We start from the raw sequence: 72,089 nt of genomic DNA, 5'->3' as shown, positions 1-72,089 counted from the left end.
AGTACTCAAGACTCTTCTTTAGCAGTTTATACTTATAGCTCAACTGCACCTAGGAATAAATATGCAAACTTAATAAATAAGAAAACCATACCCAAAATATACACTATTTATATAATGTACATGAATATGACAAAATGCCTTGATGAGGGCAGATGAATAGTGGGGTTTCCCTCAAATTCTTAGGAATCACTTTTTACTGCAAGAGATGACTAGATGAGCTTTGGGACATACCTATTTAGCTAGGCCTTCCAACTTTTATGGTGGCATGGTTTTCCCTTTATTTCTTTAGAGACTTGACTTTTTTATTAGGCATTAGCTGTTATTAATTGGTTGGAATCTGATATTGTGCCTTTTGCTCCTACATTGATTAACTTGATTCTAAAGTGGAGAAACGTTCTAGCAAGGCCATAGATGGTAAGACTTAAACATATTTTAGAGAAAGCTACAATGTGCTGACTTTAGGACATGTTTGGCTCTTTCCACTTCTCTTGTTTGCTTTTTATTTGAACTTTGTAACTATGCTTGATTCTTTTATTAAACATTATCCCATGTTCATAGCAAAAAAAAAATCCATTGTCTTTCCCCTTTAGGGACAATTTATGGTATGTTACTTTCAAATGTGTACCACATAATGCTACTTCCTTACTTAGAATCTACTAGCATGCACAACACTATCATCAACAAATTGTGGTGCAACCTTCTTGCTTTTACGAAGGTAGCATCTTAGATTTCCCAATGCAGAGCCTATTTTACTTTTGAAGGGACAAAGTAACAAACTTTTTAGGATACCCACAAAAAGATAAAAGGAAATAAAGGAAAAGAAAAAGAAAACTAGAGTGGAATGATTTTAATGTACTATAGGCTATAGCATTATCCTTCCTTAACATTCATTTATTAAAACCAAAAAAAGATTTAATTTCAAAGGTGATTACATCCTAAGAGAGTATCTAAAAATACAGAAAGTTACTGTCATTACATTTTAACAACAAACATGATTACCAATGTGGCTTAATTCAAAAAATAATTACACATGTGAGTCATTTCTTGTAGAATAAAGCTTAAGTAACTACTACTACCTGGGTCTTCTGGATAGACATAATTTAGTTGGGCTAGCCCCCAAGCCCTTGGCTACAATTAATGATTTATCTAGTTAGATTATTTTTGTTTTTGGGACCATGTAGTTGTTGCAACTAAAGTTTAAAATCTCCCTCACTTAAATCTTAAACGTTCTCAATTAACTACATGGTGCTACAATTAATGATTTATCTAGTTAGATTATTTTTTGATTAATTTTTGGACTTAATACTTGTAAGCATTTTATATTTGTGATTATAATAATTGTGTTGAGGTGGATTGTTGAGTTGGAGAAAGCGGGTGGCTTGCACGGTGCTATAAGATGGTTTACATTTATATTGGAATTGTTTATTATTTTTTGATAATTTGGATGGATATTTTTGAGTTATATTTGTTGATTATTTTTTGGACTTCAATACTTGTAAGCATTTTATATTTGTGATTATGATAACTATATTGGGAGAATTGTTATGTTGGAACAAGCGGGTGGTTTGTATGGTGTTATAAGGCGGTTTACATTCATATTGGTAATGCTCAAGTGTTTGGTAATGAGCGCAATGGTCGTGTTCGAGGTGTGGGATTTGGCCCAACACCAAGTATGCATCCTGCCAAGAGCACTCCTACAATTGCTCAAGTAAGAAGCCAAGAAAGGGATGCTAAAGTGACTCAGTTGGAGAATCAAGTGGCTTCTTTGATGGAGAAATTGAATCGTTATGAAAACTTGGAGGAACGAATGACCCAATTGACGCAACTAGTGCAAAATCAGCAAAATCATTCTTCAGAAGCTAGTCGGGTATTAAATTTTAATGTTTTAAGAATGTATTTGGTTTTAAAAATTTTTAAGTATAGCAACTATTATTTTGTTACTCGAAATTATTTCTTTATGAACTTATTAGATATTTTAATTTGTATTCAGGGTGGTTTCGATTTAGATCATCCATCTCCAACTCCTTACAGATCACAGGCTTCATCCCATCAAGAAACTAGCATATAGTAATACATGTCAGTAGTTTGGGTGGAAGTGACTCCATGGGATAGGTACACAAGTATTTTGTAACAACCACAATTATTTTGGAACTATTGTACTTGGTTTATAATACTGTCATAGTTTAGGTGGTTGTTTTTGTTTTGGTATAGATAGACAAATATTTTGTTCAATTTCAAATGATACATGTATTGGCATTAAACATATATATATATATATATATATTGACTATGGTTAAATTGTTATTGTGGAATATTAATGATCAATAGGTATATTTGATCTATTACAAGCTTGTGTTAGTTATTATTGAATTTTAAGCAGGTTTATACAGCATTAAAAAAAAATAATAAAAAAAAAGAGCAAGTTTTTGCAACGTTTTAAAGACGTTGCTAAAAATAAGAGGAAATCCTTTTTAGTGACGCCTTTAAAACGCCACAAATAATCAATCCTATAGCGACGCTTTAAAAATGTCACTAAAAAACAAGAGAGCAAACGTTTTGGCGACGGCTATAAAACGTCGCTATATGATTGATTATTTGCGGCGTTTTAAAGGTGTCACTAAAAACGTCTTCAAAACGTCGCTAAATGTATTTTCTTAGATTATTTACGAAAATGTTATATTATTTAGTGACGTTTTAGAAAACGTCACAAAAAGTTTTTGAACGCCACTAAAGAGTAACATATGGCGACGTTTTTGGAAACGTCACAATAGATCTATAGCGACTGCTCTATTGTGACGTTTTTGAACGTCGCAAAAAAAAACGTCGCTATAGACCATTTGTGTCTATAGTGACTTTTTTGGGTTTTTAGTGACGTTTTCAAAACGTCGCCTATACCCAGTTTTCTTGTAGTGAAAGGTGGCTTTTTGTTTTTATTTTTAATTCTTGAAATGCGGTGAGGCTAGTATTATCGTAATGTGATAGAATTTTAAAATAGAAAATGTGATGTAAAGTTTACCAAAAAAAAGTGATGTATGACGTATTGTAAAAGAGTGTAGTAAAATAAATAAAGTAAGTTATGATGTGTTAAAATATTATTTAGTTTGGCACAGCTAATACTAGTGCTCTAATAATCTATCCGACTTTTGCCTATAGACTATAGAGAAAGAAAAATAAAAAATATCTACCAATTTTTGGACACACAGGAGAATTTCCTAAAACATTTGAGGTAAAAGAAAACATTCATCGTAAAAGCAAAAACATGCACCCTCTTACAGATTGCCCGAGAAAATTGGGTCTTCCAATTATAACATGGTATATTATTTTATTATCCCAAAATACAAGTGGAGTAAGATTAAAGTCCACCACCGTGCACATTTGGCACAATAGTTATTCTACAAATATAAATGCGTGTGGGGTGTAGGGTGCAAGAGTCAGGATTCAAGATTTCAGGAGAGAGTTTCACATACATATACACTTAAATTAGGTTAGACTAGAATTTCTATCTTGTTAAAAAAATAAAAAATAAAAAATAAAAAATAAATAAATAAATAAAAAAGGAGATTAATGTCCAAAACACGAAAAATACATCATATCACGACAATAAATCCGGTCAAATAACTCTATTGTGGGTCTTTATCGGACGCTTTTCATAAATGTAACATGCTTGCTCATTTTCTAGTTCTAACGGTAGATCTTGATATATAGGTAAAAGATCTATCTTCTAAACTAAAGCTTGTATTCCAAGCGGATTTAGTGTATTTATAGAAATTTTTCTTATCAGTTCCTCGAAAAAAAGGATCATTCACTAACTGTTAGAATGTTGCATCACACATGCGAAAAAAATTACATTAAAGATGTGTATAACAAGGCATGTGAAACAAGAATTTTTCAATCCGAAAAAGCGACTTTGGTCGGAAAATTGGATTATTTGATAATCAAGCCTCCATGACCATAGCTGAAGCTCACAAGCTCTTCCTCCACCATTAACCATGGCCAAACCTATCCAGGCCGAGACCACCATGGTCAAGCTCCCAAATCTCTTTCTCTATTCACAACCAATCTCTAATTCTTTTCTACTTTCGTTTTTTTAGTTCTCTTTTATTATTTTTTTTCTTTCTCCAACCAAGAATCCCTTTCTTTGTTTGGTTGTTTATGTTTGATTTTGTGGGGATTGTATTTGGTTTGAGGTTTCAGAAGTGGGATTTTAATTTAGGGTTCAATGGATTTTTAATTTGGTGGAGAGAGAGAGGGGTCAACAGTGGCTTTTTGTTTTTATTTTTAATTCTTGAAAGGTGGTGGGGCTAATATTATTTTAATGTGAGAATTTAAAAATTGAAAATGTGATGTAAAATTTACCCAAAAAAAAAGTGATGTATGACGTATTGTAAAACAGTGTGGTAAAATAGATAAAATAAGTTTTGATGTGTTAAAATAACATTTAGTTTGTCATAGTTGATTCTAGTACTCTAATAATCTATCTGACTTTTGCTTATAGACTATAGAGAAAGAACAAGAAAAAATATCTACTCAATTTTCGGACATGGAGGAGAATTTCCTAAAACATTTAGGGCAAAAGAAAACATTTGAGGTAAAAGCAAAAACATGCACCCTCATACACATTGGCTGAGAAAATTGGGCCTTCCAATTATAACATGGTATATTATTTTATTATCTCAAAATACAAGTGGAGCAAGATTAAAGTCCACCACCGTGTACCTTTGGCACGATAGTCATTCTATGAGTATAAGTGCGTGTGAGGTGTAGGGTGCAAAGGTCGGGATCCAAGTCTTTAGGAATAAGTTTCACACACATGTACACTTAAACTAGGTTAGAATAGAATTTCTATCATGTAAAAAAAAGGGGGGGGAAGATTAAAGTCCAAAACACGAAAAAGTACATCATATCACAACAATAAATCCGTCAAATAACACTATTGTGGGTCTTTGTCGGATTCTTTTCATAAATTTAACCTGCTTGCTAGAAGACGAGTTCTAACGGTAGATCTTGATGTATAGGTAAAAGATCTTTCTTCTAAGCTAAAGCTTGTATTCCAAGCTGATTATGTGTATTTATAAAATCTTTTTTATCGGTTCCTCAAGAAAAAAGGATCACGCGCTAACTGTCAGAATGTTGCTTCACACATGCAAAAAAATTACATTAAAGATGTGTATAACAAGGTATGTGAAACAAGTATTTCTCAATCCAAAAAGCAACTTTGATCGGGGAAATTGAATTATTTATTAAAAAAATTACTATTTAGCTATTCACATAAAACTGACAATCACTATTTTAAGTAATATATCTTTATTTACATGTTTCTTTTGAATAAATTTAAATAATTTTTTGGCAAAAATGCAAAACTGACCCTCTAACTTTCAACGTTTTTCATTTCAGTCCTCTAACTTTCAGTTTTGTTATTTTAGTCTTCTAACTTTCAATTTTTGTCAATCCAGGCTTCCGTTAGAACTCAGTTAAGGCTGCTGTTAAACTCATTGAGAAATGACCGTTTTGCCCTTTTTTTAATTTCGGAATTAAAAGAAAAAAGAAAAAAAAAACCTGTAAAAAAAGTAAACAATGAGAGAGGAAGAACCTGAAACCTTTTTTTTTTTAAAACCCCCTTCCCCTGAAATCAAAACACAGACAAATTGAGACTCAAATCCGTAACAATGAGAGAGGAAGAATCGGTTTCAACAACCCCAGAAGTTTGTGTCGGATCCGGTCCAAAATGGAGCTCTCTGGTTGTTTTTTTTTTTTTTTTTTAAATTAAAAACGAATTGAAGAACAGAATAATCGGATCCGACAAAAACTTCTGGGGTTGTTGAAACCGATTCTTCCTCTCTCAATGTTAGTTTTGATTTCAGGGGAAGGGGGTTTTCAAAAAAAAAAAGATTCCGGCGAAGAGGACAAGGAAGCAAGAGATCCCCGCGTAGATGAACCACCACGCCGTTCCGAACGGTATGCCGCCAAGCCCCGCCAAGTCCGACTCCAGGTTCCGAGTCAGCATCCAAGTCGCGATCACGGCATTGATCAGGTGCTCGCGGCTCTATCTCTGTCTGTCTGAAGTACAAGAAGTACTGGCTGTTGTGTTTGATTTGTTGGACAAGAAGATAGAATCTTAATTTTTTTTTTTTTGGAAATAAGAAAAAGGGCAAAACGGTCATTTCTCAATGAGTTTACCAGCAGCCTTAACTGAGTTCTAACGGAAGCCTGAATTGATAAAAATTAAAAGTTAAAAGACTAAAATGACAAAATTAAAAGTTAGAGGACTGAAATAAAAAACGTTGAAAGTTAGAGGGTCAGTTTTGCATTTTTGCCTAATTTTTTTGTAGATATGATAGTATTTTAAATTTGTGATGTTTGCTCTACGGTGATTGCTCTTTAGGCCAAAACACTAATTTATTTTTAGTATAAATAAATTAAATCTCAAATATCTTATTTGAAAACAAAAATTTTTACTAATCGAGCCAATTAAAAGCCAAGAAAATATAGAATTTTATAAGAAGCTTTTGTTATCAAAGAATAATCAAGTACAATGACTTAATTCAACGTCGACAATTCAAAAATGGCAAAAAGGCAAACACTAGAGCATTTCACTAAAGGTACTAATGAGCAATGAGGGGACAAGGGGTCTTTTATCATAATTTGAAAAGCAATATCGAAAAACTTTCCAAACTCCTGAGTGGGACGTGTAAACGGACAGGTGTATTGCAGCAAAGGACTCTTCAGCAATATATGCCTAAAAATATTACACTTTACACCGGTAGTCCTTTTACCCTTTTCTAGGCTCTTTTGATAGGTTGTTANTCACGATACGGCATTGATCAGTGTGCATCGCGGCTCTATCTCTGTCTGTCTGAAGTACAAGAAGTACTGCTGTTGTGTTTGATTTGTTGGACAAGAAGATAGAATCTTTTTTTTTTTTTTTTTTGGAATAAGAAAAAGGGCAAAACGGTCATTTCTCAATGAGTTTAACAGCAGCCTTGACTGAGTTCTAATGGAAGCCTGAATTGACAAAAATTAAAAGTTAAAGGACTAAAATGACAAAATTGAAAGTTAGAGGACTGAAATGAAAAACGTTGAAAGTTAGAGGGTCAGTTTTGCATTTTTGCCAAAATTAAATAAACAAGATATCAACTTGCAAATTACAGTCTGTCAATTTGGCTTTCATAAAGAAAGCTATGAGGTGGATTTGGTTTTGGAGCTGGGTCTTGGTAAGGAGTGCCAAGGGACAAAGTAATAAATTATTCAATTGATGTTCTGTCAATTGGTGTTCTTAGATAATTTTTTGTTAATCAGAGTATTTAGAAAAAATTTATATAATTTTTAAAAATTATTAAAAAATAAGTTGTTTTTTTTTTTCCTATAAAAGTTTTTAACAATATTTTTATTAATCTAATGTGCTTAGAGTATGTTAACTTCTCTCATTTTGAAAAAAAAAAAATAATAATGCGCTTGTTATTGTAGGTTTAGATTTACGTTTTCTCTTAGAGCATCTTTATCAGCTGTGCCATATGTGCCAAATGTTAAATATTTGGCACATTTGGCACACCAAACACCATTTAACCTCATTTATCAGATGTGCCATATCCCATATATTTTGCAACATTGAACAGTACCGTGACAAATTTGCCACGGTACGGATGCGTGTGGCAAAATTTTTTTTCTTTTTTTATTCCCCTCTCTCTTCTCTCTCCGTCATTCTCTCTTCTCTCTCTGTCATTCTCACCTCTCTCACCTCAATCCTCTCCTCTCTCTCTCACCCCAATCCTCATCACTGCTCTTCCACGCCCACGCCGACGCCAACGCCGACGCCAATGCCGACGATCACTTCCACGCCGACGCCGACGCCAATTTCTCTCCAGCAATGGTTTTTCTGTTTTTTTTTTTTTTTTTTTTGGGCTGTGTTTTGATGGGTTCGGTTCCGACGGAGGTGGGTGGGTTCGGATGGGCTAGGCAATGACGATGACGGCGATGAAGATGGTGGGTTTGGAGTCTGCGTTGACTTGGATTATAAAGGTTTTGGGTTTGGAAGTGGGTGTGGGTGAGGGTGTGGAGGCGGTGGGTTTGTCGGGATTTGTGGTTGAGGTGGTGGCTGTGGCGGTGGTGGGGCTTCCGATTTGGTTTTGGTGGGCTATGGGTTGTGGGTCAAGGTTTTGGGTCAGCGGCATTGTGGGTCGAGGTTGTTGATTTCTGATTGTGGGTCAAGGTTTTGGTGGGCTATGAGTTTGTTTGTTGATTTCCGATTTCTTGTTTGTTCTGATTTGTTGTTGTTGATCAGGGAGTTCCGATGCAGTTGTTTGTTATTTGGTTGATCAGGGAGTTCCCATGGGTTTCTGCTATTTTGTTGTTGTTGTTGTTGTTGTTCTGATTTGTTCCGATGGATTGTGGCTGCCACGGCGGCGGCGGCGGCGGCGGCGGCGGTGGCAGCAGTGTGTGGTTGTTGTGGTTGTTATTTATTGGGTGGGATATATTATTTTATTAGGTTGTTTATATTATTTTAATGTGTAAGAAATATTATTTTAATATATAGAATTGTAGTATAAAACATCTAATAAATGGAATGTTGTAAAATAATGTGGTAAAATAATAAAGTAGGGTTTTAGTGTGGCAAAATGGCATAATTTTTGCCACATCTGATGCGGATGCTCTTATGTTTCACGTTTGCGTTTGGAAATTTGCTCGGACCCACGCTACAGTAGATGCTATAAACGTTTTCAGCTTTTTTATTTTTTATTTTTTGCTTTCAACAGCAAATGTTGACTTTTCAACAGTGAAAAGCGCACCCATGCACTATTTACAGACTCAAAAATATCACTTTTTAGCAACTTTTTCAATAAAAATAGGTCTCACAATACTATTCACACATTTAAAAATTATTTTGTTACAGTATTTTCAGTTTTAGCAAAATAAGTTCTACCCAAACGGACCTTTAATCATTTACCCACACAAATTTATAGTTGTTATCGAATGTGATTTTCTTAGTATTTGTGCACATGTTAACTTTAATTTTTTGAAAATTTTATAAAAACATCATTTAATGAAGTATTAAAAATGTACCTTAACTTAATGTTTCATATTTGGCAAAACAATTTTAATCTGTATTTTTTTCAAAGTAACTATTTTAAACTTCATTTTTTTTAGGTATGATTATTTTCAAACAACTTCACTTTAAAAAAAAAATAGAAAATAAGAATCTAGAAAAATAGATATACCCAACAAACATGTACCCACTAAGAAAATAGTAAATAGAAAATTTGGAGATGTAAGTACGTTTATTAAATGTGTGCATTTTGTCATAACTTGCTTGATTGTCAAATTAATAATTGAATTACAACATTTTTACAATAATTTAGCACTTAAAACGTTCTACTCACTTATTAACATCCAAGCAAATTGTCAGGATATGCATCAAGTATGAGTCCCTCTACGTTTTAATGAGGCACGGCTGGTGGAGGAGACTTCTAGCTTTAAAGTACTTCCTTTCCTTCCAGACCAGTAAATGCAGGTTGACTGGACCTACTTAATAACTCCATACAATGCGTTATACTAGTTTTGCGGGACTTTTATTAATTACCAAGGCCGTTACGTGAAGCTTAAATTTGTCTTTTCCTGCTTTTGAAGGTTACGTGAAGTTTCCATATGTTTTACGTTTTTCGTAAAAAAATTTGAAGCAGGAGAGGATAACGATGAAAGGCATAAACTCAATTAGATGCATTCTTTTTCCCTTTGCTCATATTGACTTTTAAGAAAAGATGCAACCTCGTGTACATGCATGCTTACTATATGAACATTCTCTAAAGTAAAAAAACAGCATCCTCATCTCAATTAGTTTACGTCTTCCGACCAAAAAATAAATTAGTTAGAAATATCAATCAGTCAACTTTCAGCAACAATAAGTACTATCCAAACAGACCCCATATATAGTTTTACAACATGTATGCCAACTCTTCATCAGACCATTATTTTTCCTTTTTGAGAACCCTTCATCACCTGTACTCAAATTAAAGTAAACTACACTTGAGCCCAAATTCCAAACTCCCAAGTTTTAGGATCCCCCAAAAAAGAATCTTTGATATCAGTCATAAGTCATCACCTAATCATTGATCCCATATCACGTGATACTAATGTGTAATATTATATGTACTACTAGAATATTGAGAAGTTTATTATTATGAGCACAATACATTTGTTAAAGTACTACTACCAAATATCATATAAAGCGATATGTGAACTCTAATCTTCAAGTTACACTCCATTATGGTAAATAGAATCTTCTTTCAAATGATGGTTTTATACAGTAATACAAACTTAGTAGTGGGCTATACAAAACCTAATTGCAAATTAAGACTAATTCATTTGTTGATCTGAACTCGGATAACCCAACTGTCATGACCCACCGACCCCAAGTTTGCTAAATTGGGTGGCCATGCATGAACCATGGATGCCAGTTGCATGTAAAATTGCTACAAATAAGTAAAAACGATCCCTTGGTTTCATAAATGTATTATTGGACAAAAAAAAATCTTAAGATACGTTTGGGAACTGTTTTTTTCCCTTATTTTCTGTTTTAAAAACAATTTTTTTTTTTTTGAAATAAAAAAACTTGTTTGGTAACCTAAAATAGACAGAAAATAAAAACTATTTTCAAAACTCAATTTGAGAAGGAAATTGAAAACATGCAAAATGTTGTTTTCAGTTTTTAATTTTCAAAAGTCAATGAAAATATGTATTTAATTTAATGAATTTGTCTCATTTAATGAGTTAGTATTAAAATTCAAATCTTAGTAACAACATATTTTAGTATTTTCTATTTTTTTTTTCAAAAAACTATTTTTTTTTTAAAATTTCAACTAACCAAACATATTTTTTATTTCAAAAATATAAGAAAATTATTTTTTCTTTATATTCCTAAAAACAAGTTTTTGAAAATAGAAAACAAAAACTGTTACCAAACATAACTTTACTATTTCACGTTTCGTACATATTCTCTATTGGCATATACTCATTATTTCACATTTTGCTGCACGCATTTTTTTAAAATTATATTTTTAAAACATGATTTCCATTATATGATAATGTATATACAGTGAATGTGTAATAATTAATAAAAACTGTTTTCAAAACTCAATTTGTGAAGGAAATTGAAAATATGCAAATGTTGTTTTCAATTTTTAATTTTCAAAGGTCAATGAAAATACGTATTTAATTTAATGAATTTGTCTCACTTAATGAGTTAGTATTCAAATTCAAATCCTAGTAACAACATATTTTAGTATTTTCTATTTTTTTTCAAATTTTTTTTTTTAAATTTCTACTAACCAAACATAATTTTTATTTCAAAAATATAAGAAAATTATTTTTTCTTTATATTCCTAAAAACAAGTTTTTGAAAATAGAAAACAAAAACTGTTACCAAACATAACTTTGCTCTTTCACGTTTCGTACATACTCTCTATTGGCAAATACTCATTATTTCACATTTTGCATGCATTTTTAAAAGAATTATATTTTTAAAACACAATTTCCGTTATATGATAATGTATATACAGTGAATGTGTAATACTTCCTCTGTCTCACTTTTTTTGTCATCTATTCTATTTTGAGATGTCCCAAAATATTGTCCCGTTTCTAAAAATAAAAGTTATTAATTTACTAGTGTTCCTATTATACCTCAATTAATTTACAAATTCAATTTTTTAATAAATTTTTTAAAGGGTAGTTTTAGAAACTTATACATTTTTAAAAGATAGACAAGACAATAAATGATGTCTTTTAAAAAGTTTGATTTTTCAAACAGGATAAAAAAAAATGGAACGGAGGGAGTAATTAATAAAGGGTCATGCTAACGAGTGCTCTTAGGGTATTTGTTAACGAGAAATGATACGTCTACAACATTTTTACAACAAATCCTAAGTGACAGGTTGTTACTAGTTATTATTGTTGGGGCAAAAAAATAATCTTAGTGTTAGTTTCAAACTTGAACCAATAACAACTAACTACCTGTGATTTGTTGTAAAGATGTTGTAAAATTGTTGTAAACATAACATCTCTCTTTGTTAACAATTTATTTTATGAAAATTTTGACACCACTTTTATAAAAAATAAAAAAAACTGTCAAAATATTAATTATTTTTTAAAATTTTTTTAAAATGAATTATTAACGAATGTCCTAAGACCATTTGTTATACACTTTCCTTTAAAATGTGTGTAACTTTCATTGCTCATTATAAGATATGCATGGCTGAACTGATCTCCAATCAAGGTATGGTTACATATCATAAATGCTCTCATAAACACAATTAAGTAAGACATCATCAACTTCTCCGCAATTAATATTTTTTGGTAAAACACAATTAAATAACTTATTATTATTATATATATATATATATATATATATATTGCAAATTATTGTATTAGGCTTTTTGATCTCAAGTTCATCTATTATTTGGGCTAGGGACCCAAATTTAGTCCTTACATATATATATATATATATATATATATAATAAGTGAAGTTAAGAAAAATTCAAATTAAAACTCCAAATTAGAGTTCCAATTTTTTGCCATGTGTCCTAAATTATTTATTTTTAAAGAGTTTTATTTCTTAATTTTAGAATCAAATGTGGGACCACATCATAAATATTCATCTAAGTGAGTTATTAAGTACAAAAACCAAAGAGTCTAAAATAAATGAATCATAAAAAAAAATAAAAAAAATGCTTCACAATAAAATTAAAAAAAAAAAACATGGACAGTTTACATTTTATACCTAATAATATCCTTACAAAAATTTTTAAAGAGTTAACAAAATATAAAAATGACTATTAATAGTATTTAAATTATATATATAAAAATTATATTATGCATTTTATTGTATATCTTTAAATGTATCCATGCATATGTAGAAGGTTATAAGCTAATATTATTAAATAAGGGATATCAAGTCGGCAACAATTACAATATTAAGATGTGGAGGAACACTCTTCATTCACACCTTTAAATCACTAACATGTTTAGCAAAATTGTGAGCAACAAAAGTTCCTTGTCTCTTAACATGAGAAATAGTAAAACCAATAAAGAATTCTTCTATAACCTTCACATCCCCAATCAAACAACCAAAAGAAGCAAAAGAAGTTAAAACTCTAATGTTGCGTTTGGTATGAGAGAATCCACATTACTCCTAGCATCTAGATTCCTAAGAACGCGATTTCTTGCAATCTGGATGCCTAAGAATGTAGCTATTCTTATGTTTGGTTTCATTAGGAATCTCTTAAGAATGTGAGATGATAATGTTTGGTTTATTCCCAAAAATCTTAAATGAATTATTTATTTTTCTCATTCTATCCTTAAATTTGAATGTGATCTACTAAGTCCTTTAAAAAAACTTCCCCTAAATAAATAATAAAAAACAAAATATGAACTATTAATAATTTGTTGAGCAACACATACACAACAACAAAAGTGAATACTTGGTAATAATGGAGGGTCCCCTTCAAACTTTTTTTTTTTTTTTTTTACGTGGAAACTTCACCAATGAAGAAGAGGATTTAATCATCAAGTTACATGAAGAAGCTGGAAACAAGTATATATAAAAAAATTTCACTTTTTAACACTTTGTGACATACATACTTATATATATGTATATATATAATACTATAATCTATTTTCACTTACCTGAATAACCAAAAAAAAAAAAAAAGTATTGTTTATTCGTAATTTTTTCTTGATGTCCTTCATAAAGCTTCTTCTTCAGTGAATTGACGCGAAATGTTCTCCTTTCAGATGGTCTATGATTGCCAAGCATTTACCCGGACGAACAGACAATGAGATAAAGAACCATTGGCACACGCACCTAAAGAAGCATGTAAAGCAAAATCCAAAAACATCTGAGGTGAAGGAGCAATTTAATGAAACTTCCCAATGCAAAGCCAAGAAAAATAGAGAATCAGAAAGTGAAAGTCTTCACACCAGTGCTTCCTCTCACCAAAGCTTAGAAAGCTCCCCCTTGTCCACAGAACTATCTTCCTCTGAACTCTTCTCTTTGAGCTATGATCATCCACCTGTAACTGGAATAAATTGGGCTGAAGAAGACTGTCTTACTTCATTCGAAACATTTGAAGACACCTTTGGAAACTTTTGGACTGAACCATTTGTAGCAGACAACATGAATATCCCAGATGAGTTTCCAATGTCTCCATATATTTTATACCATGATGACATAGATTCGTTTGACCAAGTGATGCAAGAATTGCAAAAAAACTAATGCAAGTTTCTGTACTACAAGGTTCTATTTTTATAAATAACAATTGCGCTGGTGACTGATTGTAAAATATTAAAATAATACTTGGGATATTTCTCTAGCTACAAACAGCCACCTAAATGTCAGATATGTGAAAGCGATCATGCACCCAAGTTTATTCTTGCTGCTATAATAATGCAGGGAATATATGTTATGCATATGTAGCTTTTGGTCTAGCTTGTTAAGTTCAACTTCCTAATGATCAAGGAAATAATTCTTGTAATCATCCTAATTAATCAGATTCCTATTACTATAAGTTAATTTATTCTTCAGTTCCTGATTTTTAGATAAGGTCTGGATTCTGTCTAAAAATCATGATATCAGGATCTTCTCCATTTGAAATGGATCTATTTAATGGTTTTAATGAATTTAATAAATTTAAAGGTATATCTAGTATCATATCATATACTGTCAAATTTAGAAAGTAAAATATTTCCCATAAACTAGACTATCTCAATTTCGCTAATATGAGGCTACAGCTGAGTTTGGATACAAATTATTTCCTGTGCGTCTATGTTTCTCTCTCTCTCTCTCTCTAAAAAAATAAAAATGGGTCCCACGGCACTATTCATCTATTTAAAAATTATTTTGCTACAGTGTTTTTAGTTTTCAATTTTCAGTTTTCAGCAAAATAAACTGTATCCAAACAAACTCTATATATATAGTGTGCATTTGGATTAGGATTATAAATGAAAATTATTTCACTATTCAGCTTATCTTTACTACTATTTATGGGCTCCACTGCACTTTTTGGCACTATTCATAGGTTCCACTGTACTATTTCAACTAACTTTTATATTTATCTATAGTAATTTCAGTAATAATTTTTCAATTTCAGCAAAATAAGCGGTATCCAAACACACTAGTGGCGACTCTATGAATTTTGTCCAAGGTGTTTTTATTCGAAAAAATTTCGGCTCATTTTGGTCTATTTCGGGTGTTTTGGGACATTTCGGTAAATACCAGCCAAAATTCAAGATTTGGCTGGTATGAAGTTTGTGCTTAAAAAAAAAAAAATTCTTAAAATCAAAACAAATTTGCATTCTGTACACCCAAAAACCTCAAAAGGAAAAAAAATGTAAAGAAATGAAATGAACAAAGGTACCTGTACAATAAACTATAAGTTCATTTGAAATATTAATAAAATTATTAATTATTGTTGTTTAGTTGTTTCATTAATTTGTTTGTCTTTTATAAACTATAATTTGTTATATTGTTGTTTCATTAACTATAAAATTATTAATTGTTGTTTAGTCTAACATAATTTAATTTGTTTGTCTTTTATAATTTATTGGTTAATTATACTACTTTAATTATTGTTGTTTAGCGCAACAATAAACTATATTACTTTAATTTGTTTGTCATTAATTATACTGTTTTAACTTTTAATTATTGTTTACCCAGCCCCATGTGCCCATCCACCCCCACCCCACTCAACAGACAAGCACCAGCCTCATGCTTGATGCCCCCAATCACAATAGCCAGCTAAAATTTTACAATCACAAATCGCAATCCACATTACACTAAAAGACAATCAATATCTCATCAACACCAACACCAACACCAACACACACTAGCCAACATCAACGGATAAGATAAAGCATTCAAAAAGTCAAAAAAAAAAAAACACATAAAAAGAAAAATATTAATAAAGCTAAAGAGTAAAGAGCCAATCACAGACTCATAGTTCAAAAGAGAGAGAGTTACTGAGTTAGACTCTTAAAGAATAAAGAGAGAGAGAGAGTCTCATTCCTTAATTTCATTTCATAGTTTTCATTTCTGTGAGATAAAGAGAGAGAGACAGATTGAGAGACTGAGAGAGTCAGAGAGAAAAAGAGAGAAATACCTTGAGGGAGGGAGCACAGAGCACCGGAGCGGCGGAACAGCCTACAGCCAAGCGATCTGTGATCTGTGATCTGTGATCTGCCGTCTACGATGAGGGGCGAGCGACGACGACATGGGGTGAGGACAATGACAACGACGACAAGCAAGCTGCGAGGACAGGGGTGCATTTAACTAGTTGGACTTTGCTGAGAAGGCATTTAACCAGTTGAGGTTTGGTTTGCTTTTGCTCTGTATTGCTAGTATTGGGGTTTGGTTTGCTTTGCGAGCGATGTGACCGTGAGTTTGATTTCTGTCTGATTTAGTGATTTGCTCTTTTAGTGTGTGTGTGTGTATGTTTTTTTTTTTTTTTTTTTTTTTTTTTTTTTTCAGATTTTAGTTCAAAAATTTTTTTTGGGCTTTTTATTTTTGCTTTAAAGTAAAAACAAATAATTTTTTTTTTTTAAATTTTAGAGTGTTCCTAATTTTGTGATTGAGGGTGTTCCTAATACAGATTAAATATAAAATTTTTTAATTATTATATGTATTTTTTTTTTTTTTTTTCAGGTTGGGGTGTTCCTAGGAACACCCTGAGTTGCACGTGGCATCGCCACTGAAACACACCCATAATACGAGAAAGATTATATACTTTCTTGGATTCATATTGGATGACACAAATGGCGTTAATTTGCACAAAAAATGTGATACTTTATGGACACCATAAGCAGGGACAGAGCCAGAGCGAAAGGTTTGGGGGGGCAAAGTTTGGACTTAAAAAAAAGAAAAAAAAAATTGCAACTTCAAGAATAAAAAAATTTTCTGGTCAATTTAATATTTTATCATCTATTTGGGTCAACAATTCAAATTGAATTGTTGAGATTGGGTATGTTTTTAAGACCACATTATCTAGCCTCATGTTCTATCATAGTCTCTTCTCTTGCCACATTAGCTAGGCATTTTAAAGCCCAATTGACACTTTTTTTTTTTTTTAATGCTATTGACACTTGGTTTGATAAATTCTATCCACTTTACAATCTCTCTAATATCATTAATTGACTTTCGTAACTCATAAAGACAATAAACATCACTGATAATGTTACAAACAACTAACATTCCTCCACTATGGTCATCAATGGATTCAACGAATATCAAGGTAGTCAAAGAATAAACATCCAGCATAGGAGTAGCCTACTTGTGGGGATGGGAGGATTTTTGTCTAATATTTTGGTCATTAAGAAATAGAATTTAGGCTAATTTTGATATTGAGAATCCAAAAAATGTAGTACGAGAAATTGATTTGGGTTAAAATTAAAAAGCTTGTTTTTTAATTCCTTTTATTTTGTTTCATTCCATTGCTCTATTCCTTGTATATATAAGCAAAGCTGTACTTTTTCTATTCATTCAATGAGAAATTTCTTTCTCTCATCTTCATCTCCAAGTAAGAAGAGACTAATAATGACCAAGTTTTTTTTTTTTTTTTTTTTTTTTTTTGAGGTTAATTGAACATTAAATATACCTATAAAAAAAAATTTCCCCAAAATCCAGGGGGGGCAATGGCCCCTCTGGTCAAAGAGTAGCTCCGTCCCTGACCATAAGCAATGCAGCAACCACAAACAATTCAAGGGTTAGGTACGTATATACAGGGCATATTCAATTGAATTGATCATTAGACTGATGACATGGTATGATGGCATTAACCATTTCAAATGCAACTACCTCAAAATATAGAAAAAAGAGGCTGGTCTATACAGCTATGCAAGTCGAAGGAACTAAAATATTTAGGGCATGTTTTGTACGTGGTAATAGATCTTGCAATGAAATGGTTATTTATGTGTTATAAATATTCGGTTATTTGGTGCATCCAGGAATGATTTTTACTTAGGAATAACTCATTAAATTGAGAATAGTTATTTGTCTTTAAAATGATTGTAATAGTTATTCCTAAGTATGTCTAACAATTTTGAAATTAATGTATCTTCAAAAAAATACAAAATTTTCATGTGCATCACATTTTACAAATATTTCATATGTAAACAATTAATTTTTACAACTAAACAAATGAATAGTAATAGTTATTCAAGTGCAACATCTTTTAATTCTAGTAATACAAATTACTATTCTTATCATACTCTCTATTTAGTGTACCAAACATACACTTATATGATGAGACATTTATTGGAGTCCCAATTGATAAACTCAAAGCATACATGTATAGAACAGTTTATGCATTTCTCTCATGCATTTGAAAATAATAATAGTAATAAAAAACAATTAAACAATTTAGACATGAATTTAGTAAGAAATTTTTAAATATTCTTTCTCTAATTCATTTAATAAATAGGTTATAGTGTGTGTGAAAGGAAAGAATCAGTGGCGGCTCAAGGCCCCATTAAAAAAAAGGTTCTACCCCTTAAAAAAAATGTCTCACCCAGTTATAAAAAGGCCAAAAATTGTAAAGTAATGTTAGGGATATTGAGTTAATATTACTTCGTCTCACCAATCAAAAAATCAAATCAAATCAAATCAAACATTCATTTATAATTACATAATTGAATCTCAACAATATTATTGTCACATTAGTTTGTATGTTTTATATAGTCAAATTTGTACCACCTTTAGCATTTTTTTTTTTTTAGATTGTATGATAATAAGTAATTTAGACAATAAAAAAGGGTTGTGCACTATTTTTTTTTTCACCTCCAAAAGGGTTTAAAACATATTAGACCAATAGAAACTCAATCTAACAAAATCTAAACTGTCCAAGGAAAAAAAAATGTTTTGAGACTTTCCAATACCTTATAAAATATATCCTCAACATTATCTACCTAATCTTCCACTCAAACACACATACAAAACAATCTCTATCACTTTGTTAACACTAAAATTAAAATTGAAAAAGGAAAAAAAAAATGTTTTGAGACTTTCCAATACCTTATAAAATATATCCTCAACATTATCTACCTAATCTTCCACTCAAACACACATACAAAGCAATCTCTATCACTTTGTTAACACTAAAATTAAAATTGAAAACTAGATTACAGATTTACTTAAAGAGGCATTTTCTTATCCACGATAAAGTAAAATTCAATTTGATTATTTATAAAAAAAAAAAAGAAAAAAAAAAGGTAAACTTCAATTTCTAAAATAAAAATAAAAAATTTCATTTATTTTAGTTAATTAACATTATTTTGGTTAATATTAATTTATTAAATTATTTATTTAATTGATAGTTAAATATATAAATTTCAACTTAAATTTAGGGCTTTAAGCTCCAAAATACATGGCGCCGGCCCTGGAGTGAATCATACCCTCGAATGGTGAAAAACGTGTGTCTGAAGAAGGTAGACTTGTGAGGCATTTTGAAGAAATGTGGAGCAGCCCATTATATTATAATAATATGATTGGTTTAAATCCTCACATTTGAAAACCAAAAAATATTATAAAATAAAATAAGAAGACAAAAATAAAATATAAAAAATTAATTGATTTATATAGTGTCCCCGACTTAGCGACCATTAAGTGATTCGTAGTTAAAGTGATGTAAACTTGATGCCAAAATCATTGTTGATCTTCACATAAAAAAAAAAAATAATAAATAAATAATCATTGTTGATCTTGATGCCAAAATCATTGTTGATCTTTTGCAAGCTGATTCAATATCTGACAGACCCTTTTCTTCCCTTCTCAATGATTGCAGATCACTGTTAAGCAGCTTCCATCAGATCAGTGTGCGGTATGTGTTTAGAGAGGCTAATTTCTGTGCTGATGCCTTGGCCAGGAGGGGATTGTCTCAAGATGAGCACATTTTGTGGTTTTTGAAACCTCTCCATCTAATGATATAAACTCTTTTGTAATTTCTAATGCTAATGGTTTGTATTATGGTGGATCGACTATCCACTGCTACTTTGGCCATTTTGGCTAGTGAATGTTTTATGCAATATCCTTATCACCAAAAAAAAAAAAAAAAAAAAAGTGATGTAAACTAATTGGCATCAGTGTGAATGGAGCTATCACACCTTGGCCTTGTGTTTCACAGATAATTCCAAAAGCTAAATTAATGCCATAAATCTTATTGTCTCAACTATTTGAGACAATGCTTTGACAATTTTTTTTTTTAAAGAGTTTCAACTTATAGCGCTCTTGATCGATAAAGATGATAATTCTTTATCATCAGATTAAGACACTAATTAGATTTTGGTGTAGGAAAAGATTGAACTCCAAATGTTTTATACTACCATCAGAGACTTTACCAGTTGAGTTAACTAGAACCCATAATAATGCCTCTACCTTGTTTGCTATAAACCGAACCAGGAAAATAATAAAACTAGTAACAATCCAAGAAAAGATTAAACGCAAAGTTAATTTGAAAATTATTAATCGGTATAATTAACAGCATATATACTATAAAATTAAATAAAGATGTTATTGTCATACATAATATGATAACCAAAACTTGGTCTTTACCTTAGAAATTTTCTTTTTAAGGAACATGAAAGAAATTGAAATATAAAAGCATTTGGCTTTATTTAGTTGGGATGATTGAAAATTGTGAAATGATAGAAATAATATTAATTTTTCCATTATATGGGTTGTGTTTGGTTAGGAGGATGGAAGTAAAATGATGGAAAACTAAGGAGAAATTACACTTTACCACCGAAAACTATACCTCATGTTACATTTTGAACCTTAAACTTTACGAATGCACTTTTTGCACCCTAGACTATAACTCTTGTTACACTTTGCACCCCGATATTAAGTTTGCTGTTAACTTGGATAGAAAAATATGATATCACATAAAAAGACCTAATTGCCTATCTCCACAATGCTTTAAAAACAAAAGATAAATTATAGTTTACCATCCTCAATTTACTCTTTATTACACGTTACACCCTAAACTTTGAATTTTCATTCAAGTTAATAGCAAACTTAATGGCAGGGTGTAAAGTGTAACAAGAGTAATAATTTAGGGTGCAAAACGTGCATTCAAGAAGTTTAGGGTACAAAGTGTAACATGCATGAGGTATAGTTTAGGAAGGTAAAGTGTGATTTCCCTCGAAAAACTAATATAAATTTTATTTGTTTGGTTGCAAAAGAAAAATAAGTGGATAACACACAAAAAAAAAAAAAAAAAAAAGCAATTTCTATGAATTCCTTCCTTTATATATATATATATTTTTTTTTTTTAAAGCAACTTTTTATTATTATTACAATCTAGTGTGTCAAATTATATTAATGGGTTGATATATAATTCTAAATAAATAATGTCTATATATATATATAAAATAATAGCGATAAACCCGAAACGGTACACTGGTATTGACTGGTACCCGAAATATATCGTACCGCTGATCAAACCGGTATAACCTCTGGTACAGTATTGACTCTCTTGATTGGAACAGCCATAAATTTTAACAATCAAGATTGTTCATACTTCATAGTATATAACTCATTCTCTCTATTGCATAATTTATAAATATATGCAATAAGAACTTTTGTGATAAGAATTGAGAATGCCACAGGGCCCGCGAGTACATCCTGGATAAAAAATCATCCCACTTTTTGATTACTTGACTAAGACTTATGCTTGGCAATCTCTTTTACATGAAAATTAAATGACATTAATGAGTATACAATGAAATCTTATAAGCATCTTTGGTACTATATTTTCTAAATTGGAAATCCAATTGAGGTATTAGATTTGTTGTTTGTGGAACTTACCTTCAATGGAAGAAGTCCTTTTTTATTTTTTTTTAAGGAAAAAAGAATATGGATGGAATTGTTGTGACCTAGATTTTCTCACAATTCTTAAACCGTACATAAACCCAACCATTGTAAATCAATTCTCACATACTGTTCTATCAAAAACAAAATATTAAAAATTACACTCTGAAAATTGAAGGACGAAAGGATGGTGTACAACAAAACTTTTTTAGAACTTGTGATTGCGACGATTAGTGGTCCGTTTATCTAGAAGGTGTACTTTTACAAGGAGTTTTGGGTTCCATACTTATAATAAAATACTTTACATGATTTTTGGGCTCCATATCCATAATAAGATGCTTTACTTTTATTTTATACAATAAAAGTATCTGTTCTTTGATCTCACCCTCTCTTACCGGTTTCTATTGATTGGGTTTCTTTAGGAAATGAATCTATTAATGAATTGAACTTGTATTGTGATTCTGAATCTTAAATTGTTTCACTCTTATGGGTGTAAAGGATACTCCCATTTGCAGTGTTATACTATATTAGTTGTAGGACTCTTATACGTTACCCTTTATCCTTTTGTAGAGGCTTTTTCTGCAACATAAAAGGAGATTGTAAAATTGGTTAAGAAACTCCATTATTTTCTTAAGTATATTTCAACAAATTTTCCTCCCCTTGAACTGATTCATTATAAAATACAAGTTTTCTCATATACTCAAAGCTTAGTGAATAAATTTACATAATGGGCTTGTTAGAATACAAGCCCAGACTTTAATAGGGCTCATACAACAACTTTAATAGTTTTTCGTATCATAAGGGAATGGGCTTTGCAAATGAGCGTAGGTTTTTCACACGTGTGATTAAATTTGTGTGATCTGGGCCATTTAATCAAATTTAATATACACTTATTACAATCTTTCAGATTTTCTTTGTCTCATATAATTAGAAACCAATGAAGTGGATTCCAGTTAACTCAACTGGTAAAGTCTCTTATAGTTGTATAAGAGATCTGAAGATCTGGGGTTCAATCCCTGCCTACACAAAAAACTGATTGGTGTCTTGGTCTGATGATAAAGAGCTATTATCAGGAGTGGACGCCATAAGTTGAAAATCTCTCTTAAAAAAAAAAAAAAACCATTGAAGAGGATCGTCGTCTCATTAAATTATAAAAATAAAATAAAAAAAACTCTCCAAATCGTTTTATTTGGCCATAGATTATACACAAAGTATTAGCACTGTTCTTCGTATAATATTCTGAGGAATATGAACTAGTTCCTACGACGTTAACCAACATTTGTACGCTATCTCTAGAAAGTTGACAAGTAGTTTCGGCAAGGTTTGAATGTTATCCCTTCTAGATTTAATTACCTACACTTTGTTTTCAAAGATTTGAATCTTAAAAAGTGAAAGCATACTTTTTCTTTTTCTTTTTTGCAAAACTAAGCATACTTTTTTCAATTGGTCAATGATGTCAATTGCCTCACTATGGGCAAAATCCCTTGGCCACTAGATTTGGGTAAATTGAAGTAATTAGGGTCACCATCAAATTACAATTCAATCTGGTAATACTTTGTTATTATTATAATATTACTTTTTTGCTGAACACGCATCCTTGACTTATGTGTAAATCCATAACATACATTGTTGAAACATTCTGATTATCTATATGACTTGTTGAGAAATTTGTATCTTAAAATGTTTATGTATCTATGCAAATGAATAGAATGTAAAAACCTCATTTTATATACCAAAGCAACCTTAACCAAAAGTTCCGTGCAGAATATTAAATATAATTGATTTTATTTATTTTGAATCCTTGATTACAACTTATCAAAGAATGACAACTACTTTTACACAATCCTTTCTCTTTCTTTTTTGTTGGCAACAATCAACTTATTTTTTTACCATGAGGAACTCAAATACAAATGTATAATTGAAAACAATTGAACAAATTGAAGACATATATGTAATAATTTCCTTGAAAAAAATTAAAGGCTAGCTGTGTAAGGTACGTTGGTAGCCGGCAACCATGAACCACCGGAGATGAAGTTTGCAACAGTGTATTGTGAAGCCACGGATTCACTAGTAATGACATGGTAGCCAGGCCAATTGACCCTTTTAGCAGTCGATGAGCCTGGCCCCGTGTTAGCATACTCCCCATAATACAAGGTCTTAAGGGCAAAATTTCCACTCCATTCCATCCATCCAGCTGGAGCAATCAAGCTATCTAAGTATGTTTTCATAAAAACCGTGCGTGAGTACTCCTTCCATGGCCTCCCCAAGTATGTCGTAACCGAGCTCTGGGACGCCTTTAAATCTGAAGCAGCCTTAACTGTACAATCATGAATGGAAATTCCAGTGTTTTGATTAGGGTCAGTCCTACCTTGGGCAGTGAGAGTGTTGGTCTTGTTAGGAGGGTAACGTGCATAAATGTTACAATTAAATCAACTGTACCATATATGTCACATTCCCTGTAGAATTGCCTTTGGGAGTGGACATAAAGGGTGTCTTGGTACCCTTCCAAGCTACACCTATAAAATACCGATAGATCAGACCCTGAACGAAGGGCCACGGCTTGTTGATTTACTGCTCCGGCAGTGTTCCTTATAGTGATGTCGCGAGCAATGAATCCATCTCCCACAACAGCTGAAAATTCAAAGTAACAAAAGCTTAATTTTCATGTCAAAAATATTTTACTCAAATTCTAGATTAACATTCATTATTTCAGTAAAATTATAACTGTTTAAGGTGTAAGACATAATATTTTGAGGTACTTAAGTATTAGCAAGTTAGGACCACGAGTAATTAAATACGACAGTAATTATTAGCATAATTAATAGCATTACTCTTATTATATATACACAAGCAATGCCTTGTTGGCCACCTTCGATTGAAACTTAATTAAGCAAACAAAACCTATCCAAAAATAAAATAAAAACATTAAAGTCATAAACAAATCAGATCGTGAATTTTTCTCCTAGTGGGCCATGCCCTACGACTTGAACGAATTTTAATGGGTTCTTGTAATCTTGTCCACATTTTTTATAGATGCAAAGGGTTTGGTAGTTGGTACCATAGCGTACAGACAGGCTCAAGCTAGGTAATTTAATCTTGTCATTTTCTACTTGACATGCAAAGATAGATACGTCTTCAAATATTTGTTAAACCACTTAAAAGTCAATACACTATTACTCAACAACTTTTAAACCGTATTGAATATTCATCTATTAATGTTCTTGTAAAATGTTTATAATAATACTTAACTACTTTAACTATGTCACGAATTACGCCTTTTTTTTTTTTTTTTTTAACAATACAAAATTTTTACTCTAACTTAATCTAAGTATATATGTGTGTAAAACTCTTACTCCTGAAACCTTGAATCTTGACCCTTACCCCTCATACCCCACAAATATTTATACTTGTAAAATGACCACCACACTAAGAGTGCGTGGTGATGTCACTAATTACACCTTAATGGCCTGTTTGGATGGAGCGAAGAAGGAGGGAGAGTGGAGGAGGAATAAAGTAGAGTTGGCTAAAAATAAACTAATTTTATGCTAAATCTACTTTACTCTACTCTACTTTACTCCCACTCCCTCTCCCTCAATCCAAACGGACCATAAGTCTTATATATAATGTCAAATTTCAGTTTCATGGTATTATTAAATCAAAGTTATTCGTGCGCATGAAGTGCAGGTGGATTCCGTTCTTGATAAAAAAATGGTAGGTGGAGTTGCGTAAAATCACGCAGTATTAAAATAATTTTGTAAATCGATGAATCTCTTGTTTATGGTAACTTAATTAAGAGAGAGAAGATGATAGTATTAATCTAGAAATTCTGGACCATTGTCCTTTTCAGCCTATTCCTTGCAAAAACTTCCATTGAAAAAGAGAACCCAATTTGACAAAAAAGAAATTTTCCACAAAATTTTGTCAAATTTAATGCTATAGTCATCGAACTTAATTAAATTTGATAAAGAAGGCCAAAACATAATTGATAATCAAAATACTTTGGAAAGAAAGTATCTCATATATCCAATATATATTGAACATATGAACTACAATTTGACGACCAAGAAAACTTCTTCCACAAAATTTTGTCAAATTTGATGACTTAGTAATCCTACTTAATTTTGAAACAAAAGCCAAAACATGTCATTGATAACCAAAGTCTCTTGAAAATTAAGAAAGTATCTATCCGATATATGTATTGGATGTGTGAGTCTTGCACACTCATGAGAACCCCATGTTGTAGGATATCCAATACATATATTAGATGCAATAACATAATTGATAATCAAAATACTTTGGAAAGAAAGTATCTCATATATCCAATATATATTGAACATATGAACTACAATTTGACGACCAAGAAAACTTCTTCCACAAAATTTTGTCAAATTTGATGACTTAGTAATCCTACTTAATTTTGAAACAAAAGCCAAAACATGTCATTGATAACCAAAGTCTCTTGAAAATTAAGAAAGTATCTATCCGATATATGTATTGGATGTGTGAGTCTTGCACACTCATGAGAACCCCATGTTGTAGGATATCCAATACATATATTAGATGCAAGAGATAATTTTTCTTTTCTTTGAACCTAAACCTACATGTGTAACCCTGGAGAGATTAAAAAATAAATAAATAACAAAACCAAAACCAAGCCTTGGTTTGGTGAATGACATGTATTATGTAATATGACTCCTTTTAAATTCAGAGTTTGATGAGTAATCTCATTAAAGTTTTTAAATTATATACTCAATAACTCAGCTGGCTTATATATCTAAAAAGGATTTTACTTATGTGTGCCCTAAGGGCATACAATAGTAAACCAATTTTAGAAAAAGTTTATTGAAAATTGAAAAAATTTTGACAGCTTTTTCAATTTCCAATAAAACTTTTCTAAAAATGGATTTGTTAATGTGTGTTCTAAGGGCACACATTAACCGGACCCAAAATTGAGGTCAATTTACGAAGGGAGGTGTCTCTTTTCTTTTTCTTTTTCTTTTTTTTTCCCCGAAATGGTTAAGAGTTTCTTGGTCCAAACCTTTCAAACCTCTAAACTTCCAATTCTTATTAATCTCTTTTATCTCATATCTAAACCTAACTTTTCTTAGTCCAAGCCATGATTTTATCCACTAGACATATGAGAATATATATTTAATATTTTATAGGGAACTAATTATTAGCAATTTCTTAGCACAAAAATTTAGCATATATTATTAGATGTCAATTGAATTTACTTACCAATAGTGGCTGAATTGAAGGTTGTAGAACCTCCACCAACACTTTTGCTCCCAGTGACTATGGTTTTTCCTATACCATCTCCCACCAACATAATATTCTTCAACTTTATCTCAACGTTTTCTTTGTATGTCCCAGCCTTTACATATATCACAAACCTCCCACTTCCTGACTGTGACGACGCTGCACTTATTGCCTCCTTTATCGTCTTATAATTCCCTGAACCATCTTGTGCCACCACAATATTAGCCTTTGTAGTTGAAGAAGACTGCAAGAGTTTCCGGTCACCGGGCCTAACCCATGTTGGGAAACCATGTTTATAACTCGGTACAGTGTATGGAACTTTGTTAAGAGCCAAAGCGTTGCTAATTAGCTTAGAAACATTGTTTGACATCAAGGGCAAGAGATTGTCGGGGACCCCTAGTTCAATAAACCCGGCCCGACACGTCTCAAGGTTGGTTAGAGCCGTGCTGAGCCATGTTTGAGCATCGGTTTGGCTGCACTTGACATTAGGGTTAGGCAATCAGCCCATGCAGCCTTTTCACGAGCATTTTGGCACTTGGGCCCTAGTGAAAATATGTTGCTTTGAGCTTTCAGGGCACGTTCTAGTGCAAGCTGCTTTGAAATTGTGAAAAAATCGGACTTTTGCTTGATGGAGTTGTGGTAATTAGGCTTATGGCTTAAAAAATACTCACATGGCTCAGGGTTTGGGGTTTGGCTACACCATTTTTTAATATCTGCTTGGGAGTAACCAAGAATGGTTGGAGACAGAAAAAGAGGCACAAATAGAAGTGTAACCAATGCTTGAAGTGCCATGTTTTGCCTTTTCGATGGGCTATAAGAAATGTTTGACAGACAAGGGACAATATTAGATGTGAATGATTGGGTGTTTGGGTTTTGTATGGGACTTCATGCCTCCAAACTCATACTTATATAGAAGAAGAAAACGATAGGAGTCGTAACAATGTGGGAAGCACAACATTTTTTCTAATCCTTATTTTTTTCTAGTTGTTATAATAATTAATGATTTTTTTTTTTCAAAATTAGAATGAATGATATTATAAAATAATAACATAATATTAGAGTGGCTAACAATATTTTTATAAAATATTATAATACCGCTAGTATTACAATAATTTGTAGTTTGGTTTGGGGTAGTTTTTGAAAAAACTAACTAATATTGACTAAATTTTGTATGTTGACCTTAGATGATGAAGGACATTCTTGGAGGCTAGAAACGCGTATGCATGCAATAAATATTGTATGAATGAAAATTTAGCGTCGGAATTAGAATGTTTAATTGGGACAGCCTACCTACGTTGAAGAATTTTTGAATTAGAATGTTTTATGGTCAACTTGCATGTATGGCTGGACTACAGGATGATATGAAATTATGAATGATCAAAATTAAAAAAGATTATCGGATGCGATTATTCTTCTTTTTCTTGATAAGTACTAGCTGATGTGATTATCTTTTTTATTGAATAGACTAATCATTGGTTTGGCTCTCCTCTTTCTTTTCCTAGCAATATTCTCTTATCACGGATTCACAATGGCTTTTCTGATGGTTCCATTTTGGTGTACCCCATGTTTGATTTGAAATCTTTTATCGACAATATTCCCCAATCTTGAATTAATAGAATATGTTGGATATTTTTATAAAAAATATTATATTTATTTTAATACTCATTTATGTGTATCAATTATCTCTTAATATCAGATACGTTGATTGTTAAATTTTGAAATTTAAATATAATTCAAAATTTGAATAACTTTTGTCAATGATTTTTGTAGGGACTCAATTTAGATAGGCCCCAACAATACATTTCTAGAGAGTGGGAAGAAGAATGAGGCCCTAACCGACTAACGACCTTACACCCAGAACCCTTTTCTCCTTGAAGGAGGACGAAGCCAACTTAGTGCCAAGGGTAGCTCCTCGGCCCTCCTCCCAACTACTTTGCTTGCCCTTCTTATATAGTCCTCTTCCTCCTATCTCTTTCTTCCATCTGTCGACCATTCACTTGCCTTCCTCCTAACTGTCCGTCCCATCAGAGGCCTTATCAATACTTGAGTGTTCACCAGGACCAACGCTACCCTGTCTAGGGCTTACATCCTTATTAATGCGGCCAGGGGGTTAGGTGAGTGCATTTAGTGCGGAGGTGACAACCTGTTCTTGGCCCGCTCTCCCGCCTAAAATTAGCCTCGGTACGCCGAGGACAGGGATGTCCTCGGCGTGGATCCAAAAAGGCCTAAGTCTTTATACGCCATCCTCGGACGATCATTCCTCCTTGGCATAGGCCATGGGCCAAATGCAAGATGGGCCGGGGCTACCAGGCCCACGGGCCCCACAATAGCCCCTCAAAATCATGCTGCCCATTCGCTCGGACGGGGAGGAGGGTTTTGATATCCATGGGCCCTCTGGATGATTCACCCCACCTCGACCCATGTCGGGGCTGGTGACTTTTCGCCCGCCCAATGTACGATTTGGCTTTTCGAGACTCAGTGTGCACCCGTATTAAATTTTGGCAGCTCCACGTTCCCCACTTCCAACGGTGTGATGATAATCGTTCAGTGGGGACTTCCTGCCTTTATGGGCGGGAGGCTACGCAATTGTGAACTTAAATTAGGGATGTAAATACTTGTTTGAACCGCTAGGCTTCCTTATTTGTGCGCTCACGAACTTTGGTGCGCATACCTTGAATCTGATTCAACTTCCACACTACCTGAGGAGGATCTCTACATTTCGGTAAGTCTTCCCCTCTCAGTAGCACAAAATTTTCTTTGATCCTACTCTTTCTTTCCTTCTTTCGAATCCTTTGGTCGTTGCTAGGAATGGGTAAATTTAAGAAGCTGGTTGAGTCCGACGAGATAATGAAGAAATTCATTACTGATTATGGGATACCCAATAATGTGGGTTTGAGGTATTGTGAGGAAGGGGAGTGGCGTATTAAGAGAAACAAGGGTGATGTTGTGATCCCCATAGTCGCCTTCGTAGAGGGAGGGATGAGAATCCCTATGAGGCCAGTGACGAGCGGATACCTTAGGCATTTTCGGCTGGCTCCTACGCAGTGTGCTGTTAATGTATTTAGGATACTAGGGTGCGTAGAAACCTTGAATGAGAAAATGGGGTTGAGATTAACTCACCATGACGTAAACTGGTGCTACAACCTTCAGCATTTAAGGGGTAAAACGTATTATATGAAGACGAGGGATGATAGAGTCCGACTTATCCAATGCCTTCCCAATTCTAATAAGGGGTTGACTCAAGATTTCCTCATTGTGTCGGGGGAATGGCATGACGGTCTCCACTGCCCCACAGTAGAGGGAGAGCCAGGTAGGGTACTCGAAGTAGGGAGCGGTCCAGATTCTTGTATTATTTTTTGTTGCGTATCTGTTTTGATTGATTAATCACAGGAGCTTTGTTTCTTTTTCTGCAGATTCGCACGCCTTCGCGCGTCATTTTCACTTGGTCAACAAGGAGGATATGAAAGCCGTTCTTAGGGCGGAACTCTTTCTGAACGAGGCTGATAACCAGGTTAGAGCCGCCCACCACATCCTCGGATGTGACCCAGCCCAGAAGTCGTTCCTGGTCCCAAAGCACATTATTAGGGCTCGTGATTCTCGGTTTAGGCAAATTACTGTGGTGGAGGACGGTTTTGCATTTTTCGAAGGGTCTTGTACTCCGGAAGGCATTCCGTTGGCGGGTTCTTCTTCATCTCATCAAGCAACAGAGACCGAGGAATGGAAACCTGAGGAGGCAGGGGAGGTGGTCGAATTGAGTTCGTCCGAGGACGAATTTAGTGTGTTTAACCTAGCTGATCAGTCCAAAGATCCCTCAAGTGGCTTGGGAGACCCCCATTTGTCCGAAGCCAATCTTCAGCCCCTAAGGATTGGTATTCAAGCCGAGATGGGTTTAAAGAGACAGCCCCAAACCAGCCTTCTTGACCTGCTTGAGGGCAACTCCGAAAAGGGCGTGCCAAGAGAGTCACAACCCAAACCCCCATCACTTCTGCCTCAGCCTTTGCCTGTGCACACCAGGTCGTCCTTAATCCCTCCAATCTCAGTTCCTCCGTCCGAGTTTCCCGACCTAAAAAGGAAGAGATCTTCTAAGGGCAAGGACCCAGTGGATAGGGGCAAATCCCATTCTCTGCCAGAGGAAGGTGGAATCCCTCAGCCTTCCAAACAACTGAGGCTCGGTGGTCAACGTAAAGGAAAACAGATCGCTCAACAGTCCGAGGCCCACACCTGGCTGCCCGCTGCCATGCTCCATGGTCAACCCTTGATGGATGACGCAACGATCCGGGAATCCCGAGGAGGCAAGGGGGCTCTCGTAGCTAACGCCCTGGAGAAGTCTTTCCTCCTTCCTGCCGACATGGCCGAGCTTGGGAGCATGAGCGGGCCAGAGGTTGCCCTTAGCCTTAAGAGATATCTAGGCATGGTGGGTCCCCTGGTACTAGTTTACTCTTATTCGAATTTTATTGCTCAGCACCTTCCCTTCTCTTTACGGCGCACTTGCTTTTGTTGGTAAGTTGTCCAGGCCATTTTCAGGCTAGATGAGGAGGTCGACGGCTAGAGTAACGCTTTAGCGCAAGAGCGTGACAAGTTCTTGAAGGCTGCAAGTACCCTTAAGAGATCTGAGGCAAATCTAAAAAAGGCGATCGAAAATCTGGAGGAGATGACAAAGGTTAGAGATAAAGCGGCCTCTGACCTAGCCACGGCTACAAAGCACGCCAGGGATCAGACAACGCACTTGCAGGATGTCGAGGGCCACCTACGAGCTGCTAGGGAGGACAACGCTGACCTGAAGAGAAAGTTGGTCGAGGCAGTCAGCGCGAGGGGCATTGCCGAGGATGCCAGGGACGAGGCTGTGAGGGCCAAAGACGAGGCAGTTTTTGCGAGAATAGATGCTGAGCGCTCCGTAGAACAGGCGGAAGAGGAGGCTTTTGCTGAGGGGGTGGCCAAGACTGAAGCCACCCTTAAAGCTCAAGTTCCTGTAATGTGCAGGCGCTTCTATTATGAGACCTGGCATAAAGCCCTTAACCAAGCGGGGGTTGATGTCTCGTCCGACCTCAGGAGGGCAGAGAGAGTATATTACCCCTCCGCAATTTGCGAGGTTGTCCCTATCGCCTCCGAGGAGGGGTCTGCATCACTAGTGGCAAGTGAAAGTCGTGATAGAACCGCTAGGGACACATCTTCAGATGACAGACCTTTTGAAGAGGCTGAGCCCCATAGAGCGTTGGAGGGGGCCGGAACAGAGGACTAAGAAGTATCCCAAGATATGGTGAGGCTTCCTGCTGACTCCCCAGCCAATCCCATGGTCCCTCCGATTTCCCCTACCGTGGAAGGGTCCTCTGAAATAGCCCCTCCGAGACATGGTCCCTAGGTGTTGGTTGAAGCCTTTTGACAAGCCCCTCAAGACAATTGGCCGACTGAGTCGGAAATGGCATACGGCATAGGACACTTTTATTCGCTTTCTTTTCATTTCATTTTGCTTCTTGCCTCGAAGGCATTGTAATGAAACTATACATTTTCTATTTGAAATGAATATTCGATACTTTGCTTCTATTTATTGATGCTTCCTTTTACTTGCCACACTTTAATATCTTGCCCAATACCCTGGTTCTGTTCTAGACTTAGTCTCATGAGACCATCAGCTATCCTTCAGGCTTAAATCCGAGGACTGGATCACAATTCGGCTCTGGCTAACGCTTGGGTTCTTCCGCAAATAGTTAATTTAACCCCCCGGTTCTTCTGCATGCATCTAGTTTCCCGTAGGTTTGAGTCCTTGGGCCATGCAATACCTTGGTTCTGTTTAGTACCCAAGTAAAGTTGAGTGGTTGGTTTTCCTACAGGCTTGAGTCCGAGGACCATACAATGCCTTGGCTCTGTCTAGCACTTCCAGTCTTCTGTAAATATCTAGTTTCCCCATAGGTTTGAGTCTTTGGACCATGCAATACCTTGGTTCTGTCTAGTACCCAAGTATAGTTGAGTGGTTAGTTTTCCCACAGGCTTGAGTCCGAGGACCATGCAATGCCTTGGTGCTGTCTAACACTTCCATTTTTCTGTAAGTATCTAGTTTCTCCATAGGTTTGAATCTTTGGACCATGCAATACTTTGGTTCTGTCTAGTACCCAGGTATAGTTAAGTGGTTAGTTTTCCTACAGGCTTGAGTCTGAGGACCATGCAATGCCTTGGTGCTATCTAACACTTTCATTTTTCTGTAAGTATCTAGTTTCCCCATAGGTTTGAGTCTTTGGACCATGCAATACCTTGGTTCTGTCTAGTACCTAGGTATAGTTGAGTGGTTAGTTTTCCCACAGACCTGAGTCCGAAGACCATGCAATGCCTTGATGCTGTCTAACACTTCCATTCTTCTATAAGTATCTAGTTTCCCCATAGGTTTGAGTCTTTGGACCATGCAATACCTTGATTCTGTCTAGTACCCAGGTATAGCTGAGTGGTTAGTTTTTCCACAGGCCTGAGTTCGAGAACCATGCAATACCTTGGTGCTGTCTAACATTTCCATTCTTCTGTAAGTATCTAGTTTCCCCATAGGTTTGAGTCTTTGGACCATGCAATACCTTAGTTCTGTCTAGTACCCAGGTATAATTAAGTGGTTAGTTTTCCCACAGGCTTGAGTCCGAGGACCATGCAATGCCTTGGTGCTGTCTAACACTTCCATTCTTCTGTAAGTATCTAGTTTTCCCATAGGTTTGAGTCTTTAGACCATGCAATACATTGGTTCTGTCTAGTACCAAGGTATAGTTGAGTGGTTAGTTTTCCCACAGGCTTGAGTCCGAGGACCATGCAATGCCTTGATGTTGTCTAACACTTCCATTCTTCTGTAAGTATCTAGTTTCCTCATAGGTTTGAGTCTTTGGACCATGCAATACATTGGTTCTGTCTAGTACCCAAGTATAGTTGAGTGGTTAGTTTTCCCACATGCTTGAGTCCGAGGACCATGCAATGCCTTGGTGCTATCTAACACTTCCATTCTTCTGTAAGTATCTAGATTCCCCATAGGTTTAAGTCTTTGGACCATGCAATACCTTGGTTCTGTCTAGTACCCAGGTATAGTTAAGTGGTTAGTTTTTCCACAAGCTTGAGTCCGAGGACCATGCAATACCTTGGTTCTATCTAACACTTCCATGTGGAATGAAGAAGTTTGTCCTCAGCTCTTGGAATCTTACTTTTGGTATGATGACGTCCTCGGACCCGCTTTATTGGAAATGGTTCCTTCTCGGGTCGGGCTATTACCTCTACGGTGCTCGGAATTGGGGCGGTTCAGACTCTGATCTTATATGTGGCAGTGACCTTGCCTTCATCTTAAGCTCCCGTCCACCTCAATTACGAGGCATCCCCTGACTGTTCGCGCTCTGCGCTTGACGTTTCGATGCGCGAGACGCGCTCTCGTTGATGTCCTCATAAATTGATACAAATCCAGCGGCCTACAATCTCCTTGGGATGTGGTCAGGATTAATACCGCTGATAATTCCCCCTTCGAACTCTGTGTGGATCAATTCCCACCAGTCTCCATCCTCTATATAAGGCTCTCTGGTGGGAAACACCTTTCCACACTCCATGAACTCTCCAATCACAACTAGAAACACGTCCCCTCAACTCCCCGAGCCCCTTCAACAACCCTGCCAGGATTGCGACCAGAGCTGGGAGACATAGGGCGGCCCTGGGTAGGTGTGAGGACACACAGGGCGAAGGCCCTACCTTTCCAGCCGAGAGCCGTTGTGGCCGTTGTCCCCGCCAGACTTCCGGCGCGGCAGAGCCTTGGCGTCACCCTGATAGTGCCATGCGTAGTGGCCAGGAAGGAAGTCCCTGAAGTACCTAACGTTCTTTCCCGGGGCGCACCTCTGCCGGAGGAGGCGCGTAAGATCACGTCATGTCTGGTGCCCGAGTGTTGCCATCTCCGATAGCCAACCTTCGCGAGGCCTGGAGAGAATAAGGGAACGTCATGGGGAAAGGCCTCCCGGTGCCCTTGCATCGGCTTCTCTCTTTGTTCCAACTTCGCCACACCGGCCAAGGAGTTGTTGGTAGCATTAAAACATGCCTGCCTCAGCCCCATTCCCTCTAGCTAGTTTTAAAACAGGTCCGCCTAGGCCTCTGTTTGTAGAATTGGCTTTAAAACACGCCTGCCTGAGCCTCTGTTTGTACTCTGTATTTTCTCTTCATTTAATAAAATACTATTATGTTTCCTTTATTTTCTGTTGAATCTTCTGTTTTTTTGCAATGTTTTCTTTCTTTTCTTTTTTTTTGCGACACATCATTGTCAACCTTCTGCAAACTAGATACTTAGGAGCGATTGGCCGTTGTGCCCGCTAGTGCACTAATTCTTCCCACAGACGGCACCAATTGTAGGGACTCAATTTAGATAGGCCCCAACAATACATTTCTAGAGAGTGGAAAGAAGAATTAGGCCCTAACTAACTAACGACCTTACACCCAGAACCCTTTTCTCCTTGAAGGAGGACAAAGCCAACTTAGTGCCAAGGGTAGCTCCTCGGCCCTCCTCCCAACTGCTTTGCTTGCCCTTCTTATATAGTCCTCTTCCTCCTATCTCTTTCTTCCATCTGTTGATCATTCACTTGCATTCCCCCTGACCGTCCGTCCCATCAGAGACCTTATCAATACTTGAGTGGTTCACCAGGACCAACGCTACCCTGTCTAGGGCTTACATCCCCATTAATACGGCTAGGGGGTTAGGTGAGTGCATTTAGTGTGGAAGTGACAACCTGTTCTTAGCCCGCTCTCCCGCCTGGAATTAGCCTCGGTACGCCGAGGACAGGGATGTCCTCGGCGTGGATCCAAAAAGGCCTAGGTCTTCATACGCCATCCTCGGACGATCATTCCTCCTTGGCATGGGCCATGGGCAGAATACAAGATGGGCCGAGGCTACCAGGCCCACGAGCCCCACAATTTTAATCAGGAAATTTATGAACATTAACTTGATATTAATACCATAATTGCCAGCATATTTGACTATTACAAATATACACTTTCCATTCTAAACGTTTTGTATTCAAACGTTCTTATTTGAATATGACATAATAACGTCATATGGAAGATATTTCAGCACTTAAGTGAACAGCTATTGCTGAATTATTCTATGTTATAATAAGTTATCATATATATACAAATATTTACTATTTGGAAAGTGGTCAAACAACTAGCAATTTTTGTAACATATATTTAGAAACTTTTGAAAAGTTATTGTAATAATGGATCATTAAATGCATGTCATTATTATCCTTTCCTTTTGTTCTCAACGTACAAAGTGTTTGGCTAAGACAACTTTTGATATCCAGTTATATTATATATATTTATTTTAATAACTTTATGACTATTTAATTGATATCAAACCCTTTTGATTTTTTGGGTAAGGACAAGCAACATGTTTGGCTCTATATATATGAAAAGAAATAAAAGTTTCATATACACATTTTTATTTTTGAATTAGAAAGCTGCAGACATTTCAAAAGAGCAATTTTTTATTGTCTTAAACATATATCATCTATTGTTTCTTACTACTCACAAAAATATTCTATCTTTTACAAAATTTTATATGAAAAAGAAAACTATAGAGAGCTTATATCTTACGAGTAGTGTAGACTCGCAAGAATAATCAGCAAAAGGTGGCTGGGCTGTTGTATCCTGGGAGCAACGTGCAGAAATTATTTGTTTAACTACATCTGATATACTGTAGACGACACGATTTGTCTCAAGATAGTGACTTGGTCCACGCCTCATCTCTGCCACCTCTTTTGGTAAAATCAAATTGTGTAATTTCCAAGAAAAATTCAGGTATTATCTCTCCTTTATTTCCAACAATTTAAGACAAATTGATATGGAGAACACAAAATCATCCTTGGAAAATGCTAATGTTATGTCTAATTCCTCTGGAACGGGTGATCTTAATAAGCCATTCCGCTTCCATGGTGTTAACTTTATGAGGTGGAGACAAAAGACTTTGTTTTATCTTACTCTCTTGAATGTGGCTTATATGTTAACTGAGAAAAAACCAAAGAAAAAGAAATCTGAACAATTGACTGAAGAAAAACTTTCTCAACATGAAAAAGATGTTAAGAAATGGAATAAGGATCATCTTTACTGTAGAAATTATTTACTTAATTGTCTTTTTGATGATTTGTATGATTATTATGATCAAGCTTACAAATCAGCCAAAAAGATATGGAAGGCATTGATTCAAAAATATGATACAGAGGAAGCTGGATCCAAGAAATATGCATGTAGCCAATTTTTCAAGTTTCAGATGGTTGAAGGCAAGTCCGTGGTGGAACAATCCTATGAACTCCAAATGATTTCACAAGATGTTCGATCTGAAGGCATTCAGTAGATAAACAAATGCAAGTTTCAGCCATCATTGACAAGCTGTCTGAGTCTTGGAAGGAGTTTGCCAAAATCCCGAGACACAAGCAAAAGGAACTCTCCATTGAATCCCTTATCACAAGTTTAAGAGTGGAGGAAGAGGCGAGGAACCAAGACAAAGCTTTTGAACTCCATGGAGCAAATGATCCTAAGGTAAATTTTATCTCCTCAAATGAAAACATGTCCAAAGCCAATGCAAAAAATAATGACTATGTAAGGCCTAAGAAAAGAAACTTCAAACGTAGGCCAAATGGAAATCAGCCTCAACATAAGACTCACTTTAATCAAAGAAAGAACCAAGAACACCATCCTAAGCATGCTAGAAAAAATGGCAACCACACTAATAATAGCAATTATGCATGTTTTGTATGTGGAAAGCTTGGACATTCGGCTAGAAATTGTTGTTTTCAAAAACATTGGCCTATGGCTCAAGCCAATGTCATTGAAGAGCCTCTTGTGGCTATGGTTACTGACAGGGGCAGAGCCAGAGGGGGGCAAGGGGGGGCACCTGCCCCCCCTGACTCCTCCTAAAAAGAGTCTATTATATATATGCTTATGTAAAGTGAGTTAGCTTCTGGCATAGAATAGAAAAACAAGGAAACAGTTTTCCTAAACAAACTGTACAAACATCACATGAAATAAATAATAAAATAACAAATCTTCCAATTGAGAAAGTCTAGAGACACAATAAAATTTCACAATATTTTTACTATACTCTTGTTTTTTGTTGAGATGAATCTCAAAATAATTTATTTTATTTTATTCTGACCAATGATGTACTAACACCTCAATTTATTGTAAAAATATTGTGAAATTTTGTGGTGTTACGAAAACAACTCCTCCCACTTTAAACAATTTGACACAATAAATGCCACAAACTAAACTTGTTAAAGCTGTTTACACTTTTGACCAATATAACTCTTTTTATCTTTTTCTTTTTTCACTTACCTAAATTTCCTTCTTTTCTCGTTTGAAGTTCTGCCCGTGGAGCTCTAATTACACATCTCTAATTACACTAATAATAATAATAATAATAATAATAATAATGTCTTGTATGGTACTAAAGCATTAAAATGTCCATTACTTTTTTCTCCTTCGTCTCTTGATCTTATAGTTTCAAAATTTAGTTTCTACCATAATCCAAAATTTTAAATAATTAAAAGAATAGAGAAAAGTTGAAATTTATTTTCTCAATTTATTTTGAGGAATCAAATTAGATCTCTAAACTTTATGTATACAATTAATCTCTTACTTTGATGACTGATTGTCAATAACTATGAATTAGATGTTTTACCATTGTTTATTTATTTTACAATTTTTTAATTTTAATAGGCTTTGTATGACAATTATTGTTTGTTTATAATTTTATTATTAATATCAATTAATAATTTTAGGTTATTTGTTATTATTGTCTTTTGATCTTGCCCCCCCTAAACTAAAACCTGATTCCGCCACTGCCTCTTACAACATGTGTTTCATACAACTATAGCTTTATAGTGGCCCAATTGCACTATACTTCACTCACTCAGCTTATAAGACCTCTAGGAGAACATATCTTATATACTTGGCGGATATGACCTATGTGAGACTAATATATTATGGGGCCCACATGTTAATCTCGCATGGTTCTATAGTATACGAGGGGTGTACTGGCATGCATATTTCGCCTAAACTAGAGACTATTATTTATAAATATGAACTTTTATTGTTTCCTCTTGACCAATATCAATATATATATATATATATATATTTTTTGAGAAGATGACCAATATCAATTTGTTTGTTATCATTTATTTTATTTTTTTGGTATTACAATACTTTAACCAGTAAATAAAACAATAAGCAATTAGCAAACCGCTGCTATTTATTTATTTATTTTTTTGCTCGCTGATACAAAACACACACACATATTTCATTGATACAAGCCGAGAACCTAAACGACCGTTTCCTAGTCCAAACGGCAACAATGTTACCAAAAATAAATCTAGTTTCTCTTCTCTCCTCTCTTGTATGCTGTCTAAACCCGACCGTTAGCTTATTTACACGCAACAGTTATGATTGTTTTATTTAAACACACTGTAAGTTTCATGCATTTATACATGAAGCTATAGGATGTTTCTATAAATTGGGATATTAAATGTTGTATAGAACACCCTCAGGCCTCGTCTGTATTCACCTCTCTCACCTCTAAAGAGGAGGGAGAGAGTGTGTTTTCAGTGAAACAAAGTTCATATTATATCTGGGTCTATTTGGTTTTGGCTCTCTATTTATATATATATATATATATAACTTATATTGGGACTGACACCAAAGCTACAACAACATGTCTATGAAGAGTAGAGGAATGGGAATAGGAGTGTATGCTAAGTCTATTAACTTGGTCCTTTTGGTGTGCTTAGGCTGCTTCTGTGCTGGATTGCTTTTCATTAACAGGTATGTATGTTTTCTCAATTGGGTTTCTGTTACTTTTTCTTAATTTTCAGTTTTTAGTCCCTAAAGTGGTTGGTTTAATTGAATTATGCTTTTTTGCCTGGTGGGTATCAATAAACTCATAGAATTAGTTGAGACTTTGTGAAATAAAAATGAAGAGGTTGTTAATAGTTAAGCCTTTCCTAACAATTTAAGCTTTTGGGACTAGTGAAAATTTACCATGGTATGTCTTGTGTTCGAAACTTCTCCACTCTATTTTCCATTTTAAAAGTTAGAAGTCCCACGTATTAACTTATTAAGCCCTGCTTATCAAGGGGAGTCGGGACACATGTGAGGGCGTGTTTGATGATTAAATGGTTAAATTCATAGTTTCATTACAATTTGAGCTTTTGGACTAGTGGTAATTTATCAGATAGTTTGTGTTTAGCTGGTTATTAATGGCTGTTCTTGTGAATTGAATGATTGTTGCATTTCATTGAGAAGGGTTTAAATTGAACTAATGTTTTCTGCATAGTTCAAAGGGGTATGTGTGCTTTCTGATGTGGTTTTTGAATTTGCGTTTTCTGGACTCACATTAGGGACAATTCTCTCCCTTAGTCCCTTTGCACTTGTTTTGTTTGTATCTATCATTCATTGTCGTTTTATTAACAAAGTGCTACGTGATTTTCACTTTTCGTTTTTGCTCTTTCAATGTTTCATGTAATTACTTCAAAAGAGGTTTAGATTTATGCAATAGGTAAAGATGTTCTTTTTCTTGTTCTGGTGTTTATTTGTAAAACTCCATCAAAATATTATATACTTTTTAAATTGTGACTTAACCCTTCCTTCTACAATGATCCTATAAGAGTCTTGCCTTGGATGAGATTTAGCCAAATTGTCCAAAGTTGATCTTCCTTATCAGTCTTCTTTCATTTTATTTGGCTGAGTGAAGTTACTGTACATAAAAAAGATAAAAAAATTTTAAATTACCTGTTTATATGGTTTTAATTACTGTGACTTGTGAAACTCAACCCAACTAGGCCAGATATTTGGAGGGGGTGAACTGGAGGTACCTGACATTTTACGTCTATATGATGAACACTTGATATTCCCCTTAATTCTCACTGAAAGATTATCTAATACTGCTTCTCAAGCTTATTATTTTACATTTTCATATCATTACTTTAGGCCACATTGATTTTATGCTGTAAAACCAGGTTTCCTTATCAGTAACAGGCTTATTATTTTACACGTCAAGGCAGCTGCTTGTTAGCATATGCATGTCATATTAATCAAAAAATTATGTATCAGGATGTGGACGGTGCCTGAAGCTAAAGACATTGCAATAACTTCTAAACTCGAAGATGCCCGAATAAACTTAAAATCTGAGAATTATCCAAAACTTGTAAGTAAATATACCAAACTACTAATAATGAGCCATATCATTCTCCACTTCTTTGGCTATTGATATTTATTATTGTTTCACATGAGAAGGTAGTTTTCTTCAAATATACAGCTCTGACTCAGAAATTGTCAATATCCTGAAAGAAAGTATAGGCTTGTAGTCAAGTCCTCCTATTTCATGGTTTTTCTTTTATTATAGATTATTCTTAACAGAACCGTAGTGCTTGAAATTGTCATTTCTAGGAAAATAATTTCTTTTGGAATCCAGATTTGTCAACTAATTTTATTTTTTATTTTTTTTAGTTTTGGGAGAAGGGGGTTGGGTATGGATTAGTGAAAAGGGCCTCTGGTACCTGAGTTTTCAGAAGTCACCTACTTCAGTAATAATGTGCACACAAATTATGGTTCCAGATATGATTGACCAAAAGATTGCAAGTCTCACTCTTGCTGTTTCTCGAAATCATTCTAGTTGCTTCTTGCAATCATTATTCCTTCCAATCTTAGCGTTAAATGTGCTTTGTTATCTTTAGCTTTAATTTTGCTTCTTAATGTAAATCACTTGCTTTTTTACATGTTTGTAACGAAGTTTTCTCTAACTTTCTTGGTTTTAGCAGAAGCTTGTACAGCGTAAAGGAAATAACAGTGTGGGGTAAGTTTCAAGGACCCAGCTTGATGTTTATACTCTATCCTGATGCCTGTTTAGACTGGATTTCACTCATATTCCTCACAAGTGACCTACATGCAAACTTTATCATTGTATATGACATGCAGGGTCTTGGATAAGACAATAACAAATTTGGAGATGGAATTAACAGCTTCTAGGGCAGCACATGAATCTATAATGCATGACTTTCCGATGTCGCGAAACATGAAGAATGTTGAAACAAATGTGAAAAGAAAATACTTTATGGTTGTAGGAATCAATACAGCTTTTAGTAGCCGCAAGCGAAGGGAGTCTGTTCGTGCTACTTGGATGCCACAAGGTGCATTAACTTGACTCCATATTTCTCTTTTACCTTCTCTCCCTCTCTCTCTTTTTCTCTCTCTCGATTTAAGAATCTTTTATGAATAATGTCAGTTGTTTGTCATATCTCATCTGTGATGGTTCTCATGGATTAAACATTATTAGGTGAGAAGAGAATGAAATTGGAGGAAGAGAAGGGTATAGTGATTCGCTTTGTTATAGGTCGCAGGTGATTTTCATATGTCTTCACAGCTACTGTCAATTATTGCCAAACTTACTGCTTGTATATATTCTTTTAGCACATGTGCTATATATTCTGTTTCATTAATAAGAAATGGAGTTTGTGGCCTTAGCAAATAAATTGTCTGCATGAACTTATGATCTTTTCAATAGCACAATTTTCTTTTAAGGTGGTGCTCTGCATAAATTAGCATAAATTATTTGGTTGCTTATTAATTGGCCTTTTGTCATTAGTTCGACATCTGGTGGTATACTTGACAAAGAAATTGACGCAGAAGAGATGTTGCATGGAGACTTCTTGCGCCTAGTGAGCTTTTCTCATCTTACCCCTTTTAAGCTGTTATCTCAATCTGCCTGTGAAACTCCCAGTTACCTTTAAAAATTTTGTTAGTGTGAAGATAGACTGAAAAGAAATATTAATAGGCTCTAATTTGTTTGGTCATATTGTGAAAGCAGGACCATGTTGAGGCATACCTGGAATTATCAGGCAAGACTAAGACTTATTTTTCAACTGCTGTTGCATTGTGGGATGCAGAATTTTACATTAAAGTTGATGATGATATTCATGTAAATTTAGGTAATGTTAGTTCCATATTTTCCCTTCATTTCTTCCTTCGTCTTGCATTTTCTTTTGCAATATATCTTAAATTTATTTTAGTATTTGAGATTTAGGATCTAGTTCCAAACCCCCTCCCCCCCCTCCCTCCCCCCTCTTTTTTATGAGTATTCTGATTCTACTAAAGTGATACAGCTATGGTTCTTGGGTGTGTATGTGTGTGCTCTGTATGTGACTAATTCTGGCATTAGTAATAGAAGACATATGACACTGCATTTAGCGTATGTGATTGTTTCATTATAACAGCACAAGTCTATCTTTATCATAAAGCAATAAGAATCCATGTGATGTTACCAAATTGGATCAGACGTGATGCTATGATACAATAGTTGAACAGGACTTTTCAAAAAAAAAAAAGTCCAACAAACATATCATACCTAATTAATATGTTTATATGGCTATGTGCATTGGAGAAGATTTCCGTGGTCCACTGGATAGTTGTAAGTTGTAACATTGTTGTTTTGGCTCTCTATGTGATAAGTATTGCTTGCAAGAAGATATTATAAGAAAGCAAGCATTTTCTGTTGAAAATTGAGTGATTGATAGTAGTGGAATTCCAAGCATCTATGATCTATTTATTGCATTTAAGAATTGGCATTTTATCACATTGGTTCAGAAGTTCATTAATGAAGTCACATTATAGATTGGTACGGTTGGCTGGTTGAATGGATTGTTCATTTTGATGAGCACAACTTCAATATTTACCATATGGCATGCCTGATGTGTCACCTAACAGAATTGTTTTCTTAAATTACTTACTCCTTTCAAATTTGTTACACCATGTTAGAAACATTTCAAATTACTACCATATTGGAAACTTGATATTGTTATAAGTTTTTGAGTGAATTAGTTCAAAAGTTTCTCTTAGAGGCTTCTATTGAACCATAGGATTGGCTCTATCTTGGAGTATACTTGTGAGAATAGGAATATGTTTTAGGTAACACGACTCTTGTTATTACATTTGATCCTTTGTCTCATTTGAGTTCATTTACCTTTAAACTTACTGCAGCTATGCTAGGAACAACTCTAGCTAGACACCGTATGAAACCTCGGGTTTACATTGGCTGCATGAAGTCTGGTCTTGTCCATGCACAAAAGTAAGCCAATTTATCCTTTTTTCCCCTGAATTAGCAGAATATATAGATATTTGTAAAATCTGGTTTTCTTTGCATCCTTTCTTCGGAACAGGGGAATGAAATACCGTGAACCAGAGTATTGGAAATTTGGTGAGATGGGAAACAAGTATTTTCTTCATGCTACAGGACAATTATATGCCATCTCAAAAGACTTGGCTATGTATATATCGACAAACCAGTAAGTTCGCTGTGTCTTTACCTTTTGGGTTAAAAGAAAGCTCAAACTTGTGTGTGAATGGGCTATAGATGGATTAAGATATCACAGTTTTAATGGAACCAAGAGGTTCTGGTTCCGTTGCCATGCCCACTTCCAAGTTTGAGGAGTTTGTGTTCCTCTTTCATCTTCATTTGTTACGTGTCTATTGCTATATATCAGAAAATTTTAAGCTGGCCTGTAGAATGGCCTTAAATCATTGGATGGTAATTTTGTTTGAAATGATCTCAGGCCTATACTGCACAAATATGCCAATGAGGATGTTTCGTTGGGAACTTGGTTAATTGGTTTAGATGTGGAGCATGTGGACGACAGGAGTCTCTGCTGTGGTACCCCACCTGGTAATTTAAACTTTTATTTTGTTTTTTTAATTACTTTTGGTTTTTCCTTCTATGGTTTTACCACCACTTTTTTTGTTTTTTGAATATCATGTCTTGAATTAAAAGCAACTTAGTCAATGTTAAGCCACAAATGAAAGTTTTGATGTCTAAATATGTTATATAGGATGTGAAGTTACAATTCATCTTTTAGGGAACAGGAATATTTCAGTGTTTGCACCTTTAAACCTGGATCAACAAGGTATTGAAGCTCTAAGACCGATAGCTGGTTATTGTTTAGAAATAAATACATAAAACACTTGATGAAGAATACACTTTGTTGCATGTAGTATAAAAATATTTAAACAAACTATTTAAAATTTCCGTCTTTGCCATCCAGTCCCAGTAAAACCTTAATGTAAGACCTTTATTTTGTTAAGAATTAAGATGTTTAAAATAACAAAAAAAACTGGATTTTCCCTTAGGTAATATTACTCTATATTTATTCAATATATTCATTTATTTAGTTGCTTTACCACATACCCCTTTTAAGTTAATGAATTGATCCTGAATTGACCCCCTCAGGGTAAGAAATAAATTATTCAATCCTCCTCTTACAGTTTTAGTTTCAATCAACAAGCTCAATTTATTAAACCTTATCAGTCTCTAAGTTTGTCTGCCGATAACAAGAAGTGAGAGAGATATGGTACACTGCTTTCTTCACAAATATCTTGCTTTAACTTAGTCTCTGTTATCTCCATTGCTCCCAATTTACTAAGATGACAATGTGTAGTGTTCATATGGGTCATTGTTTCTTCCCTGCCACTCTGTCTTAATTTAAAACATGAATATATTGTAGCCAGTATTTGTATTTCAATTGAAGGAAAAGAACAATTATGTGAAGGTTGGCATTTTGGCCAAACTGTTGGTCCAGAATCCAAATGCTAGTTGAATTGATTTTGGTCCACTATATATTATGGACCTCTCTGGTCCCTTTTGTTACAAATGATTTTTAATTCAAATGATTTAGATGACCTGATTAGCATATGCTCCATGGTCTTTCAAGAGGTTAAAACTTAAAACCATTAGCTACATAGACCAAGAACTTGGTCTGTTATAGTAAAACCTCCACCAGCTGTATGGTGCTAAGAGATTTTTATTTTTAAGAAGAATGAACATAATTTAAAAAAAAAATGAAGTGCCGCTTGCATGAATTTTCCTATAGGCTCATGCATTTGTTCCTGATGATGTAATTGTTCTTGCAGATTGTGAGTGGAAGATACAGGCAGGCAACATCTGTGCTGCTTCATTTGACCGGAAATGTAATGGGATTTGCAAGTCTGTTGAGAGAATCATGGATGTTCACCAGCGCTGTGGTGAGGATGAGAACGCTATATGGAGTGCAAGCTTCTGAGAGACAGGCAGCTGTTCCTCCAAACTCAGGAAGGACATACAGATACCTGAAAGGCAAGCATATGAATGGTCCTTTCGAGCCAATATCTACATATCATGTACGTATAGAGAATGTATATAATTCTGGCACATAGAATTATTATAGTTGAGGAGAAAAGGAGGCCTTGCTACCTGGGGCCTCTGCATTTTTGTGAAGGAGATCAACCTCTCTAAACAGCCAAATAATGAATAGACAGTCACAACCCATTCTTTATATGGTGAGAGGGCTTTATTGTAAGTTCTCTGACATAGCCATTGAACTCAATAACATGTAATACTCTTTGTGAACAACTTTTACTGCCTTTTGCTTCATGAATAATACAGTGTATGTTATTCTTTCATGACCTCTCTCTCACCAAACAAATAATTGAGTAGTTATGTGATCTTTTGTTTTAGCTTTATCTGCTGGATGTCACGATACAGGTTTAGTTGAGATGAGATATATTTATGATTTGTAGAGTTCATAATAATTTCTTTTAACTGTGCATCCTGTACTTATAGGTTGTGTATAGCTAATTAGTAGATGTTGATAAACTATTCTCAAACTTAACTTTCTTTGTAAGTAATGCGTATGTTTGGAGCATTGATTTGGTTTTTTTAAGTGGTATTTGCAGGTTGATTATAGCAAGCAAATCCAGCATAAATTCCTTATTTGAAGAAGCAATCCCACTGTCTTCAACTCTTCATGCACTCATTTGTCCATAAAATTATGAATGCTTAACATAAGATAGAATGACTTCTTCAACAAAATATGACAAAAAAAGAAAAAGAAAAGCATGGAATCCGCCTCATCCTCAAGTTCATCTACCTAGCTTGCATTTAAATTACAATGTACATCTGCAAGACATCAACAGCTATAGGAAACCATAAATTTGATCAGCAAATTCATGGAACCAAGTTTGATCAGTTAGCCTTGGTAGTAAAATCTATCAACATATAACACCCGGTACTATTTTTCTGTGTTAACCAAAATTTGGAGGGTTTATGAAATGGAAGATGTTTAATTCCAATTTTTCTGCCAATAGGTTCAACAAACAACCCTTCTAACTTCAGTGGACCATAATTCATGACTAATAACAAATAAATAGTAACAATCAAACGGAACATTACCTAAATAAATAAATGCAATTAAGAAGTGGAAAACGGAATATTGGCTGTTTAATAAACCTAGTAACCCATAGCCATAGGCCTCTCTCTGATAGCGTTGACTATTATCATCCCATTTTGATCATCCTCTAATTTTTCTAAATTTTTCTACACATCCCGAATACCCTTGAAAAGAGTTTTTCTCTTCTCTAAACCAATACTTGGGGGCACTTAAATCGAAAGGAATGAATCCAATCATTGCATAGAAAATCATCAATTTGTGTCAATTTTTGATCCCAATAATAGGATTAATCAAAATTATCTAAGTTCAACTAATTTTACTCAAGTTGGATGAAATGTTAACTGAGGTCAAAATGTGCCCATTTCGTTTGTCTTGACATCAAATCCGTGAATTTAGCTATTTCACATCTAAATCTCACTCTTGATCAAGTTTTACCAACCTTGATAGAGGCTTGACTAGGGTTCAAATGCACTCATTCATCTTAATTAAGGATGCATTTGGGAACAACTAAAAAGCTAGCTTTTAGCTTATTCAACTTATTTCGTATTGCCCAAATGACATAGTTGATTATTTGTGGGCGCATGTGCTATTGTTTCAAGAGCAAACCAGTATTTGTTAGCGCTTGTGTGCTCACTTGCATTATTTTACAATTAAGTTGGTTTTCTTTTTTGAACATAATTACTATTTGCAGGTTTCATGGGTCTCATGTAATCTTCTCTTTACTTTTTATTTTCTTTTAGCTTTTTCTATTATTTTATTATTTTTAGCAAAATCTAAATTAGCTGTTCGCAAACGGACCTTAAATGTCAATACATAAAATTTATTAAATAAAAAGTGAGGTTTAATTTGATAGGGACAGTTAACTATGAGTTTAAAATGTATTTACCCCAAAAAGAAAAAAAATTGCCAACATGTTTTAACATTGAAATTCACTTAACTCTAGGGTAAGATCTATAATTCCAAGTAAGTTGAAGGGTACAGAAGAATATTCCACTTACTTCCACTCGGCCCCACCACAACTATCCGTTTCACACGGTTCATCGCGTAAACCGGTATTTCCGCATCTCTTTTCCCGCCAAAAAAAAAAACCCTCCCCCTTCCGCTATATATATACCACTCCATTTCATTTTTCTCTGTACCATTTTCTCTCCAATACTCTCTCTATTTTGAGCCAGCTTTCACTCCTCGCTCTCTCAGGTCTCTCTCTCTCTCTCTCTCTCTCTCACACACACACACACACAGGCACATAGTGATGCGAAATTAATTATATCAGATTGTTTCTGAATTTGAATAATCAGCAATCTTAGTTCAAATTTTCATCACAATATCAGTGAATCTGAGCTAATTTTGATTGATCTCGGATTGGCTTACTATTGCTGCGATTTTTATTTTTGGCTTGGATCTTAGATTTTGAGAATTCATGAATTCTCTTCGGATAGAGTTTCCAATTCGCATGGAGAAGGAGGTTTCTGAAACAATTTTGTTCAAGTTTGACCAAACTATTTAGAATTTTGAGTGTTTTTGCTTTTTAGGAAAATTTTCACCAAAAAAAAAAAAAAACTCGGCGAATTTTGAAAAACTTTGTTACTAATTTGATCAAATTGTGAAGATGTTTTGAGTGTTTTGGAGATCTGTTTCTGACTGTGATTGTAAAATTTTCTGATCAAAGCTTGAACGCCATGTCATTTTTGTTTCACAATATGGAATGCGACATGTCGTATTATACATGTTGAAAACTGCCTGCCGTTTTTGCCAATTGAATTGTCGTATTTCCTTTTATATATTGATTGATAATTTATATGTTGATATTCATGTAGGATCATGGATTCATACACACTGAAGTCCGTGTTAGATTTGCCTGCACATTTTCGTTCAGCTTTTAAATTCAGGTAAATTTTGAGTTTTTCTAAAGTTTGATATGTAAAATTTGAAGTTAGGCTATTCTTTCAGCTTGTATGTTATCAACTTCTTTGATCCTTGTGTTAAACCACCAAGCCAAATTTCCCTTTTTTTTTCATTTGTAAATGTTGTGTAATTGCGTATATTCAGCATTGTGGACATAATGATCTCTCTGTGAGTGTGTGTGATCTGAAACTGAAAATGGTAGCTTTCATGGTCCTCATAATTGTTGAAACTAAAATGAAATTGAAAAAATTGTTGTGAAAATTTTAGTGAGAGCGGAAGCAAGGAAAGTGAAAAGGAAGATGGGAATTAGGTGGTTTGGCATAAGTCCACGGGATAAATCCCCTTGACGGCTACATCTTTGATATTAGCATTGTGTCGATTACAATGAACTCTAGTAGGGTATATATAGGGACAATATAATTGAGCCTATTGGGCCATTACGCATAGATACATAATAAACCACATAAACCCAATACCACAAATATTATCTTTATAAATAATGTTATTATCTTCCCGCTTCCTGCACTTAACATTTTGGGGTATGTTGTAGTTATGTTAGTTTTGTTTCTTACGCATGAAGGTACTTCAATTCGCTGCAAAGTGAATGCTTTCCTGTTTGCTTCCATTCCGATGCAAACATGGTTATTTCAGCACCAACAGGAAGTGGTAAAACGGTGCTCTTTGAGCTTTGCATTTTGAGGCTTCTCTCAAAGTTCATCTCTGAAGATGGGATGTTCGTCCATATAAAGGGAACCCTTAAAACAGTAAGTCTCCTATACCAAGATACCATAGTAGACGTTTTTGTTAGTACTTTAGAATATTCAAAAAAGTGCATTTCATCGATTTGGACTTCTAATATGATCGTAGATACCTTTACTGAAATTCTTTTTACTCTTGCATTGATAATATGTTTCCAGTTCCTGGTATGTTTCACTATGATATGGGCACCGATACCCAACTTATAATTTGATGACTGCAATTAAAAAGACAAACTCTGCTCTTTGATATAGTGCATTATATTAAGCTTGATGTTTATGTTAAATTTCATCTGCCTTGTTTTCATATTCTATGAAGATCTATATAGCCCCATCTAAGGCCTTAGTACAAGAGAAGCTCCGTGATTGGAATGAGAAGTTTGGATCATGGGGGATAAATTGCCTGGAGTTGACTGGTGATAATGAATTTTACAACATAAAGAATATTCAAGATGCTGATATCGTTCTAACTACTCCTGAGGTGAGTATGCGTGTCCATCTTACATGCTCACACAAAAATTTTAATCCATACATAATGCTTGCATATGAATTATGCACAATCATTACCAAAAAATAATTTGGCACTATCTTATCAGATTGTTTCTGAATTTGAATAATCAGCAATCTTAGTTCAAATTTTCATCACAATATCAGTGAATCTGAGCTAATTTTGATTGATCTCGGATTGGCTTACTATTGCTGCGATTTTTATTTTTGTCTTGGATCTTAGATTTTGAGAATTCATGAATTCTCTTCGGATAGAGTTTCCAATTCGCATGGAGAAGGAGGTTTCTGAAACAATTTTGTTCAAGTTTGACCAAACTATTTAGAATTTTGAGTGTTTTTACTTTTTAGGAAAATTTTCACCAAAAAAAAAAAAAACTCGGTGAATTTTGAAAAACTTTGTTACTAATTTGATCAAATTGTGAAGATATTTTGAGTGTTTTGGAGATCTGTTTCTGACTGTGATTGTAAAATTTTCTGATCAAAGCTTGAACGCCATGTCATTTTTGTTTCACAATATGGAATGCGACATGTCGTATTATACATGTTGAAAACTGCCTGCCGTTTTTGCCATTTGAATTGTCGTATTTCCTTTTATATATTGATTGATAATTTATATGTTGATATTCATGTAGGATCATGGATTCATACACACTGAAGTCCGTGTTAGATTTGCCTGCACATTTTCGTTCAGCTTTTAAATTCAGGTAAATTTTGAGTTTTTCTAAAGTTTGATATGTAAAATTTGAAGTTAGGCTATTCTTTCAGCTTGTATGTTATCAACTTCTTTGATCCTTGTGTTAAACCACCAAGCCAAATTTCCCTTTTTTTTTTCATTTGTAAATGTTGTGTAATTGCGTATATTCAGCATTGTGGACATAATGATCTCTCTGTGAGTGTGTGTGATCTGAAACTGAAAATGGTAGCTTTCATGGTCCTCATAATTGTTGAAACTAAAATGAAATTGAAAAAATTGTTGTGAAAATTTTAGTGAGAGCGGAAGCAAGGAAAGTGAAAAGGAAGATGGGAATTAGGAGGTTTGGCATAAGTCCACGGGATAAATCCCCTTGACAGCTACATCTTTGATATTAGCATTGTGTCGATTACAATGAACTCTAGTAGGGTACATATAGGGACAATATAATTGAGCCTATTGGGCCATTACGCATAGATACATAATAAACCACATAAACCCAATACCACAAATATTATCTTTATAAATGATGTTATTATCTTCCTGCTTCCTGCACTAAACATTTTGGGGTATGTTGTAGTTATGTTAGTTTTGTTTCTTACGCATGAAGGTACTTCAATCCACTGCAAAGTGAATGCTTTCCTGTTTGCTTCCATTCCGATGCAAACATGGTTATTTCAGCACCAACAGGAAGTGGTAAAACGGTGCTCTTTGAGCTTTGCATTTTGAGGCTTCTCTCAAAGTTCATCTCTGAAGATGGGAGGTTCATCCATATAAAGGGAACCCTCAAAACAGTAAGTCTCCTATACCAAGACAAAATAGTAGACGTTTTTGTTAGTACTTTAGAATATTCAAAAAAGTGCATTTCATCGATTTGGACTTCTAATATGATCGTAGATACCTTTACTGAAATTCTTTTTACTTTTGCTTTGATAATATGTTTCCAGTTCCTGGTATGTTTCACTATGATATGGGCACCGATACCCAACTTATAATTTGATGACTGCAATTAAAAAGACCAACTCTGCTCTTTGATATAGTGCATTATATTAAGCTTGATGTTTATGTTAAATTTCATCTGCCTTGTTTTCATATTCTATGAAGATCTATATAGCCCCATCTAAGGCCTTAGTACAAGAGAAGCTCCGTGATTGGAATGAGAAGTTTGGATCATGGGGGATAAATTGCCTGGAGTTGACTGGTGATAATGAATTTTACAACATAAAGAATATTCAAGATGCTGATATCGTTCTAACTACTCCTGAGGTGAGTATGCGTGTCCATCTTACATGCTCACACAAAACTTTTAATCCATACATAATGCTTGCATATGAATTATGCACAATCATTACCAAAAAATAATTTGGCACTATCACCACCCTGAGACATCAGTGTCTTGAGTCACCACTTGTATGTAGTTGTATATCTCTATAAAAGAAAATTGTGTAGATTTATATATTTCAAGTTTCTGATAATATGGACTGTATTTTATCAATCCTCCTTCGTTCAGGTTTGTTTCAAGGTGATATCTTAGGAGCATGACTAAATGGGATTCTTTTTCTTGTTAAATAGAAATTTGATGCTGTGACTCGTTATCGCATAAAAGACGGTGGCTTGAGCTTTTTCAGTGATATAGCACTTCTACTTATTGATGAAGTTCACCTATTGAATGATCCACGTGGAGCCACTTTGGAGGCAATAGTTAGCAGAATAAAAATGCTTTCTCGCAACCCGGAGCTGAGATCAAGTCCTCTTGCTCATGTCCGCTTCCTTGCTGTGTCTGCCACGATTCCAAATGTTGAGGACCTTGGTAAAATCTTCAGTCGATGATATTGATATCTGTTAAAGACTCAAAATGTTTACATGTTATGTTATTGTCTTCAAACACTTACAAGTGGCTAAACATTAAACAATTTAAACACTGCATTAATCTACTGCAGCTGAATGGCTTTTGGTTCCTGTCCAAGGAATTAAAAGGTAAGTTGCTATTAGTGATGACTAAAATTTATAAATTCAACGTCACTATCCAGTTTATCTAATTTTCCTTTTCCGTGCTTTCACAGGTTTGGGGAAGAAATGAGGCCTGTCAAGTTGACTACTAAAGTTTTTGGTAAGCATATATAACTTGAACTTTATATTGCAAAATAAGTTCTTCACCTAGTTTATTACTGTACCATTCTTGTAATTTACTATTGAATGAAATATACTATTTGGGGGCACAGCAAACGTTTGCCTAAGATCACTTAGCATGGTATGATGCATATGACCATTATATTGTTTGATGTGGACTATATGGAGGGAAAGAAATCAGTGGACCTTTGAAGATGTGGATTGCACATCAACACAATTGCAAGCATCCTTCAGTAGTTCTCTTTATAAGTGGTCCTTTGTGTCAAGTCTCACAGATAGTAACACTATTCATTCTTTCATAGATTCAATTCCTATGTAGATAGTTCTCATTTTGTAATTCTTTAGGCTACTTCGTGACTATTTTCACAAGGTAGTCTTGTTTCAATAAAATTATTTTACCTATAAAAAAAAAAAGGTGCGGGATCATAAATTTGTCACCGAAATAAAGTTTTTGTTGTTTTTGATATGTTTTCACATCTTTCTTGCAGGCTACACCCCGGCCAAAAATGACTTTCTATTTGAGAAGGTGAGTGTTTTGTTGAATGAAGGTTTTTCTTTTCTCTGTTCTAAAATATTTATTGACTAGGACAGATGAAATTTCAAAGTCATAATTTAATGAACCACTTCTCATATTTCTGATAGTGTTTATTTGTTCAATTATCCAGCGCCTTCAAAACTATATTTTTGGTAAGCAGAGACTATTACACATTTACACTAACTTTCTGATAGATTATTATTATTTTTTAATTTTTCCTGTATGGTCATCTGATTTTAAAACTTGCGTAAAAAGGAATCATGAATTTTAAAGATGCTTAAAACTGATTTGCAGATATTCTTATGCAATTTTCAAGGAGAAAATCTGCTCTGGTTTTTTGTTCAACTAGAAAGGGAGCACAAGAAGCAGCACAATGCCTCTCTCAGATAGCAATGACCTATGGATATTCAAATCCATTCATTAAAAGCAATGAACAGAAGGAAAGGCTAAGGGAAGCATCACTATCATGCAGTGATAAACAAATGCAATCTTATATCATTTTTGGTGGTATAGAGCAAACTTATTCTCCCATAGAATACTTTTGAGCTTGGAATTATTCTTATGATCAAGATGTTGAATTGTTCCTCAAGTTGATCTTTAGTGCACTGTGATTCAATAAATTTCATTTTTGCAGTTGGTTATCACAATGGCGGGCTTTGCTTGAAGGATCGCAATCTCATTGAAGGTCTTTTTCTTAAGGGCGATATTCAAATTCTGTGCACTACAAATACTCTTGCCCACGGGATCAACCTACCAGCACACACAGTGGTGATAAAATCAACGCAGCACTTGTATGTTGAACTATTTAATCAAAGTAAGCTTTGCAGTAAATTCCAGATACCTTCTTGTTTAATTTGTCAAAACTTGTATTTGTCCAGCAACAAGGAAAAAGGTCTCTACATGGAATATGACCGATCCACAATATTACAGGTTTGGCACTGGTCGTTAAACGCCTCTCAGTAAATGATTGCATGTCTGTTTTGGAGAAAATGTCCAAATATAATAATTGAGATTGAAATACCATAACTGCTAAATTATTGTACACTTTTAAGTAGTTTTATTGCTTGTTTGTATATTAATGTCATATGTGAAAGGAATTGAAACCAAGAGAAGGCATCTAAATGGATATAGCTTTAGGAGCTGCTGCATTAAGAGGAACTTAATATAATTTGGTAATTGCATTGCAAAAAAATGCACAATAAAGCCTGAACCTGTTATGCAAATGGACTAATCACGATGTTAATGGTGAATCCAAGTTATTTGGTCAATACGACCAGAAAGTTTTTAATTTTCAAGTGCAAACTGTAGGGTCAATATATGGTCAGACTTGTTGTACTACGTTATTCGGAAGAGATGTTTCTACAAATAGGGATTCTTGTCAATTATAACATAAGAAAGGGTGCAATATCCTCAATAAGCAGACACATGCTGTGAACAGGCATAAATATTGCCTTCGTCTTCATATTAACTGTATTTAGCCCAAAAAGGAAGAAAATAAGAAAATTAAATACAACTTTCATCCTGACCACGTGCATTTCTGCATTCACTGGTGTTATTGCCAACAGTATTCCTAAACTGTGGGGTCTATTATGGATCCTTAGCAAACTAATCGGGGTCAACCACGTGTATTCTTCTCCCTCATTCTATCCAATGCAAAATCACCCTCTCTGTCACCTCCTTATTAATATGTCCTTTTTCACTACAACATCAAGAATGTCTTTTTTCAATACTTCCCCTAATGTTAGTTTGTGTCTTCCTCAATGTGTTTTCATTCACTCAACTTGAAATAATCCATTAATTCTTATTGGTGCATTAGTTTCTCTCTTTTACACACAGCCAAACCATATCAAGCAACTCTCGCCCATCTTTTCATTAATAGGAGCCACTTTTATATTTAGAAGAATTTTTTCATTCTATACTTTTCTCTGTTTCCATTTATTCATTTTAACATTCTCATTTTATCCATGCTTATTTTATAAACATGTTACTTCTTAATAGCTCAACATTTAGTACCATAGAGCTTAACTAGTCATATTGTAGTCTTACATATTTTTTTCTTTAAATTTATACTCCATTTATTTCTATAGAAAACCTTATGTGAAGATGGTTTTCTAAACATGTTACTCCTTAATAGCCCAACATTTAGTACCATAGAGCTTAATGGGTCTTATTATAGTCTTATAAATTTTTTTCTTTTTATTTATTTTCCATTTGTTTTGATGGAAAATCTTATGTGAAGATAGTTTTCTGCATTTCCCTATGTTTGGTAGCATTAAAAAAAAAAAAAAAAAAAAGTTTGGTAGCATAAAAAAAAAAAAAAGAGTAAATAGAAAACTGTATTTGGTCAATGGAAAACTCAGGACTTATTTTTTAGAGGTTGTTTTCCTTTAAAATTTTACTTAAAAGAATTCTATCTCACATCATGTGAAACAAATGAGTAAAGAATCATGTTTTCAAGCTTATTTGCAAAGTCGCTACCAAATACAAGAAAATGAGATAGTTTTATAGAAAACGTTTTTTGGAAAAAAGGAATCATTTTTTCAAAAAATTATAATGTCAAAACAAATGGAGAGTTAATAGGTATTCTATAATTAGACGATACTTCTAATGCACTTTCTCCACTTCATTCCCTGCTCTTATCGTATGATTCACATCCGCTTTGATCTGTCCATTCTTATGAATTATTGATTTTAGATATCAAAGGCACTCAATCTTTGGTATCTGTTGACCATCAAGTTTTACAACCCCTACATCTTTGTTTTTACTAAACTTACACTCCATGTACTTTTTTATTGCTAATTGTAATATGCCATTAAAAGTTAGTCAGTTTTCTTGGCTTGCAGATGTGCGGGAGGGCAGGCCGGCCACCATTTGATGATACAGGAATGGTTATAATCATGACAAGAAAAGAAACAGTAAGATAAATCTTTCTCCTTCGCTTTTCCAGACATGTCTTTGAGTAGATTGCTTTGTAATTATTAGTTATTAATTTCTTTGTGGTAACTGAATCAGTTCTGTTTGATATCAAAGTTTCTGTCCATTCTGAACTAGTCTTTTATGGTTTTACATGATATCAGGTACATTTGTATGAGAATCTATTGAATGGATGTGAAGTGGTGGAATCGCAGTATGTTTATCAATTAATTTTTATAATTGATTTGGTCTCCTGGGCTTTTGTGAATATTCTGAAAAACTTCACATCTTCTAATCAGGTGACTCTTGTTGTCTTTTCACTTCAGATTGCTTCCATGTGTGACAGAGCACTTAACTGCAGAGATAGTTCAACTGACTGTCTCTGATATTACAAAAGCAATTGAATGGATGAAGTGCTCATATTTGTATGTCAGAATGAAAAAGGCATGTACTTGTACAAATCTCTTTTAGGATATCAGATACTTTTCCATCTAATTACTTTGTTGACACTTTTAATGCATAAGCAGAACCCTGAGAATTATGCAGTTAAAAAAGGGACTTCAATTGACCGTATAGAGAGGCATATGCGAGGTACTGTTATCATTCACTAGTATAACTATCATTTTCCTCTCTCTCCATTGATTATCGATGTTTTTTTTATGTCAGAGATTTGTGTCCAGAAAGTTAATGAGTTATCCCAACATCAAATGATCTGGACTGATGAAGATGGTTTCCTCTTGAAGTCACTAGGTATCATTATCAACATAAACAGTATTTTGCAGTTTTTATGAATGACAAACAGTATGAAGTACTATCAATATGCTGACCGCTGCAAACTGCAGCTCGTAACCTTTTCTTATTCTCTCTGTCTTCAGATCCTGGAAAGCTGATGACAAAGTACTATTTGAAATTTGACACAATGAAACACATTATGCAGACCCCTGTAAACTGCACTATAGAAGATGCACTTCATATCATATGCCGTGCTGAGGAAATTGCTTGTATGTATATATGTAATGATTATGTATCCTCTGGTACTTGAAAATTTACTTGATGGAGTGATATAGTTATTTACTGGAATATGAAGGGATACAGCTCAGACGCAATGAGAAGAAACTTCTAAATGACATAAACACTGACAAAGATGGCCGACTTCGCTTTCACATCCTTGATGATAAGGGGAAACGGAAAAAGCGTATCCAAACTAGAGAAGAAAAAATATTTGTTTTGGCAAATGATTGCTTGACTGGTGATCCTTCAGTTCATGATTTATCCCTGAGCCAGGTTTTCATTTACTCTTATTTACAATACCACTATGTTGTGTTTAGATATACCTAGGATTTATATATGAAATTATAATTTTGGTGTCTGTGCCATAGGACATGAATTCTATATGCTCAAATGGGAGTAGAATTGTGAAGTGCATGAAAGAGTTTTTCATTTACAAGAAGAATTATAAAGGAGCCTTGAATTCAATACTCTTAGCGAAATCCTTGTATCAAAAACTCTGGGATGATAGTTCATACTTGCTGAAACAATTACCTGGCATTGGAATGGTGACCGCTAAGGTTTTCTTTATTGACTTCTTTATTGTATCCTATGACATATGATTTCAAAGTCTTCATTTAGTTAAAAATCGTCCTAATGCTATTTGTAGGCACTGCATTCAATGGGAATTAACTCGTTTGAGACTTTAGCTGAAGCCGATCCAAGGAGGATAGAGATAGTCACTGGTCGAAAATATCCATTTGGGAACCATATTAAGGATTCCTTACATTCACTACCTCCAAAAGTCGACATGAAGGTTGAGGAAATTGAGTGCCAGAGGCAAGGAAAGTCCAAGCTGGTAGTAACATTGACTAGGCTAACACAATCAGTGCAATCAACAAAAAGACATTATGCTGATATGGTATGGTATCTGGAATCTTATACAGCAATTTGTGCCAAAATTATTCACAAAGTATCAATTGTATTGCAACACAAATGTGCTAATGATGAATTCATTTCTGCAGATTGTTGGTTCAGAAGAGGAGAACTTGATTATCTTCCATGAGAAAATAAGGTGATATTTTTTTTTTCTTTACCTTCAACAATGGGATATCAGGATAGTACTGCAAGCATAGTATTGAGGGGTTTTGCCTGTACAGATTTGGTTGTTTTCAGTTGTGATCTCTTGATATTATGCATAGAACTGTATACGATCCTCAGTCATCTACATATCATTTAACTCCATCTTTATTGTTGCAGCAGACTGGAAGAGTTCTCCAGGTATGAAGAGATAAACCCTTGGTTCCCTTCTTTGTTTGATGACTTGGAAACATTTTGAAGCATTCCTATACTGTATCAACAATGCATGAAACTATTGAAATTATAGTACATATTTACATGGATCCAGGATTTGAGATATAGACTTAGAAAAGCAATACTCAACATGAACTTAGATTTTTTTAATAACAAAAAATTTAAGGATTTTGAATCTTCTAAACTAGTAAATTATTGTAATGTTAATTGAAACTATAATTATTTAAAATTATTATGACGACACTAAATCTTGTTGATGTTGGTAAACATGAAGAAAGAAAAAGCTATAGAAAAATCAGCTTGGCTTCTGGCTCTATGTCAGAACTACCATCCCCATTTCTGTTGGAAGTTTAATCAACTACCCATGTTTTTCTGTGCCATAGTCTTTGAGTCTGAGGTAGTTGGTTTTCATTGCAGCCCCTATAGTGCAACAATTCTCCTGTCAAATCCTCATCAAGGAAAGCTGACTATTAAGGCTGATCTTATTTTTGAAGAATACAGTACGGCCTCAGCCATTATATGTCTAACTTCTTTGCATTTGTTTATACTGGCATTGGATTCCAGACTAAGAGTTCATTTTGTATCATCGTTCATGTAGTTGGTATTGATCTCCGCCAAAAACTTTTATTGATGAAAGAGAACAATTTAAGCATGAATTATAAAAAGAGAAATAAGCACCCTTGCTCTTTTCCTCTGCCTGAGGAAGTATATATCATAGATGATGATGAACCTACATCTCGAGCTCCAGCCAAAGAGCATAACAGATCAGTCAACTCTGAAAGGAAGAACGATTCCTTGTGAGTATCTTGTCATCTGATTTTTGAATCTCCTTAGTGGGACCTCAAAATTTGTTTTGATAGATCAATTGGTTTGGTTCTGTTCTAGGCCCACTTTCAACCTCCTAGATGAAGAGATGGGGGAAGGTATAGCTCAAAAAACAATCCAAGACATTTTAAGGTTTAATGTATTTTTAGTCCCTTTCACTTACCACTTCTACCCCTAAATCAATGCAGGTGAGCCTGATGTTGAAGATAAAGAAGATGATTGCAAAATCATCACTGAAAAAACAGTATTTGATCACATACGTGAAAAATCCAAAAGCTTTCCTATCTTGGCTGCATCAAGTAGTGCCTGTTCTCCATTATCAGAGACCTTGATTTTCAGAAGAAAGTGCACTCGTGAGAAGCAGCTTGAACTCCAAAGTGAAGTAGAAGTTCTGGAAGAGACAGACAGAAACAAGATTGCACGACAGAGTGTGGTCAAACCATCTTCAGAAACCACAGAGGCAGAAGACTATGGACTCAATTCTAACAAATGTATGACTCCAAGTCATCACATTACTGCCAGAAGCTTAGATACCTTGATCAAAGGCGGGCCTCCTCCAGAATCTGAAGAAAGCAAATTGAAAACTTCAATTGAGGAATCAATATTTGATCATATACGGAAAAGATCTAAGAATTTCCCTCTAATCAATAAATCAAAGACCAAGGATTTTGAGTCTTTACTCTGGACAAAGGAACATTTCTCTGACAGTCAGGCCGACTCTAGTAGTGCTTCCTCTGAAATATTGAAAGAGATGAATCCAGATAAAGTCCTAAGAACTTCAGATTCGGAAAGCACTGAGGTCAAACACAACATATATTTTGGAAGCTCCTATGGGTTACTGAATCTTCCTCCAAGAGTTTCAAGCACCAATGCTGATTCATCATCTATTAAGATGCTATCATTTGATATTTCCATGTTAAAGAATAGGGAGCAGTTAGCAGAACCAGTGAACTCCATGAAAAGTAGCAGCAAACCGCAATGCTCTCCAAGAGAATCTAAAAGGCAGCAGTGTTCTCCAAATGAATTCAAAAGACCGTGCTGCTCATTGGAAACAGCTAGCGAAACCAAGGAAGCAGATTCATTTCTTGGGTTTAAGAGTGTCTTTTCATTTCTCTGATTCCGCTCATTGGAAACGCGTAGCTCTTAGATTGCATATTGCATAAGCTTCTAAATGGAGATGGTACGTACTTTTCCAAACCTTAAAATGATATTTCATCACTAACGTAGCAATGTACATGACCTTAGAATTGAATCTGACGGTGCAGGTTGGCTCCTATACTCTAAAAGCTTTATCACTCTACCTGATGCAGATACCTAGGGTCAAGCAGGATTTATAATCAATGTCAATTCATCTGGCAACCTTGTGAATAAAATGCATACCATGACACAGAGAGCAGCGAACAGAGACCAAAAAAAAAATCCTTCTGTAACAGAATTTCAGACTGCTTGTGAATGTGCAATTTCTTTTGAAATTCATCTTGACGTGTTCAAGCTCTAGATTAGATTTATAATAAACAAAAAATGATTTAAGTGACCATGTAGGGAAGGTTCCAACCTCCAAGTTTTTTTTTTTTTTTTTTTTTTTTTTTATATTTAATTAAAAATTATATTCCATTCGTTTTTTTGAAACCCAAACCGGGCCGAAACCCAAAATGTTTTAATAAGACTATAAATTAAAGCGCACTAGGCCCTTCCTAGTCTAGCGACAAGCAAAAACTAGGGCCCCGGTCCACCACAGTTCTACTTTTGTCCGAATTAAACACGTCCTCTACGGTCTACAGTCTACCTTTTTTTAGGGGTCTACTGTCTACTTAGGCTTGGAGATTTGTGCCCTTTGATACATTGTTTAAAAATTAAAAATTATTATTTGAAAATATTTGTGAAAATACGTGTGAGTGAAAAAGTGTATAAAAATATGTCATGTTGTTTAAAAACTGAAAATAGTTGTTTGAAAACACAAACCAACACACCTCGGCTACTAGATGTGACTCCTCGCTACACGATTTTTTATTATTATTTATTTATAAATTTTTAAAAATTAAAGTAGGAAATATTATAAAAATATTAATTACCTAAATAATAAGTTATTATTATATAGAGAAATATTTTTTATTATTCTTGTAATCCAATTTTAATGTGGTTGAATTTTTATCTCCTTGAAAATATAAGTTGTAAATGTCAAAATGAAGAAATTATATTAAGTGTACTTAGGAGCAGGTTAGAATGCTAAGTGGTCTTCTTACTTAATAGTATAATGCAAAGTAGTCAACATCGTATTGGAGGCCATTTTAGTTTGATTACAAAAGGAAAAAAAAAAAACAGTATTTATGTATGTTGGTATGTCAATTTTTTTTTTTTTAAGATAGATATATAATCAATTTTTTCTCATTTGAGCGTTGGATTTATTTCTGTTTTTTAATTAGATATAAAATAAGTATATAATAAAATTTACTCTTATTTTTTCTAATGCTATAGATATAGTTTTCATCATTGTTAGTCCCACAATAGTTGGTTTGTTTAGTGCAATACCATGCTAAAAATAAACAAAGTTAGTTCTTTTCTCTGATCATCTTCTTTTGTTCAAAATCGCCATGCTTAATCACATAACATACGCAATAATAATAATAATAATAATAATAATTAAAGATCTCAAATCCAAATTAACCTCAATAAATTCTACACAATCAATTAAGAATACTTCAATAAATAATATCATATGAAATTATGAATTGCATTATTTAGAATATTTTTAAAAATTATAGAATTTAAGTAATTAATTGAACTGCTTATCTAATCTAAGTTTTCTTTATGCGGATTATTAAAACAACAAAGAAGAAGTTTTGTTTGTGATATAAAGTTCTCCGTGTAATTCAAATGATATCAACGTACGTACAAATCAAAAAAATGAAAAAAGAAAAAAATCAATCTTATTTGATTTACATGCCCAAAAGTGGATAAGAATAAAAATAGTGTGTTATCTAAAAAATTAATAATAAAATGATTAGATGAAGAATTTAAATTGTAATCAAACTAATATTTTATTTTACTTAAAATTATTGGAGAAAAGATAAGAACAAAAAAAAAATCTATTTTTTTTTAAATCTTAAAAAAAAAAAAAACATTCTGCTTTGTACATTTATATTTGTTTTTATTTATTATAAAAGCTTTGTTTTATTTGATTTGCACTCTTAAAAAGTTGAAAAGAATAAAAAGAGTAGTGTTATCTAAAAATTAATAATAAAAGGATTAGATGAAGAATTTTTATTGTAATCAAATTGAGACTTTTATTAAGGTAGAAATTAGAGGAGGATAAAAATATCTTTTCTTAGAAAAAAATCTAAAAATATTATATTTTATATCTTTTCTAAGCCTAACTTTTCTAGGGTGTGTGTGTGTGGGTATATATATATATATATAAATATATAAAAGGAGCAAAATCTCCAAACAATAGGCCCAACCCAAAGAGTTGATGGGCCGGCTGATTGAGTGGGCCAATACAACTAATTTGGAAGAGATGGATGTCAAAGTCATCGGCCCAAGCTTATATGGAAGGACAATGAAGATAAATGATACACTGAAAGCCAAAGCTAGGGGATGATTTTTGTATATTAAAAGTCTTCCTTGGTCCGTCCTAGAAGTCCGAATTTTAGTATAGATATTCAAGAATTACTATTCACTTTCTCTCACTCTTTCTTTTTGTAGGAGCTCTTCATGTATCTTTTTCTCAGCCCCTTTTCATGGGGGACTTGCCTCTCTCTATATATAGTGCCGGTTTGGATAGCTAGTAAAGTTGCGTTGCGTTTCACTTGTTGCATTTTCTCTTTTTTTTTTTTTTTTGGCCGGCTTTTTTGACTTTGGGGGACAAAATTCACTGTGCGTGCACTGTTCATGCACTGTTCACACAATATTTAATATTAAAAGTGGGTCCCACAACACTATTCACACATTTAAAAATTATTTTGCTACCGTATTTTCAGCAACAATAAGTTTTTATCAACTTTCAGTAACAATAAGTGCTATCCAAACGGACCCATAGTAGAAGGAATTACATCCTGTCCCTCCACTTGGATGTCCTTTAAATTTGGCTTTGGATACTTGTTTTATCACTGCCTTGCTGGTAGTGGTGGAGCAGACTGTGAAAACTGTGCAAATACTTATCAAGGATCATTCTCCGTTTAATGCGGTAGGGTGGTTTGACACGGAGTATTAAATGTGGAGGTGATGGGTGCTTCTTTAGGATAATATCTCCTACCTTCACTTGCTCAGCTTTACTTCCTTCATTGACAATTGCCTTAGGGGCTCTAAAGCTGGACCCCGATTTCTCAAGGAGGGCGTGCTCCTAGGGCAAGCCATTCCCTACTTGGTACCAGGTGTTTGGCTACCTCGCCTAGACTGGGCCCAGACCAATGAAGAGCAGGGCCCATCTGACTTCTCGAGCAACCCATTCACCATGTCCTTCTCCCCTTGGGTTACTCCCTCCCACAAGAAATATATATATATATATATATTTTTCAAACATGTGTCCATAAAATTTTTTTGTATTTATTGCTACACCTGTACACTACCCACCGCCAATTTTATTAATCTAGTGCACCAAAATCTCTAAAAATTTTAATCAATGGTCCAAAGTAATCGTCACTGAATTTATATTTTACCGCCCTATTTTCTCTCATTTTCCTGAACTCTATTCATGGTTCTTTCTCTTGCTCTCTACAGTGACAATCAGAGGTACGTAGTCCCTTAAATAATCAGTTATGTTTCTTTGATTGATTTTGAACACTGAAACTTGGGGTGCATGCTTGTTTGCTTTTGGAATTGGGAGACTAAGAAACTATTTTAGAGATTTGAAATTGTGATTTCTTAAGTAAAAGCAGAATTATGGTAAGACTGGGTTTCATGCAGAGGAGGGGATTACTGATGAGATAGATAAATTATTTGACAATCATGATGGCCTCTGGTCTAATGTATATGGTTTATAATTTCTATGATGAAAACACATCACTACAAAGGGCTGTTTGTGGCTTGGATATCCAAGGCAGATATTAATTTAGTGGAGAGTAAAAGATTTAAAACCAATAAATAAATAAATAAACATTTTCCAAAAAAAAAAAAAAAAAAAAGGAAAAGTACACAAAACCCTACATGTGGTTTCTCACTAAACCTAAAACAGGAATCTTATGAATTTTAAATATAACAATCAACTTCAGTTACATTCAAAACTTTAACGTTTTACAAATAAACCAACACTACAAGAGTTAAATGTTACATTCAAAACCTTAATAGGGTTTCGTGTTTTATCGGGGGAAAAAACCACAAAAATATGTTGCGTTTCTAGCAAGTCTTTGTTTACATGCACGTGAAGATGTGAATTGATGGAAGGTGCAAATTGGAAAATTAGGAAACTAATGGTCCGTTTGGATTGAAGGGGAGGGAGGGGGAGTAAAGTAGATTTAATATAAAATTAGCTTATTTTTAGCCAATTTTACTCTATTTCCCTTCACTCCCCCTCCTTCCCCCTCCATCCAAACAGGTCATAATAGAATTGTTTGTTAGCCAAATAAATTTGATGTTTTGAGATATTTTTATAATTTTTTCCTCACAATAAACTGGTCCCAAAAGCTTGAATTTGAATAATTAACCATGATTTTAACATTTCAATTCAACATGTAGGCATAGATTCTTTGTCCATGTGTGAGCTTAGACTCTCTTCAATGAGTGGGGTGAGTAGTGTAATAAGTAGATAGAAAGTATAGATAGCATAGATAAAGTTCAAATTTATGACGGTTTGTTCTAACATCATGATAAACTATATATATATATATATATATATATTTGATATTACATCGTGATAAACTATCACTTTATATCCCAAAATTACTTAATAATATAATTGTTCCAACATTTTAACATCTAGTCCGTGTTCATCCTGTGGATTTTGCAGGGTAGACATGGCTTCTCATAACATGGCACAGTCTGCATATCAGGGTCCAAGTGTGATTAAGGAGATTTGCTATGGGATAGGTCTTAGCCTCATGGCTTCTTTCCTTTGGAAAATGCATCATTGGAAACTCCAGAGGAGGACCAAGGAATTCTATGATATGCTCGAGAAAGGTGAAATTAGTGTCGTGGTGGAAGATGAGTAGGCTGTTTTATCTGATTCCACTTATCTTCTTATTTTGATTTCCCTTTTTTTTTTTTTTTTTTTGGGTGAGAACTTGCGGTTTCATTTAGCAGTTCAGTTTGTTCCGTAATATGCACAAAGTAATCAGTTTTCCTAATAATGTAATGTGATGAGGGGTCCCTTTTAGTTTTGGATAAATTAAGGGCGGTATGAGATGTGACAATAGCATCAAATCGTTGAAATGGGTGGATTTCCTAGAGGCCCAAAGTGTTGTTATTTTGTCTAGGTATAGCCCTACTAAATGTAGGGAATATGTGCCTCAGTCCGTGTGATTTTTGTAGATTTGTACTGCCCAATTGTGAGGAGGAGAAAAGGATGAGGCCCATGAGGAGTCTTCCAATCGGCCTAAAAAAAAAAAGTCCTTCAGGCAGTTATAACTTAATCAATCATTCATCAGTCATAATCTATATCTATATAATTTGGATTATATATATACATATATCTGTGTGTGTTTTTGAATGTAAATACATTAAATGCTTAATTACATAAAAACTTATAAAAATATAAGATACTTCTAAATAACATATGCACAATTTAATTTACCAAGTTTACATTATATTCTTATAAAATAATTATACTACATATTTCTACAAATCGCATAAGTTTGCAAAAACCAATCGTTGGTACATAAACATAGCAGTAGCTAACACAAAACACTCGCCACTAACAACAAACTTAAAATAGATCCTTCTCACCCCAAAAAAAAGAAAAAAGAAAAAAAAAAAGAGGCAAACAAATAGCTCAAAAACAAAAGCAGGCGCCTCCAAAGAACAAAGAATTCTATTTTTAATAGATATCACGTTCTTACACCAAGCAAGCCTATGTTTAAAGTCCAGACCTTAAAAATGGCAGACATAATTTCTCCATTACAAATCCTAGCATTCCTTTTTTCTTTTTCTTTTTTTAACCCTTAGCTTTGTGTTTCATAGAATACTAAGAAGGTTTGCTAGACTAAAATGTTTGGAATCATTTGGACAGATGGTTCTCTTACTGTTCATTTATCATCTCACAAGCTATGCCTAGGTAGTTGAAGTTTAGCATATCGTGGGGTAACAGTTAGGTAACCATCTCATTGATGTGAACTTGGAGTTAATTTTTTCTTTTGATTTTCTATGTTCTTTCTTTTATTGTTCAATTTGTAACTTGGGGCCTATAAATAAGTTTCAGCCTCGAATACTAGGTAATGGTCCCAACCATAATAGACAAGGATAATATACTTGGCAGAAACTTATTAAGCAGCCTGTCGACATGTATGACCATGTGGCAGTTTAAAAACTATAATCATCCAAAGCCATTGGCATTGCTATTGACATATCCCTGAATGGTTTACATCAGACATTTATTGAGAACTACCTCCTGTATGCTGCACAATTTAATTGTGAAAGGGCCTTAACATGACCATCAACCGCATTAGCTTTGACAACAGAATTATAATTTTGATGATGACTACTTAGCTATTTCATCAAAATGATAAGAAGATTTAACCAATAGAAGAAAAGAGAAAGTTGAAGATTTTGCCGTTTTGGTTAAGTTACAAAAACAAGCCGACACAAGGAAGTGGGTTACAAGAAACTACCACCCTACTTGATCAACTTTTGATATTTGTGGAAGTATTCATGTGCTGGAAGAAGGCCAGAACACAAAAACATGTTATCAAATGTCCAGGACTTCCTCATTGCATACAAAAATATTTATAAATATTAAAAAAAAAAAAAAAAAAAAAAAGAATATAGATCCTTCTCACCCCAAAAAAAAGAAAAAAGAAAAAAAAAAAGAGGCAAACAAATAGCTCAAAAACAAAAGCAGGCGCCTCCAAAGAACAAAGAATTCTATTTTTAATAGATATCACGTTCTTACACCAAGCAAGCCTATGTTTAAAGTCCAGACCTTAAAAATGGCAGACATAATTTCTCCATTGCAAATCCTAGCATTCCTTTTTTCTTTTTCTTTTTTTTACCCTTAGCTTTGTGTTTCATAGAATACTAAGAAGGTTTGCTAGACTAAAATGTTTGGAATCATTTGGACAGATGGTTCTCTTACTGTTCATTTAGCATCTCACAAGCTATGCCTAGATAGTTGAAGTTTAGCATATCGTGGGGTAACAATTAGGTAACCATCTCATTGATGTGAACTTGGGAGTTAATTTTTTCTTTTGATTTTCTATGTTCTTTCTTTTATTGTTCAATTTCTAACTTGGGGCCTATAAATAAGTTTCAGCCTCGAATACTAGGTAATGGTCCCAACCATAATAGACAAGGATAATATACTTGGCAGAAACTTATTAAGCAGCCTGTCGACATGTATGACCATGTGGCAGTTTAAAAACTATAATCATCCAAAGCCATTGGCATTGCTATTGACATATCCCTGAATGGTTTACATCAGACATTTATTGAGAACTACCTCCTGTATGCTGCACAATTTAATTGTGAAAGGGCCTTAACATGACCATCAACCGCATTAGCTTTGACAATAGAATTATAATTTTGATGATGACTACTTACCCATTTCATCAAAATGATAAGAAGATTTAACCAATAGAAGAAAAGAGAAAGTTGAAGATTTTGCCGTTTTAGTTAAGTTACAAAAACAAGCCGACACAAGGAAATGGGTTACAAGAAACTACCACCCTACTTGATCAACTTTTAATATTTATGGAAGTATTCATGTGCTGGAAGAAGGCCAGAACAGAAAAACACGTTATCAAATGTCCAGGACTTCCTCATTGCATACAAAAATATTTATAAATATTAAAAAAAAAAAGAAAAGGAAAAGAAAGAATGAATCTGAACATGACTTGGTGTAAATCTGCTAATGAAGTTCTGAGCTGGCCATAATTTATACCTTTACCGCCTCCTAACTTTTGAATCTGCTACTTCTGTCCAACTTTGAAGTGCCTTTAATTTTGTTGCTTTGGGGTATGTATCTCAAACATCTGATATATGCATCTCTCTCCTATAGTCGTGTAGGATCCACATGATAAAAATGCATATATCAGACCCATAAAATAATTATTGATTGCGCAGATGTGTGCTTCGTTGTATAATTTCCTCCTAACCTACAAATGTCAATTTGAGGATTGAATATTAATCAGTCTCGGGATTATTAGAATTTTACTCTGAATCTACTTCTGAAAGAACTCTAATCTTGAAATCACATCTGAACTGTCCCTACTAGAGGACTCTGTGGAAGTATAGGACGCTTCCAGCTTTCTTGCTGCGTTTAACACTACGCTGTCCATGCTATAGGACTTAAGGGAGCTGTCTGACCCAAGCGCATTGGTACTCAGAAAAGGAGGTTGTTTTGGTATAGGAATCTCACAATCTTTACTAGTTAACATCTGAACTACTTCCTCCATGGATGGTCTTAAAGCAACTGAAGCTTGTGTGCACAAAAGCCCAATTTGAAGCACATCTGATGCCTCTTTTCCAGGAAATTTATCTCTCAGGCAAGGGTCAACAGCTTCAACCAATTTATTTGTTTTGTAGAGTTTCCATACCTGAGGTAAAAAATGAAACATAACACATAAACAAAAAGAGCTTAAAAGCTAGTATGGTTCTTGTATCCTATAGCACTATTTGAAATACACGGATTCTGAGTCTTACTGTTTGTAGAAGGGAACTTGAGTCCTCAATGAAAGAATTATTCCTCCTACCACATACAATCTCAAGTACCAGTACTCCAAAACTAAAAACATCTGCTTTCTCTGTAAGTTGTCCTCGAACAAGATACTCAGGAGCCATGTAACCTCTGTTAAAAAGACATGCACTTTTAATGAGAAAGGGAAAGAATTGAAACACTTAAGGAACTATAAATTGGGATTCCAAATAACAGTTATAATGGGTTAAAACGATGGAAATCTAGCAGGTTGACATGAACTGCAATGAAAAATATAATGGAACTGGACAGTGCAGGCCACCATATTTTACACATTAAAAAAAGACTTATTTTCTCATAATTCTTACTTTATCAGATTACATAGAGACATACAATTAAAATAAACATGAAGACAATGAATTTATCCTAATATAATAGATTTTCAGTTTTACATTACTAAATCATGTAATGATTGAAGTACTGGTATATGTCAGTATAAAAACATGATCCTATATGAAGGAAGTGAAATAGAACTTTTACAAAATTTACTTACAGTGTACCAGCAATTCCAGTACTAAGATGACTTTGATCAGCAGCAAAACATCGAACAAGGCCAAAGTCGGCAATCTTTGGGGTGAGATTCTCATCCAGAAGAACATTGCTGCTTTTTATATCCCTGTGAATTATTCTTACTTTGGCACCTCCATGAAGATATGCAAGCCCCTCAGCTGTCCCAACAATGATATCAAATCGTTGCCTCCAATTTAGAATCTGAACTTTGTTCTTGTCTGCAAAGGATATAGAGATCATCACCATTTTGAAATGGTAGTTTTACCTTTTCTTTTCCCTGCATTTCTCAGCTTGTATGTTTTCAGTTGCAAAGATATATGTTACTCATTCAGGAATGACTTATCTACAATTCAGCAATGTAACAAGCATATTCATGTCCTAAACCAATTCAGTAATTTGTTTCAAATGTGGATCATCATTTGCATGAATAAAGAGATAACATGGCTCTGCATTAAGCAGAGCCTTACATAGATATTAGAGTTACAAAGCTCTTTAAGCAAAAAATGATAACACACCAACAAGAGATTTAAGAGGGGAAAAGCTGAAAATTGAAACTTTTACGGAAAAAACACTACAGTTCACTATATTTTATAAATTCAGAACTTTAAAGCACTATTCACTGTAATTTGCTAAACGTGCAAAATGCTAAACAACTTTTCAGTTGAAGATCTATGTTGCAAAAGCTTTACTAATAAAGTTTTTGAGCTAAAACTCTACTTCTTACAGCAAACCAAAGAGGTATAAAGAAAATAGAATTACCAAAAATGAACTGATCGAGGCTCCTGTTTGGTACATACTCATAAACCAAGAGGCTCTCAGGGCCTTCAATACTGCAACCCAAAAGCTTCACAAGATTCTTGTGTTGAATTCCACTGATTAAATTTACTTCATTGAAAAAATCATCTACCCATTGCCTGGTATTGAAAATCAATCTCTTAACAGCAATAATTTTCCCATTTGGAAGAGTTCCCTTGTATACAGAACCAGCTCCTCCTTGGCCTATTTTTCTTGAAGGATTAAAGTAGTCTGTTGCCTTCTCAAGAGTCTCATATTTGAAATTCAAACTAGCCCTATCAATACTAGTTGAGATTTGGCCTATATTATTGCGCTCTGAAGTGCAAGACAAGATTAATGAATTAGAACATTACTGGATGATAAATCATAAAAGCTATTGTAATGCATGAGAAACCACTATAATTCTTGTCTTGATCATGACAATTTCTCAGAATTGTACCTTCTTTGATCCTTAACAACCTTGCATAGCCAGCATATGCAGCAAACAGAAAGAGCATTAAGAAGGCAACTGCCGATAAAACTATGGCTACAATGGCTCCTGTTCGAGAAAAACCTGGACAATATAAAAGTATAAAACACATAAACGACAGCAATTGAAAAACAACATTATCAACATGGTCAGAGAACATCAAATAGCACCACTCATTATGGAAATTGACATATATGGAATGGGGTTTTAAAATACATGAAATGAAAAGAGAGATACTCAAAGACAAACCCACCATTAAACAGAGTGACTTTTACTCCAATATGCAACTGCCATAATGGAACAAAAGAGAGAGAAAAATAAAGGACGAATACTCAATAGACAAAAAAAAAAAAAAGCCTTTAGTTTCTGTTTGCAAGCTGAGAAAAATTGATGGAAAATAATAGAAAACAAAATCTTTGAATTTGCCCCCTTTTCTTTGTATTCATTATCTCCACTCAAATGATCATACCTTAGCTATTCATGCCAGTTCAATTAAATTGCATATATACACAACCAAAAAAACCTAGAATAATCAGATTCTAAACATTGTCTTCTCATTCTTTTCCATTCCCACAAATCAA

At 34.3% G+C, this 72,089-nt stretch overlaps 5 protein-coding genes and 1 long non-coding RNA gene across 6 annotated transcripts in view; 4 read left to right on the top strand and 2 right to left on the bottom strand.

The window, feature by feature from the left end:
* Positions 1 to 15,998: 15,998 nt before the first annotated feature.
* On the top strand, positions 15,999 to 17,542 carry LOC136064026 (uncharacterized). The gene is made up of 2 exons (XR_010625676.1): positions 15,999 to 16,351; positions 16,685 to 17,542. It is a non-coding gene; the product is annotated as an uncharacterized LOC136064026 (long non-coding RNA).
* A 6,053-nt stretch (positions 17,543 to 23,595) lies between these two features.
* On the bottom strand, positions 23,596 to 28,001 carry LOC112025564 (pectinesterase 2). Its single transcript, XM_024058232.2, is given in 4 exon segments — positions 23,596 to 24,269; positions 24,272 to 24,472; positions 27,080 to 27,592; positions 27,595 to 28,001. Coding segments are annotated over 4 exon segments (1,467 nt in total). The 5' UTR covers positions 27,893 to 28,001; the 3' UTR covers positions 23,596 to 23,814.
* An 11,796-nt stretch (positions 28,002 to 39,797) lies between these two features.
* LOC112026255 (probable beta-1,3-galactosyltransferase 2) lies at positions 39,798 to 46,480 on the top strand. The gene is made up of 11 exons (XM_024058938.2): positions 39,798 to 39,907; positions 41,195 to 41,288; positions 41,902 to 41,936; positions 42,059 to 42,270; positions 42,417 to 42,480; positions 42,726 to 42,798; positions 42,948 to 43,068; positions 44,117 to 44,204; positions 44,296 to 44,421; positions 44,689 to 44,798; positions 46,040 to 46,480. Exons 1-11 carry the CDS (start codon positions 39,798 to 39,800, stop codon positions 46,186 to 46,188), a joined length of 1,182 nt encoding a protein of 393 aa, XP_023914706.2. The 3' UTR covers positions 46,189 to 46,480.
* A 1,995-nt stretch (positions 46,481 to 48,475) lies between these two features.
* Positions 48,476 to 61,423, top strand: LOC136064027 (DExH-box ATP-dependent RNA helicase DExH17). Its single transcript, XM_065765163.1, has 28 exons — positions 48,476 to 48,531; positions 49,152 to 49,223; positions 49,820 to 50,003; positions 50,314 to 50,475; positions 52,765 to 53,002; positions 53,133 to 53,169; positions 53,256 to 53,302; positions 53,811 to 53,848; positions 53,988 to 54,009; positions 54,152 to 54,364; positions 54,492 to 54,648; positions 54,736 to 54,787; positions 56,701 to 56,772; positions 56,935 to 56,984; positions 57,097 to 57,214; positions 57,298 to 57,361; positions 57,437 to 57,520; positions 57,646 to 57,771; positions 57,858 to 58,054; positions 58,150 to 58,338; positions 58,428 to 58,679; positions 58,783 to 58,832; positions 59,021 to 59,038; positions 59,489 to 59,571; positions 59,670 to 59,868; positions 59,957 to 59,994; positions 60,085 to 61,076; positions 61,162 to 61,423. The coding sequence occupies exons 2-27, from the start codon at positions 49,156 to 49,158 to the stop codon at positions 61,011 to 61,013; spliced, it is 3,687 nt and encodes a 1,228-aa protein (XP_065621235.1). The 5' UTR covers positions 48,476 to 48,531; positions 49,152 to 49,155; the 3' UTR covers positions 61,014 to 61,076; positions 61,162 to 61,423.
* A 4,421-nt stretch (positions 61,424 to 65,844) lies between these two features.
* On the top strand, positions 65,845 to 66,039 carry LOC111990588 (putative cytochrome c oxidase subunit 5C-4). Its single transcript, XM_024022376.1, has one exon. The coding sequence runs from the start codon at positions 65,845 to 65,847 to the stop codon at positions 66,037 to 66,039; it is 195 nt and encodes a 64-aa protein (XP_023878144.1).
* A 2,576-nt stretch (positions 66,040 to 68,615) lies between these two features.
* LOC111986979 (cysteine-rich receptor-like protein kinase 42) overlaps positions 68,616 to 72,089 on the bottom strand; it is a 4,809-nt gene continuing 1,335 nt past the window's right edge. The window contains exons 2-6 of the mRNA XM_024018671.2: positions 71,479 to 71,592; positions 71,004 to 71,354; positions 70,228 to 70,462; positions 69,683 to 69,827; positions 68,616 to 69,576 (exon numbers count right to left, since the gene is read on the bottom strand). Of these exons, the coding sequence (XP_023874439.1) occupies positions 69,202 to 69,576; positions 69,683 to 69,827; positions 70,228 to 70,462; positions 71,004 to 71,354; positions 71,479 to 71,592 (1,220 nt within the window). The 3' untranslated portion in view covers positions 68,616 to 69,201. The remainder of the gene's footprint in view (positions 69,577 to 69,682; positions 69,828 to 70,227; positions 70,463 to 71,003; positions 71,355 to 71,478; positions 71,593 to 72,089) is intronic.

Source organism: Quercus suber, unplaced genomic scaffold (genome assembly GCF_002906115.3).
Source record: "Quercus suber isolate HL8 unplaced genomic scaffold, Cork oak 2.0 scaffold_611, whole genome shotgun sequence".
Classification (NCBI taxonomy): Eukaryota; Viridiplantae; Streptophyta; class Magnoliopsida; order Fagales; family Fagaceae; genus Quercus; species Quercus suber.
Note: the sequence above shows the minus strand (reverse complement) of the source record. Positions and strands in the feature narration are given on the sequence as shown.

Excerpts from the sequence above, each read along its gene's own strand:
- LOC136064027 (XM_065765163.1), top strand. The coding sequence starts at position 49,156 with ATGGATTCATACACACTGAAGTCCGTGTTAGATTTGCCTGCACATTTT. Across the intron at positions 50,476-52,764 it reads TCGTTCTAACTACTCCTGAG|AAATTTGATGCTGTGACTCG; the intron begins GTGAGTATGCGT and ends CTTGTTAAATAG. Across the intron at positions 53,849-53,987 it reads ATGACTTTCTATTTGAGAAG|CGCCTTCAAAACTATATTTT; the intron begins GTGAGTGTTTTG and ends TCAATTATCCAG.
- LOC112026255 (XM_024058938.2), top strand. The coding sequence starts at position 39,798 with ATGTCTATGAAGAGTAGAGGAATGGGAATAGGAGTGTATGCTAAGTCT. Across the intron at positions 42,271-42,416 it reads TGCTACTTGGATGCCACAAG|GTGAGAAGAGAATGAAATTG; the intron begins GTGCATTAACTT and ends AAACATTATTAG. Across the intron at positions 43,069-44,116 it reads TGATATTCATGTAAATTTAG|CTATGCTAGGAACAACTCTA; the intron begins GTAATGTTAGTT and ends AACTTACTGCAG.
- LOC111990588 (XM_024022376.1), top strand. The coding sequence starts at position 65,845 with ATGGCTTCTCATAACATGGCACAGTCTGCATATCAGGGTCCAAGTGTG.